The sequence below is a fragment of the Quercus lobata genome, chromosome 5, assembly GCF_001633185.2.
Source record: "Quercus lobata isolate SW786 chromosome 5, ValleyOak3.0 Primary Assembly, whole genome shotgun sequence".
Taxonomy (NCBI): Eukaryota; Viridiplantae; Streptophyta; class Magnoliopsida; order Fagales; family Fagaceae; genus Quercus; species Quercus lobata.
The window spans coordinates 39,630,503-39,702,591 of NC_044908.1; the positions used below are offsets into that span (position 1 = coordinate 39,630,503).

The window sequence follows — 72,089 nt, forward strand, 5'->3', positions numbered from 1 at the left end:
TAGGAAAGTTGTTTCATAGAGGTGAGTTTTTGAAGAGAATAGAGCTGAGTTTCTTAAGAGTATAGAGCTAAAGCTGTGAGAGACCCCACGGTAAGGAGGAAAATAGGTCCCAGCTGGGACCCACGGCAACTCGTGGAGGGCTAGGGACCATTCATGAAAATCGAGTCCTCTGGACTCGATTTGGGGTACGTCCACGTGACCGTTGCTGCCGTGGGATGAGATTGATGTTGCTGTGGGATAGACTGATGAGACTAGGAAATCGAGTTCCTTGGACTCGGTTTCTAAGCCTAGAAACCGAGTTCATTTTAGAAACCGAGTTCATTATAGAAACCGAGTCCAATGAACTCGGTTTCTATGCTTAGAAACCGAGTCCAATGGACTCGATTTCTAGCCTACGTGGACGATCTAGTCACCTTAGCTGTTGGCAAAATAATAAAATAACAACCCAAAAATCGAGTCCTTTGAACTCGAATTGTTAGAAACCAAATTAGTATGAAACATTTTCTAACTAATGATATTGTTTGGGTTTTGTAGTTATTTTCTAAAAAATCCATAGCAAGGTGAAAATTTAAAACCTTTGGTCTGAGTCTTCCGTACATCGCACGGGGGAATTATAAATAAGAAAAGAGTCGTTTTAGTTTCAGAAGAAAAGAAAGAAAAGAAAAGACGTTCCGCTTAAACTGAGGCTGGGAATTCATAGTTGATTGAGAGAGAGAGAGAGAAAGAGAGAATTGCAGAGATGAGCAGCACAGGTTCACAGGCACAGTCACCGTCACAATCACAGGGCTCGCACTCGCTGGCCTTCCGGGTGATGAGGTTATGCAAGCCCTCCTTCCACGTGGACCCTCCGCTCCGCCTTGACCTTTCCGATCTAATCGCCGGCGAGGACATCTTCGACGACCCTATCGCCGCCTCCAATCTAACTCCACTCCTTGACCGCCACGTGGCCAAACCCACCGACTCATCAGATCTCAGTTACCGCACCAGATTCCTCCTCCACGACTCCTCCGACCCCATGGGCCTCTCTTCCCTTCTCGTTCTCCCCCAGTCCTTTGGGTGGGTCTCTCTCTCTCTCTCTCTCTCAATTTAATTGCGAATTTTTGGTTTTTGAATTTTGATTTGAAGAAATTTGATTTGAACAGGGCGATATACTTGGGAGAGACATTTTGTAGCTATATTAGCATTAACAACAGCTCCAACTTCGAAGTTAAGGACGTTATTATCAAGGTTTCTTTTTCCCATTTCAATAGATTATTCATTTTAAATAACTGCTTCTTCTACTTCTAGTTCTAGTGGGTGGGTCAGTCAGTTATCACAGTGGTATTGTGCAGTGGTGTATCTATTTTGGTATCACTACAACTTAAAAGAGTTGTTCAGTGATTACACAATGTTGTTTGATTTCAGGCTGAAATTCAAACGGAGAGGCAGAGGTTATTGCTTTTGGATACCTCAAAATCGCCTGTTGAATCGATACGTGCTGGAGGGCGTTATGATTTCATTGTTGAACATGATGTGAAGGAACTCGGACCTCACACGTAAATTATCATATCTCACCCTTTTTAGTATGTATATAGATTCAGATTCTGGCACAATTTTATTTACTTCTCTTAATTGATTTGTGATATATGTTTGTCTCGCAATGTTTAGGCTGGTCTGCACTGCATTGTACAATGATGGCGAGGGTGAGCGTAAATATCTTCCACAGTTTTTTAAGTTTATGGTCGCCAATCCACTTTCAGTTAGGACAAAGGTATCATCCCCACGCCTTGTAAAGTCCAATAAAAAATGTTGGGTTTTTTATGTTGTTTTGTCCATAAAGTGGGAAACCTCCAAATCCCAGGTGAAGAATGACACAATTTATAGGTGCAGATAAAATCTTTTCAATATGATAACAACACGTAGTTAATACCAGGGGCATTGGTTGCTTCCTGCTATGTTATTTTGATTTTTTTGGCTGAGTTACATTATAATATTGTTTTGCAAATTTTAATATTTGCTAATTTCTCTTTTGCAGGTTCGAGTTGTCAAGGTATGTTGAGGTTTGACTGTATTTGTTCATTGTAAGTTTAAGAGATCTTCCTGCAAGTCGTATTAGATGTTGCAAAACTGACGTAGGATTGCTTTTTATATATCCATTGTCATATACCATGTAGGTTAATTTATTTCCAAACCAATTGGGGTAAATGGCATCAGCTCAACCAAGTTACTGTTTGGTCACAGCAATCTTGTCACTTTTGTATGTTATTTTATTATTTTTAAAACTTATTTCTTTCTTTGATACTATTAAAGTGAGGTGGGCTCCTCTTCTTCTTCTTCTTCTTCCACTCTCTCTCTCTCTCTCTCTCTCTCATGTACAAAGCTATTTAAATGAATCAAGTGATGAGTGGAAGGTTTTGCAAATACTGTGTGTCTGTGTCTGGTTCTTTAAATGCTGATCAAATGCACAGCACCATAAGGCCCCCTCCAAAATTTTTATAGATATCAGTAAAAAATTGCATACATTAAAAATCCATATTGGAAATGAGGTGGTTAAATACATTGTATTACGCCTAAGTTGGTACAAAGTACACAGTGTAGATGCTGCTTGAAACTAACCAGTTCTTCTCATTTCTGACTTTTTTATAGTGATATTGGAATTCTACTTTGTTCACTCCTTAAGTAATAATATCTCATAATATGACTTTTTCTTTTATGCCTTATCACAAGTGCTCAAGTTTATAAGTAAAATTCATTTGGGTTTTTTTCTGGGTCTTTTTAGCCTCCCTATGAAAATCAGGAAACTACATATTTGGAAGCTTGCATTGAAAATCATACAAAATCAAACCTTTTTATGGACCAAGTTGACTTTGAGCCCGCTCAGCATTGGAGTGCAACAATATTACAAGCCAATGAGCACCATTCACACAGCAATTCCCAGACTAGGTGTGTGGCATATTTACTATTTCAGAGTTTCAACAATTGATATGCCTTGCTTAATTTTTGTAACAAATTTTTTTCCTTAACTTTTTTTTTTCTTGCTGCTTTTTTTTTTTTTTTTTTGGGGGGGGGGGGTGTTATGTAAGTTTTTTTTTTAAAAAAAAATTATCTTAACTTATTTTATCACCTTCTATTTCTTAATTATTGATCATATGTTAATTTAAACTTTTAGGGATACATTTAAGCCACCAATCCTTATCAGATCTGGCGGAGGAATTCACAACTATCTTTATCAATTAAAATTGTCATCACATGGTTCTACACAAATGAAAGTTGAGGGAAGTAATATTCTTGGTAAACTTCAGATAACATGGCGTACAAATTTGGGTGAACCTGGACGCCTACAGACACAGCAGATTCTGGGCACTGTAAGTGTTCATTCTTCAATATCAGTAAGCTTTTTAATTTATATGGATACATTCCCTGGAACATAGAACAATAGGAATATTTTCCAGTATTTGTGCCAATGAGCTCTAGCTCAAATGGCATCTCCTTCCCCTGCAAGAGCAAGGTGCAGGCTCAAGTTGTGGGTTCAGAGTCGAGACTCTCCAGGAGCTTGTGTAATTACCAATAAGAAAAATGTCTGCTATTTGTTTTTTTTTTTTTTTTTTTTTTTTTTTTTTTTTTTTTTTTTTTCTGTGTCATTCCCTATTTCCAACTGTTCTTTCTATTTTAAAAGAAGTTACTTTTCAAATTTTTATTTGAATTTTTTTTTTCTATTGGAAGTCTGATTAGGAATTTATGATTATGTGCATGCTAATTTGTTACTTTGTTAGTTTCTTAGGTTGTTTCACTTATGTGTGGAGTGTTTCTTTTGTAGCCAATCACTCGCAGAGACATTGAGTTACATGTTTTGGAGGTTCCTTCTGTGATCAACTTGGAAAGATCCTTTTCGGTAATTATAGTCATTTGATGCCCTTTTTCTGTCTGTTATGAACTAGAGAAGTGCAGTTTAGCTGACAGGATTTTAAAAATATAACTAAGCCAATAGAAAATTTTCATTCATTTTAGTGTCCATTAGAACTGAATGTCCATCTTAAAGTTTGTCATTTTCCTTGTTCTTCAAATATTTGTCCTGAATATTTTGTTACCTGTTAAATTACTAAATTCTTAGGAAACTGAGCAATTAATTGCTTTCCCTACAGCTACACTTGAAACTTACAAACCAGACAGATAGAGAATTGGGGCCCTTTGAAGTTTCATTGTTGTACGATGGTTTGCATGAGGAGAAGGTTGTAATGATTAATGGTCTCCAAACCATGGTAATTCTTCCTTCTTTTTCCTTTTTTTTTTTTTAAAAAAAGAAAGAAAGTAAAACCATGGTAACATGTCTAAAGCGTTTAACATTATGTTTTTTAAAGACATTTTACATTGACCGGTGGTAGGCTCATTGCTCAATTAATGATTTACCATTTTGGATTTTCTCTCTATTGGGAAACACGCATCATAGTATGCAAATGAGTAGGTACATAGTAGCTTATTTTGCTTGCAAAGTCATTTCACTTTTTAAAATTGGGTACAGACCTGGCACCTGGAAGTTATTGTAGGCCTTGAAAAGTTGTAGGTTTTGAACATTAATTGAGTAAATTACAGGGATTCACTTGATGAAAAATTGTTCAAAAAGTCAGAGTCACACTAACTCTTGCATCTTCTTAAACCCTAATCCTTATTGTCTGTGGCACTGATTTTATGGATTTGATAAATGTTTTACAGGCTTTACCGCAGGTTGCAGCATTTAGTTTCACAGACTTCCATCTGGTAAGGAGAAATTGAGCCCCAACTTATTGCCACTTTAGTTTTGAAATACGGCTTCAACATATGCTTCAGTTTAAATTTGTGTCTACTTTCATTTAAGTTTAGGAATCATTTTTTATTATTTGTTTAAAAATTAACGTATATTCAAGTGATAGCCCAATAGTAATGACATTGTATCTGGTGCTTAATGTTTGTAGTTCAAACCCCACCTCCAACTCCCTCTTCCCACTATTTACTTATCTTAAAAATAATAATGTCTTAATTTATAAAGCACCTACATAATAAAACTGTAATATTAGCCACATCAATGGCGGAGGCTATCGGTTAATCAAAAGAAAAATATATGAGCCGCAACTTACCATTTATCTTTAAAAAAAAAATATCTTAATTTATAAAGTACCTATATAATAAAATTGTAATATTCTAGCCATATCAATAGCGGGGGCTATCGGTTAATTAAAAATAAAAATAAAAATAAAATTCACATGACCCAAAACTTATTGCCTCTTTAGTTTTGAAATATGGCTCCAACATATGCCTCAGTTTAAATTTGTGTCTACCTTTATTTTTAATGTAAAATAGTTGTGTGTAGTTGTGTTAAATATCGTATGTGGAGCCATCTAGGCTTGTAGAGAGTAGAGATTAGAGATTTTTCAATTCACCTGACTTTTATTATATTTTGATCCTTCTAGTACTAACTACTAACCTATCAAATGGTCTATCAAGTTACCATATTTAGCATAGACAACTATTTTGTTAGTTTCATTAGAGCATTCGCATCTGGAATTTATAAAAAATTCTATTTTACCATCTCAAAATTCACTTTATCATTTATATTATACCATTTTTTAGCACTCCCAAAATCCCAACTTTTATTTCCCTATTCTACTCATTAAAATAATATTTTTATACAATAAAATAATATATCCCCAAATCACCATCATTTACAATACAACACATTATTTATTCTCTCTCTCATTCTTTCTGTTCAAGAACAACCACAAATTTACTGAAACCACCATTATCGGCCTCCATGACCACGGGCCACCATCAACACTAGCACAACAGCTCACAAATAATATATCCCAAATCCACTTGTAATCACCGGCCACCATAACCACGAGCCACCATGACCACAACCCAAATCCAACCAAATTTGCAAAAAAAATCATCTAAAAAACCAATGAAAATTACACAAACCCATCACCATGAAGGAACAAAGAAAAAACACAATAGCATCACCACCTAAAACTCACCATCAACACCATCACAACCCACAATCCAAAATCAACCAAAGACCCACACCATAAACCCACGAAATCAACCCACAACCCAGAAACTCAAATCGGTGAGGGGCAAGATTGCGAGGCGGTGATGGCCGTGGCGGACAGGTTGCATTTTCGTTTGAGAGAGAGAGAGAGAGAGCTGAAAGGGAGAGAGTGAAAGAGGCTGAGATTGAGAGAGAGGAGGATGATGATCAAGATCTGGACATCGGGGTCGCTGGCGGTGAGATCAGCAACTTGTAAGGCAGCGGTGGTGAGAGAGGAAGAGAGTGAGAGAGGGTAGATGAGAAAATAGAAAGAGAGAGTTGAGAAAGAAAGAAGACATCTCAGCCCCAGAGAAAGAGATGACAGAGGAGAGAGAGAATAAAAGTGATTAAAAAATGTATACAATAGTGCTACAGTGCCATTCTACATGTAGAATGGCACTGTAGCAACATTGTAAAATTTTTTACAATTGTTCCCATTTGGCAGTTCGGATGCTGAGCTCCTTTGGGCCTGAAATGCCAAATTTTCCTTACATTTGGCATTTGCCAAGCCCACTGCGAATGCTCTTACTCCCTTTTCCTCGTATCAAGTAAAAACCTTTTTCAGTTTCCACAATGACTACTTATCAAAACCAAAAAAAAAAAAAATTCCACAATGACTGTGGACAAAGGCTTTTTCCAAAACCAAGTTGGAGAAATCTCATTCAAACCATTAGGTGACAGTTCATAAGACTATCCATGATTTTAATTACATGGCTAATAAATCATCTAAACAAGTCTTGACTATAAAAATAGGTCGTGATTAAGAATATACATGGATGTTCACTTGAGTCAAAGGGGTTGGAGGAACGTTCCTCCAAGCCAATCTGGGAAAAGCAATTTATACAATGATTATTCAGTCCTAAACTTTTTCCCCCCTCTTCTGTGTTGGCTCCCTATGGATCTGCTCCCAATCAGAGTTTACTTAACACTTGACAGGAATACAAAGGAATAAATAGTTTCTCATGCCATCATGCATGATAGTAGGTGTCACAGTCCTGAGTCTCCTGACATTCTTTGAGGTTCACAAATGTAAATATACCTAAACTTTGGGCCTTTTGGACCTGTAAACACTAAAAGTGGGCCCACAATAGTTGGAAGAGCTGTACAGCCCACATAGTACTTTTAATGGGGTATTTGTATGTCAAACAAAACATTGTTTTACTACAGTTTTAGCTGCATTTTTATTTTATTTTTTTGGAAGAGAGAAGAGGGAGTAGATTACTGTTGCATGTGCCATCCGAGTTTTCTACTTTTACCATAATGAATTGGTGAGATGGCCAGGAGTTTATATGGCTTAACATTACATAACTGAATGGCCATTTCATGCCATTATTTTATCTCTCTGACAATTAGGAAGGATGTTATCCTGAAAATACTTCTGCTGCGTAGTTTATTTTATCTCTAGTATAATTCCTTAAAGCTGCCTTTTCTAATGCAGGACCTCATTGCTACTAAACTTGGAATTCAGAGAATCACCGGTATTACAGTGTTCGACACAAGAGAGAAGAAATCTTATAACCCTTTGCCAGACTTGGAGGTTGGTCAACTATATTTTTGCTATTTTTCAGTTTGGAGCTAGAATGCATGCTATTGTTATGAAAAGCCATTTTGGCCAAGGTTGATCTGGCAATAATGTCCATTGTTGGAGCGTAAACTGGTTGCTTAAATGACTCAAAACTGATTAATTCCAGGGAGTTCAGCTGGACTGAAAGCTTAAGCAGTTGGACTTCGCATCCTCTTTGAATTCTTTAATTTAGTGAATCTACTCGATTGTTGGTTTTGGTTTAAATATATATTCAACTGTGTTGCCGTCTGAACTGTTGAAATTCCATTCTGATCTGTAATTTGGACATGTTGCAGATTTTCGTGGATTTGGACTAATTTATTGGCCAGTTTCACCTGATTTTTTCGTAATCTTCTGGTGGGGATTAATCCATTTGACCAGATGAAGTGATGATTTGTATCATCTGTGGGCTTCAAATAGATCAAGCAGGTCTTGACAAGCCAACCAAGTTTGTGATGCTCAATTATTGTTGATGTCTACCCTTCTCAGGCCGGTATGACTTGCTGCCATGCTTTCATATGAATCTTTCCATCCTCAGCAATGTACTTTGTAGTTCAATTACTTTCAAAAAAAAAAAAAAAAAAAAAATACAAAGTTGTAAGATTGATAAGAAAAATAGAATGTTTTCATATTTTCCAGTTGTGAAGAAGCAAAGAACTTTCTAAACTTATTTGTCAGGTGTATCAATTTTTTTTATAGATAATATAATTTTATTGAATAGAGACTACTTCATGCACAAATGACACTGCCTAAAGAGACTACATATGTAATGATTTTATGAATAATTACTATCCATAAGATCCGTTGCATAACACTACTCATATAAGGAACTTTTGAAGATTGCTAGCAATTGAGTCCTCGTGCATTCCTCATCTTCAGAAGTACATCGATTCCTTCCCTCCCCCTCTTCCCCCCGCCCCCCCAATGTAGTCCACAATAAACATAATTGAACAAGACTCCATATTTTTGAAGAATAATTAACTCCCTCATTTCTTTATCCCCATAATAGATCAGGGAACCTAAATACATAACTCTTTTGTTCAAATGCCACGACACAATGTATTAAAAGTAGGGCTATCTAGGCCACCTGACCCATCTGACAGGACTCAATTTGTCCGCTGCCTGATCTGACTACTCTGGCAGTCAATAGTGGGTTTTTGCCTTTAAAGACTGACATCGGTAGGTTGAGTGGTGGGTCTCCAAGATCAACTCAGCTCAATCTGACCATAAATTTCCTTAAATTCTAATGAGATCTCACTAGATCTAGTGAGATTTCCATCGTTGCTCCTCTCTGTCATTACCTGTTTAGTGCAAAACTGAAGACCATCCAATCCAACCTCCCTAACTGGTCAACAGCAGGTTTGGTTCTCCACCACCTGACGAGATCAAGTTGGGTGCAAGTTAGACACAAATCCGACCCAAACCAACTCGTGGACACCCCTAATTAAAAAATGGTTCACAGCCTACTCACTCAAATGTCACACTACAGTGTATCTAATAAAATCAATTATTTATCAAAAACTTATTTGTCAAGTGAATAATATATTGATGAAGTAATGAAGTTGGAAAGGTTAGCTAACGATCTTTCTCAATGGTCATAATACTACTGTTGCATCATATAATCATGTCTGCAGTGAAGCTGTTCTTTTCTTGGCCTTTGACCAATCAGTTTAATTCATCTGATTACATTTAAAAGTTGTTAGTTGTGTAAATGAGTTCCTTGCCAGTCCTGAGTGCAAATGGGCGAATGGCAAGGAAATTTTCCCCTTAATATCTGGGAGGAAGTTCCATGTCAATCATATTGCACTCTCAGTTATCCACACTCACACTAAGTTCTAGTGCTTCTAAGTTATCCCTACGGAAGAGTTGATCCCGCGCCAACCAAATCGGCTAAGATATCCTTAATTTTATAACAAATAATTAAAGATGAGAGAGAACTTTTGGTAATCTAACAGGAAAAAATAAGCACTTGAAGAATTCACAAGAGATCAAGATGTCAAACTTTGAAAGTGCAAATTTGCATTAGTTGGTGACACACTTCTTTTTGTGGGGGACAATAATATACGGACTAGCGAGCCTATAGCCTGATTGCCTTCAAAGGTTCAAATCCTAACCCCTATATAATAAGACACACTCCCTTTGGCGCTTGAATTTTGATCAGTCTCTTAAGTCACAATTTGAAAGAGTTCATTTTCGGTTTGTGCAGTTTATTTACTTAATGTTCGATTTTTTTTTTTAGAAAATTTTTTTTCTAGCTACAACTTTTTGGAAAAGCATTCTAAAGACTCGAAAAGTGATCTCTAAAGGTGCAAAGTGACGTGTGGGGAATGGGTGTGATATTCAGATCTTTGAGGATAAATGGCTACTTGAAGAAGGTAGTGGCCGTGTGCTATCCCCACATCCTGTTATTTCAAACTTGGTCTCTGTTTCCCATCTTATCGATCCGTACTCAAAGTAGTGGGATTCGCACTTAATTGATTCCATTTTTTCTGCCTTTTGAAGCTCAACAGATTAAGGCTATTTCTCTATGCTCTTTCCCCCAAAAAGATTCTGTGTTGGCCTCTAGATAGGCATGGTTGGCTCGGGTTATAAGCTACTCTGTGAGGATGCCAGAAGTGATGCAGACACGGTGTCAAATTCTGAAGCAGTCCGCTCTTTCTGGAAGGGTATCTGGAAAATGCATGTTCCAGGGAAGATCAAGCATTTTGAATGGAGATCAGCTTGCTCAAATGCTCTTCCTACAAAAATGAATCTAGTGAAGAGAAAAATTCTAGATGATGATATTTGCCAACTCTGCCAAAAAACCCGAGTCCACCCCCCATGCCTTGTGGGAGGGTGAAACAATCCAGTCATTGTGGAACAAATATTTTAGCTGGGTTGACAGGTCACAATCTGCTCGCGCTTCCTTCGGTGTTTTAGTAACTTTGATCCGTATAAGACCACATCTGTTTGACATTTTTGCTACTACTGCCTGGTCTCTATGGTGTAGGAGAAATAAGGTTCACCTCAATGAAGCTGCACAACCACTAGAAAGAATTGCTGAAGAAGCTTGCCAATATCTCAAAACCTACAGGAATGCACACTGGAGACCACCCAAGGGACCTCGACGTGCTAAAATAAAGTGGCATCCCCTACAAAACCAACTTTGATGGGGCTGTTTTTGAGGATTCTGGAGAAGCAGGTATTGGGGTGGCGGTTCAGAATTACAAGGGTGAGGTAATGGCTTCCCTATCCCAAATATTGCAAATCCAACATCGGTAGAAACTGTGGAATTGTTTACTGCTAGGCGTGCTGTCATGTTTGTCCATGAAGTTGGTCTTATTGAATCCATTTTTGAAGGAGATTCTGAGTTGGTCATCAATTCTCTTCGAAACGGTGATATGTTGCACTCCTGCTTAGGTCACTTAGTAAAAGACACGATGTCCTATGTAAACCCCCTTCAGGAGTTGGTTATTCTCTCATTCTATTGGAAAAGTCTTGTGCCACAAAAAAAAGCCACAACTCGCCAACTCCATTCTATTAGGCTAGACCTTCTTTTCCTTTTATAGTCTAGATGGAGTCCGTTCCTCTGGATATTTTTAATTTTTTGTTAACTGATTTACCAGCACCTTAATAAAAGTTCAATAAAAATTTTCTCAAAAAAAGTCATACACACACACACACACACACACATATATATATATATTTGGGGTTTCCACATCACACATTCTCTATAATCAATCATCTTTTCTCTCTCTCTCAACTCATTGTTTTCCCATCAAACAAACAATTCATGTTTCTCTTATCAATGACTTTCCCATTGAATTCAAATCAATCAATATATATCTATATATATATATATATATATATATAAAATCAGAAACCTTATGCAAGAGAGTATGAGGTCCTGTCATGTAGCACATTTTATGAAGAGAATTAAAATACTCTTAAGCCACATTAGAGATAAGAACAAATTTAAAAATAGGGACCTTTTATTTCTTTTAGTTCAATGTTTCAAGACTACTTTTTGTTTCCTTTTAATCAATATTTCAAGACTACTATTTGTTTCATTTGGTTCAATAGTTCAAGACTTTTCCTCTCTCTCACACACACACACAAAAAACTCTTTATATTTTCATTCACCCTTCATTCCATTCCATCTCAAATACACTTCAACCAAAAATGATGTTATTTGCCTTTGACCTTTAAACGACACCTACATAACTCCAAGTCTCCAACATTGTTGTACCATTTGACCCTAACCCGTATGACTAGGCTATGACTGAGGAAGGTGTCTTACATTTTTTATTTAGTGATGGTCTCTTAGGATTTTGATGTTGAAGTTGAATGTTGTGGATTTTACGAAGGTTGTGATTCGCTTTGAGTCTTTGGGTGTTTGAGATTTTGGTTTAGGAAAGTTATAAATGTATTTTACTTTAAATTAAAGAAAAATAAAAAGAAACATTCTAATTGATTATTTATGAAATTAGCTCTTTTTTATTTTGTTTTACAACTCATAATTTGTAGGTTTATTTGTAGTTTTTTTTTTTTTTTTACTACTATTTTGGGCGGTATAAGTCATAGTGATAAAAATAAAAATCAATGATGATTTCTAAGTGTTTTCCGTTTTTTTAAAAGGATACGAAACCCCAACTAAAAATAATTAAATTTTGATAAATTGATGTGTTTTTAGCCAATTTCTCATTGTTTAATCACGTTCTTTTTAGGTTGAAACTTACATATGATTTCCTCAATTACATTGAGATAATGAATTGGGTGTTTGAGATTGAGGTCTCCATATTTGGTTGTAAGAATATATAGAGTGGTTGAGGAAGTGTTTTGGAAGATTGCTCAACTTATGTAATTTTAAGATATAAAAGTATTTTATACTTTAAATTCTAATTTATAGATTTCAAAATCATTTAATCAGTTTAAAAAATAAAAGCTACTTTTAACAATTAATATTATAATATGTTATAGTCTTATAGTGTTATTACAATTTTTTTAAAAATAAAATATGAATTAAGAGAATCAAGTTTTAAAGTATTCAACAATATTATTGGCAAATATAAATCTTATATAATAAAATAAGTATTATAAGTCTTAATATACATAAGAATGATTTCAAATAAAATTGTAAAGTATTCGCGCATCACGCGAGACATCATCTAGTTGCCTTAAATTCAGCAATCAATCCTCTCTCCCTCTCTCTCTCATCAAAACATTCAATTGTCTCCCTTTAGATTTAAAATCCACTAATTATATATATAGATATAGATTTTGAATTGCTCTCTTTCCACACCAAAAGTTACTAAATTACAACTAGAAGTAGAAAGTCCCTTTGAGGTTAGTTTTTCCTTTTCTTCCCTTGAACTTCTTTGCTTTTGTGCTACCATTTTTATGGTTTTTGTTGGATTTTCTTTGGGGGGGTTGTAAATATTGTGTTTCTTTTTTCAATTTTCAATTTGTCAGTCTATTTCTTTGTATTCATGTTTACAATTTTTCTTTAGAAAACTGCATTTTAACCATTAAAATTATTTGTCTAAAGAATTGGAATGTGTTTTATTGATATAATACATAGTCATTTGCCTCCCATTTAAAAAAAAAAAAAATTTCTAACTGGTTTTGTTATTTTTTATATTAAATACTACATAAATTCTTGCTAATTGTCTTCTAATCTCATCCAAATCTTTGCTAATTTCTAATTTCTTAAGATACCTTGGAAGAGGAAACAAAATATTATGATCGATAGGTATGGACCATATGGTGTTCATCTTTTTCTTTGTATACGATTTGTTTTTTCATTAGTTTTTTTGACAAATTATGATGTAAATAACATTTGGTAAGTCAAACATACAAATTTCTTTTTTTAAAGATCTAATCTCTAATTCTTACCATTTATTTCTCAAAAAAAATTCTTACCATTTATAATTTTTAAGGAAACAACTCTAGGATACTTACAATGTTTAACTATTGCACCCATTTTATGAGTATGGACATGCATGCAGTATTGCTTTATGTTTTCCATGGTAATACTAAAATCTATTACTTTGGAATTAAAAAATTCTCTCAATTAAAGCATATATCTCGATGTTATCTCACTCTTGGGAAATCCTTAGTTAGCTTAGCTTATCTCATTTCATTCTCAAAAAAAAAAAAAAAAAAAAAAAAAAAAAAACCAACCCTTAAACTTATCTCTTATTCTAAGTTCAATTTGGTTATGATATGTTGTACTTCAATTCATGATACTTCTTTAATATACAAATGATAGAAATCACATAAAAATATAATAGATAAATAAAACATGAAAGAAATTAACTAGGCCTTTAGAAATCACATAAAAATATAATAGATAAATAAAACATGAAAGAAATTAACTAGGCCTTTCTTGTGTACTTTTATAATAAAAATCCTTAAATGCATACTATAAATTCCACCATTGTAGTAATTCTTATATAATATGTACTTTAAATATTTACTTTTAGCTCTTTTAAGTACTTTGTCAATTTTTTTTTTCCTTTTTCCCCCCTTAAAGTGGGTATTATTTTCCTTTTGAACGAAGGAAGATACATTGGGTTAAGTGGGACACTCTTTGTAAACCCAAATCGAAAGGGGGCATGGGATTTAAAGACTTGGCAAATTTCAATGATGCTCTCTTAGCCAAACAAGCATGGCGATTACTTCACCAAAAAAATTCTCTATTTTATAGGGTTTTTAAGGCGAGGTTTTTCCCGCATTGTTCTATCTTAGATGCTCCTTATTCAAGCTCGGGATCATACGCATGGCATAGCATATTGAAAGGGCGAGATTTATTGTTGAAAGGTGTACGGTGGAGAGTGGGAAGTGGTGATGCCATAAGTGTGTGGAACGATGCTTGGCTGCCATCCACAGCCCATCCGAGAATTGAAGCTCAAGTGGTACCAAGCTTTGAAGATATGAAAATTTCAGTCCTCATTGACACAGTCACGAAGAAGTGGGATGTCAACATGTTGACTGGACTCTTTACTCCCCAAGAGGTAGAGTTGATCTCAAGCATTCCTTTGTGTCCCAATGCAGTGGAAGATGTTGTTGTTTGGCCCTTTACCCCATCAGGTACCTACACGGTGAGATTTGGAACACGGTTTCTTACCTCTGACCAAGCTCCATATCAACCTGCTATGACTACCTAGCCTGAGAATGAAGTGTGGAAATTGATTTGGAGTCTTAATGTACAAAGCAAAGTCAGAAACTTCCTTTGGAGGTCCTGCCACAATGCTATTCCGGTGAAATAAAATTTGAAACGACGACATATTCTGAATGAAGATGTATGCGAACTGTGTAAGCTTGAGTCCGAATCAGTCGTCCATGCTCTCTGGGAATGCTCACAGCTCACACAGGTGTGGGAATCAGTTCCGTCCTTTTTGTTTCGGAGAACACGAGTTTTTTCCTCCATCCAAGATGTGCTCACGTATACTCACCAAGAACAGAAAAACCCGGAGCTGTTGGCATCAGTCATGTGGTCACTGTGGCATCGTAGAAACCAAGTGCGAACATCTCCCAAGGAGTATCCGCTATCGCTAGTCGTTCCAACAGCGTCACAAGCACTGGCTGACTTCCAACGGGCAAATTCCTCTGATTCTCCACAGCTCAGAAGCGTTAGCCAACCCCGGAATTGATGGTCTCCATCGGCAGAGGGTGTAATAAAAGTTAATTTTGATGGAGCACAGTTTAGAGATATGGGCAAAACAGGTTTGGGAGTCGTCATTCGAGATAGCAGAGGACAAGCACTGGCTTCTTTGTCTAAGCAAGCAAGTCTCCCGTTCTCTCCAGAAATTGTCGAAGCTATGGTAGCAGCTAGAGCTATTTCCTTCGCATAGGGACTTGGTTTCACATCCTTCGTACTAGAGGGTGATTCTATTAATATCATAAAAGCACTTCAGTCTGATGATGAATCCCTTTCTCCATATGGTCATATACTCAGCTCGGCAAAATCCATGGTCGTAGCAGGAAGCAGCATCACGTACTCGCATGTGGGTCAAAGTGGTAATAATGTAGCGCTCAACCTAGCTAAACATGCTAGACATGTTAGAGGTTTTTCGGTGTGGACGGAGGATGTTCCTCAACACCTTTCTCATGTACTTTTTGCCGATCATGGCTGATTTTACTTAATGAAGGTTCAAAGTCTTGATTCTAAAAAAAAAAAAGCTTTTATCTGATGAGTTATATATATATATATATATATATCACCCCATTAACTATGCAAATTATCAGTTACAAATACATTTTTCAATTACCAAAACATACAAGCTCTTTTTCTCTCTCTCAACCTTTCCTCTCTCTCAACCTTTCCCCTCTCTCAACCTTTCCCCTCTCTCAACATTTTTCAATTTCCAAAACTTACATTTTGATTTCTCAATAATCATGATCTTCTGTTTGTTTTAATATATGCTTTGCGATAAGCTTTTTACAAGTTTGAGTAGTTCTTGAAATAATTAGAATGAAGAAAGTTAATATAAGAAATTTGATAAGTATTGTCAAGATAATAGCAGGTTCATGTTAGTAAAGCAATTTCAATAACATCACTCAAAGATAAACACAGAATTACTACCATTTTTTTTTCTTTAAGACAATAAATGATAAATGGCTGTTGGGTTGTCTATTTTTCTTTGTAAGTAGTTGTTTCTTGTCATTTTGGGTGATAATGCTGGTATTACTAATCAAATTCTCTTACAATATTTCACTTTTTGATCATTAAAATTTTTTTTACTTTCACATAGGTCACACTTTTTAGCAAGATATTACTAATCAAATTCTCTTTTATATATATATATATATATATATATGAGATGAGTTCAAGTTATACCTGGTATAACTCTACAAAAGTTACACATTTTTATAACCATTGATTTATATTAGATCTAATGGCTCAAAATCACTTCTTTCAACCTCATCTTGCATAATTAATAGTAGCATTTTTTTTTTTTTTAATCTCTCCTTGTTTATTACATGTAAAGTCATCTAAAGGTTGAGAGGAAGAGGAAAAAATAACTGTAAATTCAATGCCACCCTCTTCAACGATGAATACAAAGCCAGTTGTGATATTGTGGCATGAATGAGAAAGAGCTCGAGGAGGTAGACCTAATTGTAGTGGCCTTAAAGCAACTTTTATTCATTTTCTCTAAGATCCATTTTAAAGAGATCAAAGATGTCTATGATTTAGGCATAGCTATGATTTTCCTCATTTAACTTTTTTGGCCTTAATCGGTGTTAGACTTATATCTAAAGCTAAATTATACTTCTGAATTTAACCAGCTATAACTCCAATGAGTTGAGTGGGTCAGTGGAGGAGGAGGTGAGCTCAAAGAGGCCTAGGCAAATGAGAGAGAGAGAGAGAGAGAGAGAAGAAGAAGAAGAAGAAGAAGAAGAAGAAGAAGAAGAAGAAGAAGAAGAAGATAGGGAGAGAAAGTGGAGATTAATGAATTTTTTAAATATATATATATATATAAAGGCATTAATGACTTTTACTGTTTTGACATCACTTACTTTTAGAAATTTGATAACATGACAATTAGTTTGTTATTTACCATTAAATTTGATAGAAATCAATGGTTCCAAAAAGGTGTAACTCTTGTGAAGTTACATCAGGTATAACTTGAACTCATATTTCTCTCTCTCTCTCTCTCTCTCTCTCTCTCTCTCTCTCTCTCTCTCTCTCTCTCTCTCTCTCTCTCTATATATATATATTCAAGTTACACCAAGTAATATTGTTTGCAATATTACACCAATCAATTTTTTTAATTGGATGTGAATTTTGACAAATTGATCGTTAGATTACATTATCTTTATATATTTTCCATGCTTGCGAAATTTCAAGGTGATCAAAGTTCAATAGTCATGTCATTTATCAATTGTATAAATTCAAGTTTTTGTAGTTTAAAATAATGCATAAAATATGAGTTTATGGATTGAATAGTAAATAACATCCGATTGCTATGAAAATTAGCATGCATGTTTAGAACATACAAAACATGTAATCCAGTGGTAGAATTTTCAAAATATAAATTCATTAATAAGTTATTGGATAGTGTAGCATTGCTTAGAGTTAATTTATAGTTTATTGCATTGATTGTGACACACGATAATTTATAATTCAAGATCTTATTCTCTTCCTTTTTACTAGGACGTATTTAACAACTATTGTCATATTGTACACCACAATATGAATTGGACCTACAATTAAAAAAAAATTTGTTTAGGCTTGATGCACAAACAAGTTTGCTCTTCTTCGAAGGTTTTTTTTTTTTTTTCCTACTATTTTCTTGGCTGATTTGCTAAAATTTAGAAATTGTGTTTGGTTTCATCTTGCTAGGTTCTTTTTCATAATCATTAGTTTATATGCTGTGAGTTGGTCAAAACTAAAGACAAAAGAGAGATAAAACAACATATAGTTGTAGAGCTACTATGTGAATCTTTTTGAGAACAAGAGAATTAAATGTATAAATTTCTCAGTAGAACATAATGAGATGATTCCATGGTATACAAAAACAAATATGGTCATGATAAACAATTACATCATGAATACGTTTGCTTTCCCCTACCTCTTTTATGTTAGTTATTGATTGACTAAGATCAACTACACATTTAGCTTCCTCAATTTTTCACATTTTTTAAATTGTGTGAAAATGAAAATTTAAAATTAGTATATGTTTTGGGGAGAATTTTTTTTGTAATTGTTGATTCTCATATTTGAGTTTAGATATTATCAAAATATAAATTTTTATAACTTTGTTTAATAGTTCCTATGTGATAAAATGGAAACAAAGTTTAAATAAATTGCTAATTAACTTCTCCAAAAATTTGAAATAATGTTAGCTGTCATATGAAATCATCAAAATTCATTTTCATATTCTAATAAAAATTAGACATTCTCAATTTTTTTATTGTGTTGGATTCTAATGCATGTTTCATTATATTATAACCGTATTACAAAATATCTTAGCATATATAATAATTTAAAGTGCAACATGTTTTCTTGCAAAAAAAATATATAAATACAAAAAAGCAAGATATAGTATAGACTTCTTTACTTAGAGAATATATATTATATATTACAATGTAATCACATTATTATAAAATAAGTTTGGAACTATTACTTATAAGTTTGAACTACTATTCTCACTTTTTTACTGAACAAAAAAAAAAATGTTAAATTTTCCAGCATATTGCATGGGTATGTGAGACTGCCGATATGTGTGTGAAACTCTCCCTCTTAGAGATTTAAACTTCAATCTTTGTCCCTCACACCCCACGAGCACCCCACACCTTACAAGTACCTATACTTATGGAGTGACCATCACGCCAAAAGTGTGCAGTGATCAAATAAACTTTGTTAAACGATCAGGTTACTAACCACGTGATAATTATCCCTCTCTCTTTGAATAAGAGCTTTTTGGTGTGAGAAATGGTGGCTACCGCGTGATAATTATCCCTCTCTCTCTCTCTCTCTCTCTCTCTCTGAGTAAGAGTTATTTGGTGTGAGAAATGGTGGCTAGTTACAAGCATGTTCTGCTAAAACTAAGGCAGCATTGTTGCATACTTTATCCACAACATCTAAAACTAGAAGCAGCAGTATGTTTTCACTTCATTGAAAAGATGATTGCAGTTGACGTTTTTGTAGGAATTTGTAAGAAAGTACAAGAGACGGAGAAATTTGCAAATCACTTAGCCCCATATAAACTTTAAAACATTTTATTCATATACAAGGATTGCAAGTCAATTCAACTCAATAAGTGAGGCAAATGTACAACAAAAACCAGTAATAATCAACACCAAATCAAATGTTTGGGTGGATATAGGTTTCACACTATTGTGTTATGAATCTGAGTCAAGAATTAATGTGAGCCCCATGTTGCCCAGTTGGCTTCACTTCCAACACGTGGCATGCTGTGGATCCTTGATTGGTTATCAACCTTAAAATTGGCCCCACACATGACCCCCTCGCTATCAATCCTAGGCATTGCCTTCATTTTCAATTTTGGATGCTCAAAGCTCATCAACCCATTCTGACCGTGGAACATGCTCCCTGCAATTGCATTCACCCAACCTTAGCTTTAGATTGCTTTCAATGCAATTATATAGTATTTATGCAATGGAATTCAAAGAGAAATCGATAACCACACGATCATACTTTTAGGGTCTTAAAAAACTCTCGAGGCCATGGAAATTTTGAGATCAATTAGAATGTACCTATGAATATATTGAATGTGACAATAAACACCCTTTACATACCAGTAGGGAATGGTGCATATGATTTAGCACAGCTTGCTTTTATGACATCTAAGTTGTCAGAAATCACCACAGAACCATCAGCTGCAATACCCCAGAAGAGCCTAATTTCTTCATTTGCACCCTACACAAAACAAATTAACAAAACCCATAAGCAAATGAATTCAGAACTAAAATTTTACATATGTTTCCTTTTAGAGTTTGTAGAAGATTTTTACCAGTGCAGCAAAGACTGTTCTGGCCTTGTTATCATAGACAACAAATCCAAAGCTTCCATCCAAATCTTTGAGGACTTGATCAGCAGGATATGGGCCCCTGTCACGGAGGGTCCTATATGCCTCAATCACAAACATGGCCTCATTTGTGCCCTTTGATAAGCCATACTGCCTGATGAGGCTGCTTAGATTGTTTAGGCTCCCCAGGAAAATGCAGTATATGTCATCTATACCACAGAACAACCTGCAATATTCAATTGATTAAATTATTATATCAATCACAAATAAAATCAATATGGATTAGACAAATTTTTTTTTTCCCCAAAAAAAAGGCTTATCTAACAAATGGAGTCTGGTGGCTCAATGACACTGTTTGATTCTCACATAAATTAGAAGTTGAAAGTGGAAATAAAAAGACAAGCCCTTGAAGTCAATTGACCAAAACTGCATGACCCATTAACAGAAACACACATAACACAAATATGAGAGAGAGGGTACCTCTGATGAATGGAATATGTTTTCTCTGGTGGAATATATGCCAAAGACATTGCATCTCCAAAGCCGATTGAGAAGGCATCACTAGATTGAGAAATGAAGTGGTTCAAAATCTCGTTTGGAAGCTTAGGCTTCAAAGAAGAATTCAATGAGGCCGGGCTATTCAGCTCCTGAGGAGGTTGCACCAATTCTTTGTTGAATATTCCCAACATCTTTCTTACTATTATTTTTTTCCTTTCCTGCTGTGCTTTCAAAATATAATTCCCCTCAAAACACACAAAGAGATTTAAACCAGAAATATAATATAACCAGCAAACAGACTTAGAAGTAGTAATAGATTAACAGAGATAGAGTAGTGATGAAGAAAACTTGGTCGTGCATATATTCTATATATAGTCAGAGAGACAGAGAGAGCGTGCGTGGCAACGTTATCCAAACCACGTGTAGATCAAGGCTGGGAAGACACCAACCCTATAATAGTTTTTATTAATTAATTCATAAAAGTGATATTTTACTGTTCTTCACTATGTGTCATCTTAAATATTTATAAATAAAATCAAAATTTATTATGTCAACAGTATTGTTGATTTTTTAAAATTAATTATTAATGTCCTATAAACCAATTACAATGCTGAGACATGTTTCCAAAATATATATATATATATATATTTTTTAAATTACAAGAAAACATGTTAATTTTTTTTTTTTTGGCAATTATGTTAATTATTATTACGGTATGGAACAGTTAACCGAAAAAGTAAGGACTAATTTTGACTGTAAATTTATTTTCCAAAGATAGTACGCAGTACAATAGATAGATGATAAAATTAATTAGTTTTAAAGATAAGATAAGAATCGTGAATTGCTCAAAAGATAAAAAGAACTTTTATCTTTCCCTAAAATTTAGAGATAGATTGATTAGGTTTGTATACTATCCTATCCTTTTTGGTCAGTGGTCATAGCCTAGGCCCTAGGAGATGGTAATAGAATGAAAGAATCTAGTACTAAGTTTCCAGGGGTTTTGATTCTGATTTGTTTGTCTTAATGTTCTTTATCCAAAAGAAATATTTAAAAAGTGAGCTGACAGTTATCCGAGTCAGCGAAATCATCGGTGTCGGTGACTTCTCTCTCACATCTCGTACTTCTGACGTGTCCATGTGGATAAGTCAATCTTCTTTTATGTTTGAACTTTGACATTCTCCATGTGGAGTAGAAAGTACCGTCCATGTCAATTTGGCCATTCCCAGGCAGCGGCTGAGCCTAGATTGCTTATTTGATCATGTCAATCTTCTTCTTTTTTATTGTGGGCTTCTACGGTTTAAAAGAAGTGCTCTTATCATATGAATTTCATCATATATCAATGTCAATAAGACGTGCATATGTATATCTGATAATAAAAGTAATACCTGTATATCAATGTATATATTGATACTTCCTTAGAGCAATTATCCTATTATTTTATCATATTCTATTTTACTATCTTAAAAAATTATTTTATCAATTATACAATACTATTTTTAATATTCTTAGCATCTCAATTTTTATTTTACAATACAATACATTAAAATAATATTTCTACACAATAAAATAATATATCCCAAAATCCAAATAAAAACAAAGTAAAAACACTATTTTAATCCCTACATTTTAAGGTCATAATCAATTTGATCCTTACATTTTGGTAGCCATTAATGTGATCCTTATTATTTTTAACTTGTAGTCAATTTGGTCTCTACCGTTAAGTCACTAACGAAAAATGTCTACATAGCAAACGGAACGTATAGTTGGCACACTTGAATTTGACATGTCTATAATAATAATAATTTAATAGAGATTGAAAAATGCCACATCATCGTTTTTTTTATTTTTTTTTATAACCATTTATTATTATTTTTAAACCTCCATATCAGCATTCAAATTGAAAAAAGAAAAAAGCAATTAAATCAGAAAAATATAACAAGAAAACACAAAATTTAAAAACATCAAGATTTTATTTTATTTTCCTCCATTTCTTAGCAACCAAACATACAAAAATACAAACGTATGCAAATCCCAAATCAAACCCAAACTCTACTCTCTATATAAGTTCGAAAACAATGTTTCTGAAACTAGAATGTTCCACTTGATTCAGCAGGATCATACCAAGTCAACTCACCAAAACACAATTCTAGAGAATGACAACAATCTATCTAATCTAGATTCTTGAAGATTCTGTGAAAACAAAACCCACATTTTTTTTTTAAGAGCCAAACTTTGAACAAAATAACAAATACCCATGAATCATTTACTTGAATGGAGTCAAGCTTAAGAAGCAATTCCATAGCTTTTTGAGAAAGAGCATCATAATCGAAGTGGGTCTCGCTAGAAATAAACGACTTGAGAGAGTTGAAAGTGGACTTGATAAGAATGAGGCCTTTGAGGTTTCTAAGGGTTCTTGATCTACGAACAAGGAACACACAAAAATGGGTTTGGATTATACACTTTTAACAAATAGTCTACACTCTACAGTATTAATTTGAAACACTCTTTGGTCTAATTCCAAAGATGGCATCATCTATCGCTCTTAGAAGGACGCCACCCCAATCCCCTTGTCCAAGCTTCTCAACCCGATTCGCTTCCTCAAATCAGAAGGAAGACAACAATGCTTTGCAGTTTGAGTCACGATGGGGGAGGTTGAGGGGCCGTTTGGTCACCCATTTCAAAACATAGTGTTTAGTATTTAAACACTGAACACTAGTGTCCAAAAACAAAACAAAAAAAAGGTGTTTAGTGGACTATTTCTGTTTAGGGTTGTTTGAAAAATATTGTTCAAAAACCCATGTTTAAACAGATGTTTTTGAAATCACCTCGGAGTAGATTTTAAGCAACAAACACTAGTTTCAATGGCACTTCGGTAATTATATTGAATACTCTTATGGGCCCACCTGGTCAGCTTTTCTTCAAGTATTGTCTCTTCTCTTTACTCTCATCTCTTCACGTCGAATCCTCTCGCATCTAGTACGAAGATCACACAGTCAGAGCAACCCAACGGCATAACTCTCACCCACCTCCATAACTCCCCTCACTGACCCAGCACCATTCCACCTCCATAACTCCCCTCACCAACCCATCGCCATTAAATCCCCACCGACCCATCATAAATGCATCTTCTACACACTCAACTTCCACCGCATCACCAACCTCAGTCAATCACATTAACCCCTTGCTCAGAATCATAATTCCATGCCCAACTGCTCCTAATCCTCGTAGAGATCCCACCTTCACCTACAAAGCTTTGGTGCGAACGAAAAGCCAAACTCACACAGTGCGAAGGGCTTGGTCAGGTAAAGATTTGTAATTTTCTTAATTACTTGTTGCCGCTTTCTTTCACATCCCAATCTAACTCAAATCAGTTGACATTAATCCAGCTTAGGGCTTATTTATATAATCCCACATCTTCATTCAGATGGAAGCCTCATTCTCATCCTCATCCACCTCTCTTGTGTTATACGGAGCATTTGCTTCCTCCTTTCACCGTGTTCCCTTACTGGTAGGTCTGCCTAAATGTAAACTGTTATAATTTCGTAGGTAGTGAATCATTTGTTAGCTTGTTTTGTTATAATTTTGTACCTAGGTCATGCATTTTGTCTTCATTTTGTGGCCTCTGTGTTGTTGCCTTTAAATCCTTGAGATCAGTATATGTAAGTGTAATTGTAAACTGTAAACATGTATCTTTTGCTGTCAAAAGAATGAAGGGCATAAAGTTAGGTACTCAGGCCATTCTTCCTTACCCACTGCTTCAAAGGAATAATCCATCTTTCATACAGTACCTCTACATTTGTAAATGATGCACTGTATAAGTAAACATGATCTACTTATAGTCCGTTTCATTTGACAAAATTTTAGGTTTTGATGGAATACAATAATCTAAAAATTAATTGTACTTATATCATATGTATTTATTAAGCAAAATAAACAAAAGAAGATGAAATAATCCCAATTAAGCTCCATAGTCTCTATGTACGTTGTGTTGACAAAATAAGAGGCTAGTGTCAAATATGGTACATAATATGGATAGAAATTGTCCTAATTTCCTCTTGCCTTTTGTACAAAGGTTTTGATTGAATTAGTTCTACTATCATTTTAGTTAGTAAAAAATGAAAGGGTCCATTATATAATTAAATTGACATCACTATAATTTTTTTTTAGGGATAATCACTTACAATTATATAAATATACAATGCCACTGCAAGTGTATGATAAACTGATGTGTATACAATGCATACCTATGTATTTTTCCTTTAGTTTTGGTAAATTTTCTTATAAAATAAAATGAGGAAGAATTATATTTTTGCAGTTGCAAACACACACACACACACCATATAATGTGTTCAGTACTGCTTGTTTCCATGCCCAAATAGGAATGTCCACATGCAATTGATTACTGCTCTTTGGCTCTCCTGCTGTATAATAATCTAATTAGATCATTTTTACCCTTGTTACCTCCCCCCTCCCCCTTCTTTTTTCCTGAAAAAATAAACAATAAGGCTGGCCATTATCCCAACAAAGAGTAAGTAGATGTATGGATAAAGATGCTCTAAATACCAATTTCTTTTTTTCCCAGCAAGTTTTTTCCTTCTAATTTGCATCATTGGGCCATTTATTTTCAAAACTACCTTTTATGTAGTCCGAAGAGGTTCTCCTTTTATTACACTAATAATACACTAATTATCTGTAAGTTGAAACTGTGGAGTGGATAATCTTAGCTTTTGTTTACTATAAGATTAAATAACATGAGTCCTGCCAAGGAATTATAATGACGATTGTTGTTGATATGAGTTACTGAGAGATGATTGTTGTTGATATGTAATTTATGTCTATACTACTCCATTATAATTACTAAACGTTTTATATGTTCTTCAAATGTGCAAATTCTTGTTAATCCACTTTGTTAGCAACCTTGCAGCCACTTAAATTATTGGGTTCTCATATCATATATGACCATTTATGGTCCTTGGCCTTGCTTATATTAAAATTCAGAAAATCTATCTTAAAATTTCTAGATTTAGACCTTAGTTTCTCTTATATGCCTATTGCTTGGGTTTTTTAGTGAGTAGGAAGTTAATTTTTTTTAATCCATATCATACAATTTCAAATGACGAGTCTATGTAAGTATACCAAAATTTATATAAATGGAAGAGAGAACAGCTGATGTCAAGGATAGGAAGTTATGGCCTGAAGCAGTCGAGAAACATTTCGTTGATGTATTGTTAGAAGAGGACGCTAAAGGGAATATGCCCCAAGGCCAATTCAAGACTGGAACTTGGACAGTCATTATGAATGAGTTTAACAAACGCACGAATAAAAATTACAACAAGACACAACTTACACAAAAATATCAAGGAATGAAAGGTCGACACCGCACATTCTCCTAGCTCATCGCACGTACAGGAATGGAATGGGACCCCATTTCAAATACGATGACGGCCAGTGAGGAAGCACGGGCTGCTGCATTTGCGGTAAGTCTTTTAACATACTCCAAACAAAATTTATTACAATTGGCTATATGCATGGTTTATGGTTGTAATTAAAATGATGCTGAAATCTACTTTGTGTTCATAATAGCATGGCCCATCTTTTAAACACTGAATGTATTCACAACTAAAAAAGAGAAGAAAATCAAAAACAAAAATGTTTATATGAACCAGCACTATGTTGTAAGTGTATACGTATCTTTGTTTACCTTTCCCTGCATATCAAGAATATGAGGTTTATTAAATGGTGTATTAATAAATAGTGTGCTGAAATAGTTTTTTTGTAGCATTTTCTCATGATGATATTTTTAGAAATGGAATAAAATTTGATCTAACGGGTTTATTACTGTAGAAAACAAAATTTTGATTTTGGTATAAAATTAAATTTTAAGGAAATGTTGTTACTCTTTCTATTTTTGGAATCTAAGAGTGGATGGTTATTATAGGGTTATTATAATTACCCATCTAATTTGTATTGGGTTTTATATGAATAAGTCATCTAACCTAATATATACGGTTGTTAATAGGTCAATTATAAATTCAAGGACTTCAAGAAAAAAGGGTTTGAAACACTATGACCTGTTAGGCAGGCTTTTCAATTCAAACACAGCCACGGGTTTCCTCCAAATTTAATCTGCCCAACCAACTCCAAATAGTGATGAAGAGAGAGAGTTGGATGCAGCCTTCCTATCATCGGGGGTGCATGTCAACATCAACACCGATAGTGTGGATGATGTGGAGGAGCTGCCCACACCAAGTGAAGCCCAAAGCCGGAGGCAAGCTGAAAAGCTGCTACTGAACCATCTCATTCAAACGGAAAAAGGAAGAAAGGGCACTCCCTTGAAAGCATGACTGAGGCTGTTTGGGGGTTTATTGACATGAGGAACCGGAGGGGGAAAAGGTCCACTAACATCGAAGAGTCTGGTGTGGGGGGTGACATTGAGTCAGTTACACAAGTTGTAACACTGCTCAACTAGCACACCGATGTGGATCATGTCACATATTGCGAGGTCATGTAGGAGCTTTATAACTTCAAGAGTAAAGCCGTTTTTTGAAAGGCTTGGATTGAGTTCATTGGGGGTGAACTGCAGTAGTTGTGGGGGTGGTTGAGAATGTGCGCCATTTAGATAGCCTAGGAAGTTAATGAGTTTAGTTATTTTGCTTTAATGTGAATAGGCAAAGTCTGTATTATGTTAATATTTTGGACAATGTTTGCACTCTACCTTCCTTTATTATTACTATATAATGCTTTGGATATCTATGCTAGTTATGTAAGAAATATGTTTTGTGTTTGTCATCTCTTATATGAATTGCTTTGTTTGGTGACATATATATATTTTACAAAATCTGATGTGTTCTTTACGGAATTTCTATGGTACACACAGTAACATCTATATATATATATATATATAATTTCTTTGGTACACACAATAACATCTATATATATATATATATATATGTAATACTTCCAGTAACATATAGATTCACTTATATATACATACTCATTTATATATACTCACTTATGCAGAATCACTTCTTAAAAAATAAAAAATTGCTATGCAAAATTATATTTTCTCACTTATGCAGAAATATATATACTCACTTATATATACATACAGCCCTATATACTCATTGATATATATACTGACTTATATATATATATATATATATATATACATACAGCAATATAGATATATATACATATAGCAACATATATATATGTACTTCTTTATAGTGGCTAATGTGAACTTTTTGGCTACACACAGGTGTGATTCAGTTATTGCCAACACCGATTTAGATCGTGATTTAGTCATGACTGACCCCGATTCAGATGAATACAATAGTGAGGTGGAACTTGAGATTGCCACAGTCTACGTTCAGCTATGTATAGAGTACGTGCAAAAGTACTACATAAAGCGACTTATGTGCACTAGTATCCTGAGTAGGAGGTCATATGTGATTGAAGTACTAGAAGGAAATCCCCAAGTGTGTTACTACATATTCCGCATGGACAAGACCATTTTTAGGCACTTGTGTAATGAGTTGAAGCGACTGCACCTATTAGAGGATGACATTGGTATTGTTTCAGTTGAGGAGGCCGTTGGACAGTGCTATTTATCATTGGACACAACGCTGACTACCGGCTAACTGTCAACCGCTTCCAACATTCTCTCAAGACCATTCAAAAGCAGTTCCGGCGTGCCTTGCATGCTATCCATGCTTTGGGATGTCTCATCATCCGGCCCGATGCTGATGAATACAATAGTGAGGTGGAGCTTGAGATTGTCACAGTCTACGTTCAACTATGTATAGAGTACATGCAAAAGTACTACATGAAGCGACCTATGTGCACTAGTATCCTGAGTAAGAGGTCATATGTGATTGAAGTACTAGAAGGAAATCCCCAAGTGTGTTACTACATATTCCGCATGGACAAGACCATTTTTAGGTACTTGTGTAATGAGTTGAAGCGACTGCACCTATTAGAGGATGACATTGGTATTGTTTTAGTTGAGGAGGCCGTTGGACAGTGCTATTTATCATTGGACATAACGCTGACTACCGGCTAACTGCCAACCGCTTCCAACATTCTCTCAAGACCATTCAAAGGCAGTTCCGGCGTGCCTTGCATGCTATCCATGCTTTGGGATGTCTTATCATCCGGCCCGATGCTGATGTAGCTGAGCTTCCTCATTCACTTTGAGGGAATGAGAAATATTACCCATGGTTTGAGGTATGCTTTGATTTTTCTTTTTTTAGTTCTTAGATAAATTATCACTTTGATTCATTAAAATGTGAAAAATCTATAATAGAGAATAGAAAGAATCCTCTATGAAGTGTGAAAGAGATTTGATTGCACATAAGTTGAATTTACCTAATTAGAACTACCTATTTTTTTAACAGAAATGTGTGGGGGCCATCAATGGGACGCACATAAGTGCTTCTGCCATATCCGGTAGGACCATCGCATTCATAGATAGACGAAGTGACATCACCCAAAACGTGATGTGTGCATGCAACTTCGACATGCGGTTTATGTATGTGCATTCTAGATGGGAAGGGAGTGCAAATGATTCACGAGTCATACAGGACGCACTTGGACATGCCGAGTATGAGTTCCCTTGGCCGCCTAGAGGTAAAAAAAAAATTTTGTGCATTTGGTTTTGGATTTGTTCTTTGGGATTGAGATCTGTTGGGTATTTTCGGTAAACTATCTGGTCAATAGTAGCTGTGTGTTTTAGGCACTTGTCACCACTTTTTTTATTTGAACTTATTTCAAGTAATTCAGTTGGATTTGAAATGTGGATTACCAGAGATGGTTCCCTTATTTGAGCTGAATAATTAAACTGTCGGGGCTAAGAATCCAAGTTTGATTTATTTTTATGTTAATATTATATGTTAAGGAATTTTTAGCTTTTGATAGGAATAGTAAGGTATAATTATGGGTTTTTACTTTACATCCAGAAGAAGATGTTTATTATTACTATATAATTTGAGTTTTGATCAATGTTCTCATGGCTACCCAAATAATTGGACAGAAAATTAAAACAAATTGTTTTTTTTTTTTCTTTTCTGGTCAAGTGTGTGTTGAATTTAGTTTATTTTATTTCTTTCTTTTTTGGCTTAAAGAATAAATTGTGTAAAAAAAATGGTAGATGCACATACACATAAGAAGAGGATCAGAATCCAAACGTGGAGAATATTTGAATACCAAATAAAAAATAGCAGATGATTAAGGTTCTACATGTAAACAAACAAAACCTTGTGGCTAAGTAAGGATGAGCTGGTCCTTTTTAGTGACCATTCAATATTATATGCTTTTGTATTGTATGCAGGGAAAGGCTATGAGAGATCACTATTGTTGTTGTTGTTGTTGGGGGCAATGGGTGTTTTTGTTTAATGTTTGTCAAAACTTTATTTATCTTTCCTATTCTCAAATTGTAACATAAAATTACATATAGATTAATAACTAGCAGAATTGAATATTGAAATGGTGATTTTATGAGCGCATACTAAAGTTTCTCACCTCTTTATTAACTTCATCTTTATGTGTAGTTTATGAAGTTAGATTATGTATTTGCATCATCACTTCTATAAATGGTGCCAACCTATACTTTCCTGGGACTTGCCGTGCCCCAACATCTAAATAAAAGGCAGGCGCCGAAAAGGAACCAGCCCAGCCTCTTCAAGAAAGCTTTGCTTGGTAGGCGCTGCCTATTCACTCGGACAATGCTCTGAATGCGAAAGTGTGCAGTTTCGCCCCCTTCTCCCATACTGAGTCACAGGCAGCGACTCGGAAAGCACGGACGAGCCACATGCAGGGAAACTTGCACGTGTGGTTCTGGTCGGGGACCCCGGTATACTGTACTAATATGTGTAGGTCCCCGTAATTCGAGTGAGATTGTCATGGCGCAAAAGCAGATATGGTCCGGTATTCCCTTGTTCCCTGTATTGGTTATGTTCTTCATTTCTTGTCTAGCAGAAACTAATCGAGCTCCGTTTGATCTCCCAGAAGTGGAAGCTGAATTAGTTGCAGGCTATAATGTAGAATATGCGCGGGATGCGATCCTTAATAGTCCACTGTTGGCGGAAGCCAATGTCCCGGGGTCCCGGGGACTCATTCTGACTGAAACAAGGGGTGGGTCTTTACCAACTTAAAAATATTCGATTTTAGGGAAACCAAAAAACGTGAGCGCCTAGCGCGAGCCTTATTGAAAACTCAAGGAAAGCCTTTTTATATATGTATTCTATTAATTATACTATTAATGCGCGAAAGTATGCTAAGAAAGCAACAAGCAAGAAAAGCCCTATCTATTTTCTTAGTATGGTGATCCTTTTGCAATTTTTACTTTATTGTCACTTAGAAATAGTTGTGTTGGGTAACATTAATTGCCAATGGTTATTACTCTCGGGGTACGCAATAGGCAGTGCATTCCTCCCCCCACACAAGTCTGCATGCTACCATGCCCAAGAGTTTCGAGGTGCGAACCGGCAGCCTACTACCCCACAAGAGTTGTTCAATTATAGGCATTCATCATTGCAGATGGTGATTGAACGATGCTTTGGCGTGTTAAAGGCGACGTTCCCGATCCTAAATGAAATGCACTCCTTCTCCCTCTCTAGAAAACGACTGACTGTGACCGCTTGCTGTGCACTGCACAACTTTATCCGCATGTATAACCGAGAGAATGAAACGTTCCATGTGTGGGAAGGATCATTTGTGCGTAACAACGACGCAACCATAGCGAGAGCTGCACGCGTAGGCAGTGGGGGCACTGAAGAAGCTTTTAATGCTCGGGCACAACGAGCAATGTCGGAGTATCGTGATGCGATAACTTCTGCTATGTAGGCAGATTACACAGGCAACCGTGATTGAGTTTTTTGGGAATAGACTGTAAAAAATATGGATATTACAGTATTCAAACCCTGTTTTAAGTTTTAACCTTGTTTTTGTTGAAGAATATGTTGTGACAAAAATAGATGTTGGTTATGGAGGCATTAGGCAATGACATCATGCTATGTTTACATTTTTAACTGGACTTTGCTTTTTCTTTCCTTTTGGTTTGTTCCTTTTGTGCTTCTCAAGTGGTTAATAAGATCTCTTGAGATTGGACCACTCTTGTCAGGGAGGTCATATCTAATGTGATTGTCCCATAAGATATTATTCCCTTATCAAGGCACCTACTCTATTTGAGGTTTGATATGGTTCTCATTCCTATTGAAAGGAAAGATGGGTGTAAGACCCTATCAGGTACTGTGATGAAATTATTATGTTTAGGGATACAGTAAAAGTGCTGAATGAAGGTTAGTAATATAGTTTCTAGGTTGTGTGAAGGCAATTCAGTATATAATGAAGCAGTTAAGATGCAAAAATAATGAATCATTTGTATTTCTTGGAAAGTCTATAACGCAAGTTGTAACTGTTGTTGACATTGTTGGTTTTCTTTTATTTATAGGTACTGTGGCAATTAACTTGAGACTGCTTTTTGGACTGAAATTGTTGGTAAAAGATAGTAAATTTGGTCTATTGTTTAAAACATTAATTCCAACAATTGGCTAAGCAAAAGCTTCCAACTTAACAATTTCTTGACAAAATTAAATTTTAAGCATTCACTATTGTGCTGGTACAATATATATGTAGGAAAAAGGAAAGCTAGAGGAATGCGACAATAACATACTATTGTAAAAGTACTATTAAGCCAATAACATATAGTTGTAAGAGTCAAGAGTAAGCCCCGTACATATACCTAGCACTAGCAAAATGGCTGACTCAAGATTGTCCAAAAATAGTACACAACGCATCAAGTTCATGAAGAGTCGGTAGTACATAATAAGATAATATGGTTACAGAGCAAGAACGAGGACATCATCATAACAGTTTGGTTTAGACCATTGTTATAGTTAGCAGTAGTGCAAGCGCGGTGCATAACAAACAACATCCAATGAACATTATCTTGACCATTTTTTTTGGTCTTATCTATGGGGTGGACCTAGTCATGCATGACCCTCAATTCCTCTCACAATACACACAACTTTTCTTGTAGTTGTTGGAAATCCTTCGCATATGACAATGACGTCTTCAAGGGAATACACCATTAAAAAAAACCCACATTCATCCTTTGGGCAACTTTGAAAAAGCCTGTACCGGTTCTCATTTCGTTTATCTGAAATCCTCATGCTTACTCTCAAGCCACATAAACAATTGGAATTTTGGAATCGAAGGCCATCGTCAATATCCTCATGCATTGCATCCGACATTTGCGAGAAGAAGACATAAACCTACTCACTTACACATTACAGAACGTAATCAACACTATTAAACAACCATTTAAACATGCTTTCTATTCGTGCAACAAAAAATATAGCAACATATCCAAGCAGACCCTATGGCTATGTAATTTCCTATAATTGTTTTCAATTTTCGATGCAAGATTAATACAAACTTTCAAAATTTTGAATTAGAAAACCATCATTCACAAAACCAAAACATAGAAAACCAAAAGTACTCCTAGGAATTGGCCTAAACAGCACCACATTATATCCATCATATCCAAATTGAATTCAACGAAATTCAGTCAAACCGACCACAAAAATCATCAAATTCACCAAACTTAAATTCATGAATAATTAAACTAAACCGAATCAACTAAAACTAATAGTAAAAATTCACTAACGAAATTCAATCAAACCAACCACAAAATCATCAAATTCACCAAACTTAAATTCATGAATAATTAAACTAAACCCAATAAACTAAAACTAATAGTAAAAATTCACTAACGAAATTCAGTCAAACCAACCACAAAATCATCAAATTCACCAAACTTAAATTCATGAATAATTAAACTAAACCCAATCAATTAAAACTAATAGTAAAAATTCACTAACGAAATTCAGTCAAATTGACCACAAAATCATCAAATTCACCAAGCTTAAATTCATGAATAATTAAACTAAACCCAATAAACTAAAACTAACAGTAAAATGAAACTAATAATTAGCTTTCTCGACAACCAAACAGAGTGTTAAGAAAAATGAAAAATCGAATGGGTTGTAAATCAAACATTGTTTCAACAGCAAAAGATTTCGAGAATGTAGGGCGTGTATGTTTGGATTGTAAATCAAATATTGTTTCAACAGCAAACAAAGAATAGAAAAATTGGGTTTTCCCGATTGGTGAGGAAAAAAAAAAAACAAAACAAAAAAGTGAGAAATCTGTGAGTGAAGAAGGAACAGTTCGGTCTTTAGACAAAAACCCATTGACAAGCAAGGTGAAAGTGAGATTCGAACCTAGATCTTGGAGTGATGGGTCGGCGACGACAGAAGCTCGATTAGTTGCTGGGTCTTGGAGTGCTGACAGTGGAGATGAGATCCGAGGAACATGAAGCCCAGCCGTGGATCTTCTTTGGCGTCGATGGAGATGAGGACTGTGTGTGGGTTTGGTTTTTTACTCTCAGGGAAGAGAAGGGATAAAGAAGGAAAGAGAGGACTGTGCATTGGGAATACATGGATGTTCTCTCTCCTGATTAAAAAAAAGTTATTTCGTACTTTGGTCAGCTTTTTTTACCATCCAAAACACACATACCAAACACATATTTATATTTTTTGAACAGTGAAAAATGTTATTTAAACCATGATACCAAACACATTTTTTTGTTTTATTCACACTAAAAACATGTTTTTCAACAACATTTTTTAAACCACAGTTTTCACATCTTTTTAAACAACAATTTTTGAACTCTATGACCAAACGGGCCATGATTTTTCTGGGTTTATGTTCATGGTTCACCAAATCTAGTTTCATGTTTCTTTTTTATCCTATAAAGAAATCTTTTTTTTTTCTTTTAAAATTCAAATTTTAGTTTTTTATTCAACGCTAATGTGCCATTTCAAATACAAATTAAAATTTTTTAATGTTATTTTACTAGCCATGTAAGCATCAAGTGTGCTAGCTATACAAACCATTTGCCATGTAAGATATTTCATTAGTGGGTTAACGACAAGGACCAAATTGATTGCAAGTTAAAAATTATAGGAACTAAATTGACTGTTACAAAAATGTAAGGACTAAATTGATTGTAACTTTAATGATGTTTTCGCCTAAAAAAATAACCCAAAACCCAAATCACCTCTGCAACCACCTGCTACTACCACCACCACCATGAAAAACATACCTAAACTGATTTTTATCTCCAAAACTCAGTACCCAAACTGATATTTATCAGTTGAAAACCAAAGTCATCTTCACCACGGCAACCCCAAAAACCCCAGCCACAAACTCATGGCCATCGAAACCCAGAAACCCATAGATTAACAAAACCCAGAAACCTCAGATATCGAAACCCATGGCCACACCACCACCATCACCACAGCAACCCCCCACCTTCACCACCATGAACCCACATACCAATATTCCAATTCCTTCAAATTACACACAGCACCAATGGCCACTATTTCTAATCACCCACAAAGTGAAGAAGAACCAAAAAACCATGAATTTGACGATTGAGAAGAAGAAAACGAAGACGAAGAGCTCGAAGGCTGGGACGATTGGGAAGCTGAAGACGAAGCCGCAAAAGATGGAGATGATGAAGAAGGCTCTGATTCCAATCTCCTTTGCTTGTTCTGCGACTCTAGGTACGGTTCCTACGATGCGCTATTCGACCATTGCATTTCATAGCAGCATTTCGATTTTCGCAGGGTTCAGACGAAGCTGAGTTTGGATTTCTACAGTGGGTTTAAGCTCATCAATTATGTTCGGTCTCAGGTCGGTTTGTTATTTGATTTGAGCTTTTGTTTGGTTGCTGAGAATTTGAGAGAAAAATGGAAGAATGTGTATGAAAAGTTGGGTCTTTGTAAATTCAGACTGAAAATTAGCTACTTTGTTGTTTCATTGAGCACATTTTCTGGGCATTGAGAAAGCATGTTTTTGTTTGCTTTATAATTTTGGCTGCAGAGAAAATGAAGAAGAATAAGAAAAAGACTATGCAGTGACCTTGCAGAAAAAAACACCACCACCGTGACCTTGCCATGCTGAGATCCACCACAAACAAGCCACCACTGCACACCAAGAGAAACAGGGAGTGGGAGACGGAGAGACAGAGTGGGAGTGAGGGAGAGAGGACTGAAGGAGAGAGAGAATCAGTGAATCACTGAAGGAAGAGAGAAGACTGAAAAACACAGAAAATAAAGAGAGAGAGAGACGGAGAGAAAAAAAGTCAAATGGAATAAAAAACAATTATTTATTATTACAGTGCTAAAATGCGATTCTACCTTTAGAATCGCATATTAGTACAATTGTAAATTTTTTTACAATAGTCTATATTTACAAGTCCGAATGCAGTAGGGTTTTTGGGTTTTTATGCTAAATTAAACTAATATATGGCATATATCATTCTCAATGTGAATGCTCTTAGTTCAGGTTTCTAAACCATACTTCCTTAGGTCTTTTTAGATATACACAATTGTTAGTTTCTTTAGAACCTTTTCTATTTTCTCCATATGTGTATGTTAAAAATTACTAAGTATTCTAAAAAAAAAAAAAGTTAAATCAATTGGGTTTTGAGTCTTAAAAAAAAAAACAAAATTCAATTCAATTCGGTTGACTGCAAAACATGTGCAACAACCTTAGAAGTGACATTTTGCTGTATAGGTCCTGTTAATGGTGTTTTGTGCGTTAGAATTTTATAACGTAATCAAGTCATCTTTAGTTTAAAATCTATATTTTTATTAGCTTTTGTTAATTTTTAATGTAAGTGGGATCCTTTAGAAGCCTCTTAACAAGTGTATAAGGGTGCTCGTTAAACAAAGCTTCTGATAAAATATGCAAAATAAAGATTCAAGTATTGTTTCAATAAAATAATCAAGCAAAAAAACTGGTACAATTATACAGTATTTCCCTTACTTCTTGTTGACACTTGATAGCCCTTATTAGCCAAAATGTCAGCATATATATATATATATATATAAAATAGTTGCCTACCATTATCTTACTTGGAATCAAATACAAGATTTAACATCAAACGTAGGGTTGTGCAAAAAAAATCATTTGACCCGCCAACCCACACAACCCAATTTGTGCGGGTCCATTAAGTGAGATGTGTCGGGTTGAGATATTTCTCACCCGTCATAACTTGACCCGCTAGCTTATATTATATTGTAAAACTCTATATCACTTATTCACTTTATTACTCTCATCTCTTTCTCTACCCATTTATTTGTCTTATTTTCACCTTTCTCTTCTCTAATAAAATTCAATTGCTCTTTCTAAGATTTTGTTATTTGATTTTACTATATTTACAACTCTAATTTCATATTTTAGAATTTTTTTTAGAGTAATAAAATTTCATTAACTCTAATAAAAAGTAATGTAATATTCAAAATTATTGTTATTAAAAATTATTATTTTATTTCTTTTGTTATTTAAGGAGGCAAACAATTATTCAATTTATTTGAAATATATTTAGTCAAATTGAATTTGACAACCCTCCCAACCTACTTAACTCATCAGGTTGAAACCACTAAGATTTTCAACTAATCTGCCGAATTTAGAGATTGGTGGGTTGGTGGTGGATTGGAATTTTCCCAACCTGCCATTAACCAGTTGGTTAAAAATATTGGCCTCTACCCACTCAACCCAACCCGTACACACCCCTAATCAAAGGTGGGATATGCTTGGTAGTGGATAGGTATTTTGTAACAATAAATAGTTCAAATTTCAACTAACGCTCCATTTGTTTTGACATTAATGAATCATTATCTCATTTTTTTTTCCTATGTTTGGTTGCATCCTTATAAAGGAGATAGAGTTTTTTTCAATAATTTCAATATTGTCTCTCAACTTTCTTTATTTAGCATGGCATGAGATAGAGCTGTTTTCTAGAACTTTGTTTTTTATATACAAGATAAAAATTCTACTCTAATCTAATGTAAGTGTATATGTGTATGAAACTCCCTCCTAAAAACTTGAACCCCGGTCCTTACCACCCCCCAACCCACTAGAACTTTGTACTTGTGGAATGACCATCACGTCAAAGATTTTAAAGGAAAACAATCTTTTAAAAATAAGTTATATTTTTAATGGGATTTTATTTTTACCAAAAATAGTTTTCCTTTGACATATTTATTTTGATACTACCAAAAAAAAAAAATATATATATATATATATATATATATCTACACAAAAGATTTTCTATTGAAACAAACGAAAGATAATATTCTCTTAATCCCCTAAGGACCTATAATTCTGTAATCACATTATCAGTCCACCATATTTTGAGAGGAAATTTTAGAAACCATGTACCATTTTGTTCCTAATGAGACCACTTGCACCAATAGATCCCAAATTGTCCATCGAGAAACCATCCTTGTTTAATTTACTTGTTTTGGACAAAGGGGAATAGTGTTTGATGAGGTAAAATATCAGTAGGCCATATGCTTTAAACACAATTGTGAATCAAAAATCTAAAAAGATAAAAAGGGATTATCGGAGTTCACCGATGTGATTCTAGCCAAGGACCCTCCGATGGTTAAGTCAGAGTTTCTCTCAAGAACTCAAATATAAAAAGTGGAAGACTAGTGTGCATACCTTTACTTTGTGAGGTCTGGTCTTTTACATAGAGAACTTGGAGTAGGTCTACTTATTAGGTGCCACTACCATCATAGGAGATGTGTGGACTTAGTGGACAGAGTGGAGCAAATTTTGGGGAATTCACCCGACATCTCGAAATAGTTAATCATGGTGTAACTGACTTCTTAGCTGATGGGATTGCTCAGAATTTGCTAAGTGTTTATCTTTTGTCAATGAACTCTTTCCTTAGACGATTTTGTTTTCCTTTAGGTGAGCTTATCTTGTCTCTTGGATCCTTCTTCTTTATTCTCTCTTGGATGACTCCTATGGACAATGACTCATTTTTTGGTATGCGTACGCACCCCTAAACCCATATTTGACAAAAATCTTGTTTTATTGTTTTAATCATTTTTCACATGTTATTTGATTCAATTTGGCTCTATTTAGTTAATTAATTATGTTTAATTATTTTCCATGTTTGTTTTAGAATTTTTCCATGTTTGGTTTATTTGTGATTTTTTTTCCTTTTGTGTTTATTTATTTATTATCTTTTCCTTTTTAGTATATGTTTGATTGTGGTTTTAATGTATTTCCTTTTCAGTTATTGTGTGATCTTTAACATGTTGCGTGTGTACTTTTAATTAAGTGCATGATGTATGTTTAGGTTAAGGATTATGGCTCTCTTAATAACTTATTTATTTAAACATGGTCTAACAACACATAATAGAGGCCAGCCCACAAGCCGGGCGGTTCTTGGGTGCCTAACACCTTCCCATACTGTGCCAAAACTCCGGACCCATAATTTGGTATGCAAACCTATACATGTAAGTAAATGGCCCAAAAGGCTCAATTTGGTTCCTAGACCTAAACCAGGTGGTGATTCACCCTCCACCCGGTTGACTCTAGGCTGAGGCGTACTTCCCACAAGGATACCACTCGTCACGAGTGCTTGTGCCCACAATGGTGATTTTGTTAGAGATAGAGAAGAGTTTTATTTATTTATTTTAAGAGTGAATTTTTTGGTAAATATTTTTTTTCTAAAAAATCAAATTGAATTTTAAAGAAAGAGTTTATTTCAAAATAAAAATTTTCAAAAAAAAAAAAAAAAAAAAAAAAAAATTTGAGTTTCTTTTTAGCAATAATTTTTTTTTTTCAAAAGTTGGCCTATTCTAGTAGTCCGTGTTGTTTGATGTTTGAGTCTTTCCTTATCGTATCTTGGGCTTTAGGCCCATCCTTTTTCTTGTCTTGGGCCTTAGGTCTATCCGTTGTCTTGTCTTGGACTTAGGCACGTCCTTTGTCTTGTCTTGGACTTAAGCACATCTCTATCTTGTTTTGGGCCGTAGGGCTATCCTTGTTTTGTCTAGAGGCATTAAGCCCACCTTTGTGTCGTCTTGGGCCTTATGCCTATCATTTGTTGTGTCTTGGGATTAGGCCCATCTGTGTCTTGTCTTTGTCTTGTCTTAGGGCCTTAGGCCCATCCTTGGTTTTGTCTAGGCTTTGAGCTGTCCTTGTTTTTGTTTTAAGGCCTTAGGCTAATGTCATGTTATCTAGGGTTGTTACCCTATCTTGTCCTTTGTTTGGGTGTTAGGGCCACTCTTATTTGTCTAGGGGCATTAAGCCCAAGTCTTGGCAAGGTTTTTCATCTTTTACTTTTTGTCATTGTTGTGTCTTTAAGTTTCATCCTTTTGAGTTTTACCTTTCTTGGGTCTTGTTTTATTTTTTTTATTTTTTATTTTTTATTTTTATTTTTTTTCATTTTAGGGGCATGGTTAAGTGGGAATTAAAAGTAAAATTTACTTTTGGTGATCTTCATGAAATGTCTCTTATAAAGATAAATCTCTTGTAGGTGACCCACCGTTGCTCCTAAAAAGAATCTTGCACAACCTTCTTGGTCTCGAACATTTGATAATCAACTCATAAGAACTAATCTTACTTCTATTGACCAAATGGCATTAAGTGACCAAGATATGTTGAAGAAGATGGAAGAAATGATGACAAAAATGACTGCTCCTATCATTGAAACGCTTCACCATCTTAAGAAAGCTCAAGAAAAGAAAAAGAATCCAATTGAAGAACTACAAGATGATGACTCTGATGATGTACGAAAATTAGTAGGCTGAATGCTTCGGGCAATGATAACGGTTTGATGACCTAAAGAGAAATAAAGACTATCAAGGGTGATCGGGGTGAACCGGCCAATGACCCTCTGAAGGTTAAGTCAGTTTTCTCTCTAAAACACAAGGATAGTGAATAAGTGAATAGTAAAAATGCACCCTAAGCTGATGGAGTCAGATCCTTTTTGTAGAGAGTTTTTAGTGGGTTTACTTGTTCAGATCCACTACCATCATGGGAGATGTGTATAGTTAGTGGAGAAAATAGAGCGGATTTCGAGGAATCCTCCACCACGTTCTAGAATGATAGATCGTGGTTGGATTGCTTGGTGTTTGTAGAAAAATCCTTCAAAATTTGCTAAGTGTTATTTGGTCGTCCATGCCTCTAAGTGACATGGATGACCAGGTTACTTTGGACGGTCATGATGTTTGTGGACAAATCCTATTCACCATCCATGGTACTTTTTATTAGGCTCCCTTTCTTGTGAACTAGTTGGGACGTAGCTTGGTCATGGATGACCATCATGGATGAATGGAACGTGGTTTAAATCAATTTCCCCTTTATCCTTATGTCGTCCATACCACTGTTGAAAATTTTGTCATTATTATTATTATTTTTCATGTGGTAATTTTTCATGTGGCTGATGAGTTTTCCACATGGCATCTTGGGGTGGCTTGGGATCTGACGTCCTGGATGTCGACACATGACTTAATCCTAGCTGTCTACACGTCATGTCGTTTTGTTCTTCAAAACATTTGCCACATGGCGCTTCCTGGTTGGTTCGTGCTGCTTCAATATCCCACCCTGTTACCTATAAATACCTACCCTCTCACTTTTCTCATATTTTCTCCCCTGACCTTCTCGTCTCAGTCGCTCTTCGTGCTTCATCTAAGAGTCCTCTTCCATCCTTAGTCCTCTTCGTCTAGCATTAGGTATTCTCTTCTCTTCGCCTATAGGTTTTCTCCTTTAGAAGTCTTTACAAATGGCTGAGGTCATAATGTCTTCATCTAGCGATAGAGATGAGAGGGAGATAGACAAGTATCACCAGACTAGTAGTAGTGGTCGTAGTAGTGATTCCATGGATGAGCAATACTAGTCTAGAGTCCCTAGAGTTCCCCTAGAGGTCCTCTAGGGGGAGATGAGGAGGGCAACTTCTGGGTCATCTGCTGGCCCGTCCACTAGTGTTCAACTATCCACCTCTTCCCTTAATGAAGAGGACATTTTGTATTGTTGTGCCATGGACATTCCGTCCAAAATAGATGAGAAGAGGCTTTATATGCTTAGGAGTAAATACCAAATCCCTGACAAGGTCAATCCCCATCTTGCTATTCTAGGTGAATGGTGTTGTACCCCAAATTCTAGGGTTGGTATATATGAAGCCTACCTATTAAGGGGTCTTAGGTTGCCTTTGAATGCCTTTGCTAGGGAGCTCCTTCATAAGTTAGGAATAGGGCCAAACTAGCTTAATCCTAATGCATGGAAAACCATAGTGTCCATGCAAGTGCGGTGGAGAGAGGTCTTCGGCGAGAGCCGTCCTCTTACTGTGGATGAGTTCTTGTACTGTTATAAACCCTCTAAGATAAGCCAATCTTTATGTTTCTATCAATTTTCAGCTAGGGGTTCCATTTGTAGGCTAATAAGGCCCCTCCCCTCACCTGATTAGCTTTGGAAGATGGAGTTTTTCTTCGTCTTTGAGTGATGGGCAGGGAACCCTATTGAGGTAGGTAGGGACACATTCCCTCCTTACACTGGTGAGATGGATCATCTACATTCTAAGGATATGTTACTTTCTTTAGCTCATCTTACTTATTCCATCATATTTATCTAACTCCATTTTCTTTTTCTTTTTAGCTGTGAAATGTCCTTCCTTGAACAACTTCTACTTGGACCTAAACCTATAGAGGAGGCTTTAGCTCATGAGCTTACTACTCGTTGTCGTAAGTCATGTACACTTTTTTTTTTTTTTTTTACTCGTCTCAAATTTTAACGATCATTTTCTTCTTTCTTGTAGGAATGGAAACCATGAAGGAGAACAAAGGGAAGGGCCTTGCTATTGGTGATAAGGTCATCCAAACGAGGGATGATATCCCTATTTAGACTTATCCACCTATTTCATCTACTTTAAAGCTCATCCCATTGGTCTCGTCGGAAAAGAGGAAGACTATGTCTAAGAAGCTTGACACGAGTAACCTTCCCAGCTGTCAAGGTAACAAGAGGCCATGAGTAGACTCCTTAATGCCGTCCAAGACTCTTTGGTTATTCTTGACCCTGCTGCTCCTCTTGCCTCTATTCAACCACCTATGGTCCCTAAGCTTGACACTCTCATCCCTCGTCTTAATGCAGAGCCGTCTGGCTCATCTCCTAAAGCCCTTCCTCCTGAAAATGATCCCACGACCCTTCTAAGGAGTGAGAACTTGGCTTGGAGTAGGTTCAAGCAAGTGGTGAGGAACAAGGATGTCTCCATATGCTACAATATGTCAATCAAGGAATTTGAAAATTCCACGATCCATAATCTTTTTAAGGTAACTTGTCTTTGTCCATAGCAAATTGCATACTTTGTCTTTAAGTTGCCTTTTACAGATTTTTCTTTTTCTTTTTACTGTAGGTTATGTCCAAGTTCATGACAGTGTCCAGGCAAGCCACGGAGTTAGATAAGGAGAGGATCAGAATGAAGACGAAGATTAGGGACATGGAGAAGGAGGTAAGTCATAAGGCTAGGGAGAGAGCGAAGTTGGAGGACAAGGTGAAGGACTTGAAGATAGGGATGGCAATGGGGTAGGGCGGGGCCGAAGGATGGGGTCTTCATTCCCGCCCCGCATGGTTTTATCTTGCTCCATCCCCGCCCTACCCCGCATAACAGGGAATACTTTCTCCCCCCATCCCCGCCCCCTGGGGCCCCACGAAGCCCTGCCCCATCCCGTAAAACTCTACTTTTTGTTAATTTGCCCTACAACTAGTACAATTTTTTTAATGAAACCTATTTCATTAATAAAAATATACTTGAAATTACAACTAAATTTATCCAATCAAATCAAATCAATTTTTAGAAAAAATTGAATAATATATCCAAATGTTTAACAAGACAATCATTAAAAAATAAAAAAACAAAAAAAAAAACTCATAGTATAACACAACAAAATAAAGGCAGAGAATCACATTGGGTAGAATAAAATATGCTAATATTAATATGTTTATTTAAATAGTAGGGTTTTAGGGTATGAAAATTTTACAATTATAACCTTTAGTAACGCGGGGCGAGGACGGGGAGGGGCGAGGCGGGGTGGGTCTAAAAAGCCTAAACCCATCCCCGCCCTGTCCCGTGGTACGGGGCTAAAATCTTGCCCCATCCCTGCCCCACCACCTTTGCGGGGCGGGGAAAACCCGCGCGGGGCGAAGCGGGGAGGGGCGGGTTAAGCGGGGCGGGGAAAAATTGCCATCCCTACTTGAAGAACCCCATCGAGGAGTTAAACCATCTCCAAAACAAAATGATGAGTTCAACTCCTCTTTGAGCAAGGCTAAGGACGAGGCCACTAAAGAATTCAAAACGTCCAATGAGTTTACTGATCTCCTAGACAAGAATTATACTGCAGGCTTTGAGGACTTCCGTCTGGACACCACTGAAGCTTTCTCTTGGTGGACATTGATTCTATTAAGCTCCCCATTGCTGCTAAGAGTTCTTTGCTCTAGGCCAACTCAGAGGACGTGAACATTGAAGACAATGCCTCTACTCTTCCAACAAAGGACGATTCAAAGTGTGGGGACGTTGTCCCCAATGTTTTATCCAAATAGTTTTACTTTGTAAGCAAAAATTATTTTCATTTGTATTGCTAGGGGTCCGTTGTTTTGGACCATTTTTTAATTTTTCTAAGTACATTCACTTCGTCCATGTTTAAGGATGGAAGTTTCATACACTTGCCTTTTAGGCTTATTATTCTTAAGGGTTTTTGGACAGTGGTTGTCTATCCTTTTTTGATCAAGTTTGTTTTTAGGGAAAATTACAATCAACTCACTTGTGGATTGGCCCATTTGCCTACCCGTGATCTAAAACTTAACACTTTGCCCACCTGAGGTTACCTCTATTAGTCTTATGTTATCCACCTCTGTTAAAAACATTTTTTTAAGACTAAAAAATATTTAAAATGAATCAAAGAGTTAGGGTTTGAATTTTTTTCCAAAAAAAAAAAAGATGAACATTACAAATGAAATTCCAAACAATTACAAATCAAATTATTTGAAATTAAAACTAATATAAATCAAATGCCTACATATCACAACAAATACAAGACAATACAACACAAGATCGAAGAGAGAGAGCCTACAGATCACAATAAACAGAGAACAAAAGTTCCACCATGGGTATGGATTTGGTTTAGAACAAAGACTGAGGGAGAAAGGGGGTGAAGCTTGAGGTAATGAGCTTGGTGTAGATCAGAGAAAGCAGATAGGGTTTAAGAGAGAAATCGTCAACCATGGAGATCGATGAAGCTTCAAAAGCAGAGACGTCCATGGCTCAAGTGAAGCTTCGGTCATGGAGATTGGTGGTGGATCAACCATGGGTTCTGGTAATGGTGGTCCTGGAGATTAGTGGTGGATCTATCATGGGTTCTGGTTATGGTGGTTTTTGAGATCGATAGTTGATCGGCTGGTGAAGTCTTGGATCTACTCTTCTCTCTCTCTCTCCCCCTGTGTCTGTCTCTCTTTGAGCTGCTACTTGTGTGCCTGAAAGTGTAGGATTTTTTAAATTTTAGGTTAATCATGTATATAAGTGTAGTTTGTGAACGTTTTTTGAATTTTTATTTTACTTGGATTGATTGGCTCAAGAATGTTCATACCAGAGGAAGGGTGTTCTTCAAATAAAGTTTTACAAATTTAAAAAATTTGTTTTTAGATCTTATTTCTCTCTCTTTTTTTTTTTTATGTATTATTTTGTTTTGGGAGGAGAGAGACAAAAAATGTGAGAAAAATACATATTTACCCTTGTTTTTAATGGAAGTGGATAACAGAAGACTAACAGATGTAACCTCATATGGACAAAGTGTTAAGTTTTGAATCATGGGTAGACAAAGTGCAAACAGGCCAAATCACAAGTGGGTTTACTGTAATTTCCCCTTATTATTAACTACATTCTCGTCCGTGTTTGGACGTTTACTTTTATCCCTTTTTGTTGCTAGCTTTAATGTTTAAGTGTTCTCTTGTCCATGGTTTGGACTTACACTTTTTTAGGGATTTTGAAATATTTAAGTGTTTTCTCATCCATTGTTTGGACTTCACTTATTGTATGCTTTACTTTGTTTATTTATTTCTCATGGACGAGTATGTGTGGGAGGTGTTTATTCTTTCCTCCTTTACTTTTTATTACCTTAAGGTTTTGTTTCACCATTTGGTGCTTTGCCATCAATGATTGTCGTCTAAGGACGGCTATTGACAATATGTCTCTGCGTTCAAAGATTTTATTCATCTATGGTTTTTAGCCTTTCTTGTGGACTTTAATTTCATAACAAATTAAAAACACTTAGTAAAAAATTCAAACTGCTTTATATACCAACTAGGAAATTTGTACATAACAAAATGACGTCCACAAACATTGCAAATGCCAATAGCTAGTGCTTCTCTCTTGGACGACTCCTATAGACAATGACTCATTTTTTGGTTACCCATCAATGTTGATACTAAGAAAGAAAGAGCTTATCTTCTCTCTTGGATCCTTCTTTTTTATTCTCTCTCGGACAACTCCTATGGATGATGACTCATTTTTTGGTTACCCATCAATGTTTATACTAAGAAAAATATATTCAATAAAGTATGATAGGGCTAGGTTAATGGTCTTTGATGGAAGAACAAATTCATAGCAGAAAACGAGGAATTCCTATTTAACCAAATAGTCCAAGAAGTAAAAAAGGGAGAGTAATGTTCCAAGGAATACGGAATACCCCCTAATAGAAGAGTTGAATTGTGCATTTCGTTTACTCAATCTTGCAACGGGATATAAAAAAACACAATAAGTAACATGTAAAATTTAGTTTAGTCCAAATAGTCTTGACCAAAAATAGTCCTGTAGAACACGAATTGGTGTTTCTAGGCTACTACAACGAAGACAAAAAAATAAAAATAAAAATAAAAATAAAAACAAGCTTGTGAGATATATCCATGTTTTGTGGAATTTTTTTTTTTTGCATTTAGCCTTAATTTTATAACAATTTTGTAAGTTGTCATCTTTCTAAAACTATTTGGAGAAATAGTATCTCAAGTCTTTAAGACTCGAGTTTGGTGACAAAACTCGAGCATTTAAGACTCAAGTTCCAATGGTGGCACACAGCTGATGTAGAACAGTATACACGTGTAACCCACGTGGAACTTGAGTCTTTAAGACTTGAGTTCATTGAGTGTGTACAAAAATAATAATAGTAGCTCAATGATTAATGGGTTCGAAGTGTCAAGTCCATCAAGTAGATATTTGCAAAAGACATTGTAAGAAAAATCATCTATAACCTCTCAAATCTCATTCAATTTCGTCTCTCTTCCATGGCTTTTTCCTTCAAATCATTCACATCTTTATGTGTGCATGTGTGTGTGTGTGTGTAATTGGTTCAAATTGTGTGCAGTGATAGGGATCGTGAGCTATACCGTAGATCGACAATCGGGATGCACTTGACAAAGACTAGGTTTGTGCGTGCTGTTGGTCTTCTTCTTCTAGGTTCTTTCTTTCTCTCCTTTCTTTCTTCTTCTTCTCCTACACTTGTACACCACTGTATGGAAATTGAGCCTCCAAGAGTCAAGTTCCACGTGAATTATTTATCCACATCAGCTTGGAACTCAAGTCTTTGAAGCTCAAATTTCTTCACTAAACTCAAGCCTCTAAAGCTCGAGATGATACTTTCCTAAATAGTTTGAAAACCTTGCTTCCTAACGAATTTGTTTCTATAATCATGCTAGAGGCCAAATATCCCCATGTTTTGCCATACAATTCCACACCTAAAATAAAATAAATAAATAAATAATAAAAAGAGGTTAAGGTGGCATAGGTGTCCTCCAAATTCAAGCTTATGAGGGGGATGGGTCCTAATTAAACTATAATTAACTGCAGCCACACAAGAATAAGGTATGACTTTAATTTCTAAGCATGCTCATTTTCGGCTAACTCTACTCTACTTTCCCCCTCTCTCCTTCCATCCAAACTATGGGTAACAAAAAATCTTCTTCCTCCCTGAGAAGCAGCCCCTGAATCCAATAATCAAACCAAAAATTGAGGTTACTGCCCCGCCCAAGACTCCACTTGGGTACCTCTTTCAAAAATATCCCAACCCTTCTTCATGAAAATCCAGGTGCTAGAGCAAGGAAGCTTATCAAAGTTGCTGGAAGCAAATCTCCATCCGTTTTTCAACACTCGGGCCAATAGAGAGCATTTCTCACAATAAAATCTCTAATTTAACACTACTTTTATTATTTATATACCTATTAGAATGAACTACATTAGAAGTGCAAAGGTGAGAAAATAATTAAGTCACAAGATTTATTATTCATATGCTTTCGTCGAAATTTCCAAATTTTGACAATTACACAAAAGTAGAGTTAAATTGAAACTGATAAAGAAAATAAGCAACTCCAATGATACTGTTCATTTTGGTGTATAAGAACACAGTAAGGTATGCCCTCGTATAGATACAGCATGTGCAGCTAATCTCTATGACGGCTTACATACATGATGTGTAGCTACAATTTACCCGGAAAAGTAGGCAAAGCCTTAATTCTACAGGAAAGGCCTGACCCAAATACGAAAAATAAACAAAATCAAAGGTTATGACATGCTGTCTCTACACTTTAACCATTGTCTATAAGTTATCTCAGTAAAAGCAAACTAGTTGACATTGTGATACTTAAGCCCCATAATCTTTGATATAATATTTGTCTTCTGGATAATAAACGGCACTCACTACATTGCCTCCAAATTTCCTCCCATTCAGTGCATTCCTTGCATTAGCACAACCAGAGATATCAGAATACTCCAAGAACACCTGCAAATGAAAAATCATAAGGGATGATAATACTGATGTACCCGCCATTGATTTTTCAAAATACTTGTGAGCCACAATTTCACTTCCTAATCATTGTTAAAATTTGGAATGAATTATACAGCCAGGCAAGCAATTGTATAAAAAGGGCATTCTAGTCAAAAATCTGGTTAAGACTTGAGTTAAGAGAAGGAAACTTACTTATCGGGTGGGGGTGGGGGGGGAGAAAAAAATGAGAGAGAATGAAAAACTCTGTTTAGAAAAATCTAGTGAGATGCTAAAAGGACAGTCTGTTGAGGAAAATCTAGCAAGGAATTAAAAGAACGCAACCTTTTCCCAACACAAGTAGAAACAAAATCTTGCAAATCTGCAAAACCATCTGCCTATTAGTTTCAAAGAAGACTAAGATGTTACAAAACAATATGCAATAGCCCTACTCAGAAGGAAAGCCACCAAACAAACACAAATTTTGTCATGATCAGGCCATACATGATGCCATAGCAACTCTACAAACACTGAAAAGAGCACCAACATGGCTATTTAAGATATTACATCTATTGATCTCTTTTCCTCTCTTCCCATGTTAACTGGTTGACATTTTAATTGCTTCCAGCATGCAATGAAAATGAATTCAAACAATTAGCAAATTTGACTAAAAAATTTCTAAAGAGGTAAATAATTTTCAAATGAATTTTCACAGTTTTTTTAAGGTTATTAGAAAATATCTAAGCAGCATTTACTACTCAAGTAATCCTTCAAGTAAAAAGAATTTTAGTATAAAATAAGACAATTTTCAGAATAAATTCATAAATAGCACTTTCACGTACAAAAGCTCATTTCTTGAGTCACAAATATATTTAGCAAAGAATACAACCAAAAAAAAAAGTAATATATAGCTATTAATCATTAAAAAAGAAAAAACAAATCTGATAATATATCAGTAAATGATGCAACAAAGGCAGTTGCCTCAGTGGTCACAATGCGTGACAAAATCTAATGGAGTTAGGGGACTAAGTTTTATCCCTCACAGCAACATTTTCAACACATCCAGTTTCATTCACTAAAAAAACTATATCATTGACAAAAGGCATACACCAAGCGATATTATCTTGAATTAATCTAGTGAGCGCAGCCATCACCAGTGCAAAGAGAGATACAGGTACCCTATCATACACTCTCTTTACTTATCACCAAAAAAAAAAAAAAAAACCCTTACACTTTCTCTAGGTCAATAAAAACCATACAGAGATCTTAATGCCCAAGGTACAAACATAAAATAGCAAATGATACACTTAACAGTACTAGTACATTTAAAAAGCAAAGAAATGGAATTAAACATTGAATGCACTAAGATCAGGCAGAAACCCAATAAATTACATACAGCAAAACAGAACTAAATATACCTTTCCAACACCTGGGATCCAGTCTCCATTTTGATCTGGACGAGGAATAATGATGCCCACCAAAGTTCCTTATCATTCCAAAGAAAAAAAAAGTTTCTATTTACTATATATTGGTAGTAGTATAAACCATGAACCAGAAATAGATATAGTATAGGTGGATCTCTTAAGGATACTTTGTTATAATGGTGTCTTATATGCTGCCCTAACGATCATTGTAGTCCAACCTACAAGTTTGTTGGCAAAGGGAAGGAAAGGGGTAGAGAGGGGTGGGGAGACCAAATATATAGGATACAAAATAATTGTAAACAAACCAGCACACAGGTCTCAAAATCTTTGGGTTACAATCAAAATCCTGCTTCCAAGTGCAGGGGATAGGTTTTGAGAGAGAGACCAGCCATTCCTGTATTTGTATTTCATCTATTGTTAGAAAGTTCACTCTGCTCCCCGTTTTTCCTTTTTAGATATGTTTAAGCATTGTGATTTTAAGTGTTTGATTGTACATCCTCTTGAGTACACCCCGGTGTACTCAGTTAGTTTTTTCCATTAAAAATTCTCATTACTTAAAATAAATATATATATATATATATATACACACACATATATATACAGGCCAAAGGCTGAACCATGTATATTGCTTGTCTTTTCTATGTGATTGTTCTTTTCTTTCTCAATTTCTCTTTGAATCGTTGCTCTAGTCTTGGGTCTACACATAACAATTCACAACTTTATCTTTTCATTTAACTCAGTTTTTTTTTTTTTTTTTTGGGGTGAGGGGGGAATATACTAAATTTTTTGTAGTTACGTGACTTGCATGAACTGTTAATTTTAACACAATGGGGTGCAAATTGCAAGTACCCCATAATTTATGGTGGTTTTCTACCAAACACCCCCCCCCCCTTTTTTTCTCTTTTTTTTTTTTTTTTAAGTTTGTAAATGTTCTACATACACAGGTTTGTCACCAGAAACATAAAATTGGTTATTAGGAGAAGCAAATTCATAAGACTTGTATACCAAATTTGCTGCATTCATCCCGCATGTCTTCGGAGATTTCTTCATACTCTTGATCATTCCTCAGTTGCTCCACAGTAATTGCCTTTTATCATTAGGGAAGAAAAAACGAAGTATTTGAAATCAGTTAGTTAAATCAACCTATTAATAACCACAATCTCAAAGGGGAAAAGAACTGATGAAATAAAAACTTGATCACCTAAAGAATAATGTTCTATCTTAACCATACAAGCAGGACATATGTCTGGATGTTTTACTAAAACTATAGTGGCAGAACAATGAACATTGGAAGCCAATAATAATAGGAAAATCCATATAGCTGCGGTTTACATTACATTAAAAGCTATACCTCAGTCAAGCATAAAACTTTAGTTGCAGGTTCTGCATTTGCTACTGGTGCTACCCCAGGAAGATTCAAACCACCAGCTATCAAAGCCATTTTCTAAAAGACAAAGCAATAGATAAATCAAAAATGGAAATGAATGAGATAAAAATAAAGAAACAGGAGCCACACAAACTCGGGCTTTACGTGCATAGTTATATGCTGTTGTGCCTGTGCTAAGATCATTTCCTGTTCTGTTTTGGACTGCCCCAAGCTGTAAAATTCCAAGGCAACAACGTTTCAGGTAATGTACACAGGCTCATAATTAAACATGCATATTGCCACTAATAAATTTGACAAATTAGTGCTTGTTTGTAGATATATAACAACATATAGACATTTATCATATCTTTTGTAAATATTAAACAAGACATCAGATAGATATAGATCAAAAGACCCAATGTGTCTACTGGATCTACTTTCACTCTACTTTTGGAATGGGAAAATCTCATAAGGCTTAGGTTTTTGCACCCAAGTTATCATATTTACAACCGTGAAAATCAAAATAAACTAAATATAAATATTCCATGATACAAATACATATATCCTATATGAGTAAGATTTAATGATCAAAACACAATTTCTCAATGCTAGAAAAAGTGCAGACTTTTCTGATATTTCTTCCCCACTCAATTTAATTTCTAGAAACTCTTTACAAATAGAATTTCTTACTGCACATCTTGTGTCAACTAAGTCAAAGACCTATAAGAGGAAGTAAAATGAAGGAATTCCACTAAAACCAAAATACAATGTTCATAAAACAAGCAGGAATAAAAATGACACTGTTGATGATGATTGTCTAAAGATTGTCAATTCATATACATTTGAGGCTCAATTGACCCAAAAAAAAGGGGTGGGGGGGGGGTGCGGGGGGTGGAAACAAAACAAACCTGGCAGTAGCACGCCTGACCGTTAGGATTTTATCACCCATTTTCAAGCCAGTAAGAGCAGCACAAGCAATGTCTGTCACAGCTGGATCCTGAAGTTCTTGTATGTTAGCTGAACAGTTTTCAGGAGGAAGAATCCTCCAGAATTATAACGTTGTACAAATATGAGAATAGAGATTGCCATATAAATTAATCAACTTGATTAGTCTTTAAGTCTCCGCAGTCCAAGTTAAGATCTGGAGATTCTAAATGTTAACTTTATTTACCTGATAGACGCAGAAACCATATCCTTTAGAGACTCCTGTGTCTTTATCCTTAACAAGATCGAACCCACGGAGAGGTCTGTGATAGGTCAAGTGTACACTTAGGACATGAAAAAATAGTTGATCACAAATGGAAGCAGATCTATCAATGGAAGGGGAAAGAAAACATGAGATTTTAAGAACAAACAAGCATAGATACGTAGTTATTTAAGCCCCATAATTGCCAAGGAGATCCAGCTCATATTCAAGACCTACTAGGTGCATGTGTAATTATCAATAAAAACAACACTAAACCCCATACCCAAAGGCCTGTAGCAATTCTCTTATCTGTGCTTCAGTAAAGTAGTATGGTAGTCCACCAACAAAGATACGATCAGGACCCTCTGCTCCACCAATTAAACTGCAATCAGATCCAGAATTAGCACAACAGAAGTAACAAATTCAACTAAACATCACAACATATTAATTTACAAAGACTTTATAAAGAGTACATCTCCAAACCAAGTCATGAATTAAACAATAGAGCTGGCATACCCTGGTGTGAGCCCAACAGCAGATAAGTTGAGATGAGGACTTGGTTGGCTAGGACCAAGTGCTGCAGCTAATGCAGGATTGTAGTCTGTAGGCCTTCGCACCCTCACAGCAACCCCCTTGTGTGATCACAAAAAATATGTCAAATGAGGAATTTGTTATCAAATAACTTCATCTGAGTCAATGCTCAGTTCAGTTCCTTTTTCTATGTACATTATGACACGAGTTTCTATCCCATATGTGCTTTCATTTCATTCTCACATCCACTCGTTTCGTTGTTATTTACAAAAGCCACCTTTCTCCTTATGAAAAAGAAATAGATATTTTAAGAAAAAAAGGTTTCAGAATGGCATACCTCAAATATAATCCCATCTAATGCCATCGCATTACTTGCTTCTTCAACAGTTCTCATCTCCACAAATGCAAACTTCTTCTCATGATTAATGTAGACATTGACTACTGCATCACCTACAAGTTCAGATACAGGATTATGGATCAAACAAAACTTGTGAGACCATAAACACGTACTACAAAGTCGAACTGAATCATCCATGGCAAACACATGCATGGGCAACATGTTTATAGTTAAATGACTACCTTGACCAGAAGAATTTCCACCAATTGCTGCCATGACAGAGCTAAAGAAAGTTGCAATTGTCTGTTTCAAATATACAAGGAAATCATCATTCAAAGCATGCTTCAAAGAATTAAATGAAACAGTTATTTTAAAGGGCAAGATGCATAAGACGTGACAATTAGGAAAATTAAATAATAATAAAATACAATAAAAAGTTTCAAGGTTAACTGCAACTATCATGTAACAGCATCTAGCAAGCTTTCTTATAAATTAGCAACACTAAAGATCCAAAAGAACATGGATTAACTAGCATTCTAGCTAGCAAAACATGCATATGGAAATCCTATCAGACATAAATGACTGTCTGACAAAGCTCCCACAGAATGAGGAAAAGAGAGAAGAAACTTTAGATGCTAGTATACTATGCTAAGAGTAAGAGAATTATTACTTTAACTTTATTCTATATGAGATAACAGTTTGAATTAAAGAAAAGCCTTTTGACTTGGATTAGCTTCATGAAGAGTTTGTTAGATAATAATACAATGTACCACCCATGCATAAAGTGAATTTATTGAAGGGAAACTACCCATCCATGCATAAAGTACATAGCAGAAACAGAAAATGATACATCTTATTTCCTGAAATATATACTAATATCCTTCAGTCACCTCCGATAATTTTTTAAGTTAAGTTATTGGTCAAATATAAAAATTTTGGTTCCCAGTACCATCTTTTGGGTTAAGTTATAACTTGTGTCTGCTTAGTATTATATATTTTTCTCACAACCAATCCCAAAACCGGGAAAAAAAAAGGGTTGTATTAGGTTGATGGACAGCATAAAGATTTATTCACTATAAATCATGAATGGGTCTCTTGGGTTAATTTATGGTTCTGCAAGTCAGCAGTAAAAAGATGTATGCAACATATGCATACACATTGTAGCACAACAAGAGTGCCAGATTAAGGCTAAGAAAAAGGAATAGAAAGGGGCCTGCTACCAACCTTATCACAAAAAATAAGAATTTGAAAGTGCACGTAGTGGAATATATACATAAACTCATAAAGGGTGCTGGTATTATGTCAAACAACGGAAACAGGAGCCTTGTCTATACTTAGGAAAGAGAAACAAGAAGCAAAAACCAAGGCAAACCTGCTCATTTGCAATTGGAGGAAGCCCACCAACATATACCCGTCGTGCATGCCTTGTAGCCTGAAAGAAAGAAACAGGTAGAGAAAACTCCATTGGAAATCTTTTAAGCATACCTCATTACTGGAGTGGGGAAGGCATCACAATTCACCTGCTGGGTCATGGCTTGGATTGGCATTAGGGGAATAGCTCCCAGCTGCAGTATATGACATGTAATTTAGGAACATGAAGATAAAAATGGCAGAGCCGACAGAGGAAATCAATAAAAGATGCTTGTGGAAAACATGCACCTGTGATGTCCCAAAAGGTAACATGTTCTGTACGATTCCTGGCATTGATTGAGAAACAACTGGTGGTTGCACTACATAATTGCCAGAAAGGAAGAAGTAAATACTGAAGAATGACTAATATAACTGAAAGATTAAAATGTGTTACAAGAGATTTTTGAGAAGTTACACATCTAAAAGCCTAATTATCTATCGCATTATAAATAGAACAAGAAAGAAACCTACCATACCTAAATTATACCATCAAAAAACAAAGTAAGAAATGAAATCCCTTGCGGATGATAGGGAAATATGTGTAAGTCTACCAAATGGAAACTGTTGCCGGTGGGAGGCGAACAAGATCCAGCCAATCAGTGCATTGATTCTCCATTGAACATAAGATCTACAGCAGTCACGCCGAGGTGTACCACAGTGGGACATGTAGTCCAACATTGCCTCCTTACCCAAACCACAATCACGAGACACAAACAAAAAACCACACACAACAGCCAAAGAACACAACAATGGTTCTCAGTAACCACAGTAAACTATTAAAAAATTAAAAAATCATTTAATAAAAGCCACAAGCAACTCTAAACAATACAGGCAAGAGCAGAAACTACTAAAAAATGAAAATACAAGTTTCACATTGAACAGAACCCAGTATAGTTAACTAGTTGATAATAATTGCTATATGTAAGTAAAGAGTTTAGATGCAAACCTGGAACAGCAGCACCATGCAGCACATCGGCATTAGATGGTGCCATGTCAAAACCACTTGTTCGTTTGCTGCAGACATGTAGACAATCAGCAAAATAATAGTGGAGTGATACAGTTTTCAAAACCATATTAAATAACAACATTTTCCAAATTTCTACGGATCTCAAAGTTATAACAAATTCCTCACCATTTCTCTTATTTTATGGTATACCAGTCAGTGGGGAACATGTGATACAAATGCATAGTAAGATCAACAGTTATTTAGAGAAAAATAGGAAGATCAATCCAGTGCGATTGCAGAAGAATATCTGCAAGTGTGAAAATCAAAGTGAAAAAACAGAAATAGTTGATTATGTTGCATACCTTTTTGATCGAGAACGAGAACGAGAGTCTGATCTGGATTCGTTCTTAGATCCATCCCTAGAAGAGGATCGTGATCTATGTCTATGCCTCCTCTCTCTGTCTCCGCCATAAGAACGGTGCCTACAAAAGGGAGGTATGATATTTACTAGTCAGAATATAAGAATATATCTGAAAAACATGTTCAACTCACTTATGTGGGACATTAAATGGGATTTACATTAAATAAGTTCCAAAGCGCAACAATGGTCAAGAAAGGACCACACGTTAAAATGTGCAGGTAAATCTTGTAACCAATAGTTCCTTTTTTTCACTGACTAGTTCCAATCGTTTTGATGATCAGTAAATGAATAAAACCAGTGAGAACGTGATAACCTGTCATAATGGCTGCTTTGATGACGGTCATAATCATCATACTTGCCCCTTCCTTTATCATCCCTCATACTTCTATCCCTATAGTCCCTGTGATGACGGTCTCCATCTGTTTCCCTATCCCGATTTCGCTCTCTAACCCTCAACCTCTCACGATCTGATCCACGCGAATTTTGCTGAGATAATTTCACCCTAGTCAGTCATTTGATTAATATCCATAATGACAGATTACTAAACAAACTAAGAGTATAAGAGATACAAAGAATACACTGCAAGCTAGAATATCAACAACAACAACAACAAAGCAGTAAAACTACCAAAACTATTAGAATATGAGAAGTTACAAATTTAAATGTAAACCAACATCCATGAACAAAACGCAAAAATGATCAAAATTTCACGAAAGCTGATTAAGCATGCCACACAGCCAATGAGCTCTACCTCAAATGGCACTTCCTCCTCCCATAATAACAGGATGAAGGACAAGATCATGCGATCACCTACTGGTTGCATGTGTAACTTACCAATAGATTTAAGGATAAAACTTAGGCATAGTACCTTAAATGCAGTACCTTACGTTCTCTAATTAAATTCAAACACGTAACTAGATTGACTTTAATTCTCCTTAGGAAAGATAATATTGTTTGTACAATGTACAATACAGTCTAGACGTGTTTGCATTTAATTGGAGAACCTAAGTTTATCGCTAAATTTAAAAACTGTCACACAAAAAAGAATTGTTCCTCGATGTTTTGCACAGCATGTCAGTGTCTACCGAATGTGTGAGGGCATAATAGCACAAGCCGTCTTTACACACAGAGACATACAAGTTACTCATTCAACTAAATTCAGCTTATAATCCAAAAGCATTGGCTGGATTGGGAAAATTCCAACCCCAAAGCATTGGTTACATAGGTCATGTTTGTTTTAGTTCAAAATACCATTTTATTTTCACGTCCGGCTGCTTTTAAAAACCTCGTATATATTTTTCCTAAGTACAACTATAGTTTTACATAGCTATGAACCAAACACAAATTAATCTCTAACAGAACTCGGATTCTAAAACCACATCACTCAAAAGTCAAAACACTCGCTGAAACATTATGACCACACCAAAAAAATAAACACATTATTCGAAAAAATTGAATCAGAAAAAATGAAGCAATTAAAATACAGAAAAGATAAATAAATAAGACCTTGTGATGCGAATGGCGAGCATCGAAAGGAGAAGAGCGACCGGGTTCGGATTCGGGTTCGCGTCTTTCTTCGTTGTCAATAGAGGCGTAATCGGACATTGTAGGTTTAGAATTCGAATTTGAAACCCTAATCGTAATTTTAGGTAATTATATATATTATTAGCACTGTGCTGTGCTCACCGTTTTGCTATCTATTTTTCTTCTTACAGATTTGGATATTTTTCAACTTTTTCAGAGTATGATATACGAATACAATATATGAATTGCACGCACACACACGAGAGTGAGTAACGACGCTGTTTTGGTTGGTCAGAAGACTCAGAACACAGAAGAAACAGGAGGATAATTATTAATGGGTTTCTATTGAAGTTGGCCCGAGTAAGGGCTGGACTTTTTTGCAAAAAGCCCTAACCCCTAATTTTTTTTTTTAATTCAGATAAAGCCCACTTTGACAAGGCAAGAATACTTTTTTTTTTTTTTTTGCTAGATGCAAGCCTACATTGGGTAACAACTTCTTTTACAACGGCAAGAAGTAATAGAGGAGAAATTTGAAGTAGGTTCAATTAATTAAAGGCTAAAATACCACCGCATATCTTTGGTGTGGTGGTCACTCTATAAGTATAAATGCTTGTGAAGTGTGGGAAGCAAAAGCCGAGGTTCAAGTATCTAGAAGAGAGTTTCACACACATATACACTTAAATTAAGCTAAAGTGGAAATTCTATCTTGTATAAAAAAAAAAAAAATTTAAGGCTAAAATACAAAACTAATCCTCTAAATTTTACCTTTTATGATTTTACCCATATACACTTAAATTAAATTAGAGTAAAAATTCTATCTTGTATCAAAAAAAAAAAATTAAAGGCTAAAATGCAAAACTAACCCTCTAAATTTTACCTTTTATCATTTTAGTCATTTAAGTTTCAGTTTTACCATTTCAGACATCTAAGTTTCAAGTATAGTCGATTCAATCCTTCGTTAGTCTTCTGTTAAGTGCTACTGTTTACTAACCAAAACGACGTCGTTTTGGATGATATTTTTTTAATTTCTTAAAAATAAATAAAAATAAAAAATAAAAACTGAAAAACGTTAATTACAAAAAAGAAGACGAAGAAGAAGAAGAAGGCTATAGGGAACTAGACTGCCCACCATTCTCTTTTCCTCTTGTCTAGAGCAATCAAGTCAATGCTGAAAAGAAATGTGGACCGAAACTTATGAACCCAGTTCTAATGGGAAGCACCTTCAAATGCTTTGTCCTTTATGCAGTATATTGTTTAGTTGCAGACTGTGAATCAGTATTTGGAAAACCGAACTGGGAGACTAGGAAGAAATAATAGTCCAAATTTTCAAAATTGATCTTGGTTACAAATGAAAATACTTCTCAAATAAGCCATCTGTAGCAAAGTAGTTTGAAGAGAACAAAGACAATCCTCAGTTATGTTCAATTTGATACAATCCTAAGATATGTTCCTCAGCCTTTAAAGTTTAAATGCATCAACATTGCCTTTCGTTTTATATTCCACTCAAGATCTTGTTAGGTTTTTTTATTCTGCTTGGGATCTTTACCCTCTACAAATGGTTTTTGCAAAACAATCTTCTCCCCCAAATTTCTCAGTTAATTGGCAGTGGGAGTGGGGATGGTTTATGACTTTCAGTGGCCAGGGGAACGACATCGTTCCCTAAGCCCTTTTTTTCCTTTCTCATTTTTTTATAATTAACGTTTTCAGTTTTTTTATTTTTAAATTAAGAAAATTAAAAAAAAAATTTCCAAAATGGCGTCATTTTAGTTCGTAAATGGCAGCATTTAAAAGAAAAATAACGGATGACTAAATTAACTATACTTAAAACTTAGGAAATTGAAATGACAAAACTAAAACTTGAAAAATTAAAATGACAAAATGTGAAACTTAGAGAGTTGATTTTACATTTTAGCCTTAATTTAATTAGTAAAATCTATTATCGTCAAATAAAATAATTAGGTTTAATCTGCGTTTACCCCAAAAAATCAATTGGTATTTTAACTTAATAATAAAGAGCAACTATCATAAAACAGACATCATAAGTTTGAAATGCTATTGATAAAGATAAATAAAAGGTTGGGAGATCTGTATTTTGTGAATTTTGTGACTATGGTCTTTATTTTTTGTTTGTAAGAAATTAATTATTTTTTTGAGAGCAATGTTATACAAATGACCAGAATGAATCAAACTAATCTCTTAACCCTGGTGATTGGCAAATTTATAAAATAATAATAAATAAATAAAAACTTTTTTACTCATTTGAGAAGACTAAAGACGCTAAATTTGGTGTCAAATTTTTCACACTTCTTTTGCTTTTTATGTTTGTGATGGGTCCAAGTGGAATGGAACGTGAGAAATGGTGTATTTTTTTTTTCTCAATGGCCCTAACAAAACTTTTACCCAAGCTACATGTGTGTTAAGAATTTTTTGAAAAATTAATAAAAATTAGATTAGTTCCAACTTTTAAAAGTATGAAGCTAAATACCAAGAGCTTTCTACCTTAATTGGCACTATGGTGTTTCCAACGAAAACTTCCAAAGTTCAAAACCTCTCACCCCAATATTATGAAGCTAGGTTAAAAGGTGTTAAATAGTTTGTAAAATTACATGCAACGAAATATTTTTTTGAAAAGAAAGATCTCAAACTTTCATTAGAGAGAAAGGCAGTCATAATCAGCTAAAAAGACAGCATAGAAGCGTGGAAGAACATCCTCTATTCACACCAATAAACCTCTAACGTACCTAGCATGTTTAGCTAGGTTATGCACTACAGCATTGCCTAATCTACATGTATGGGAATAAAAAATATTACTTGAGGCAACTATAGAGGATTTTGCCAGGGTAAGGAGGTAACCAAATGAAGTGAAGGACTCATAGTCATCATTGCTATTAAAAGCCTTGATGACCACCTCGGAGTCTCCTTCAAGGGTGATGAAAATCCCAATCTTGTGCTAAAAGGATGGCTCTCACAGCCACCAAGGCCTCGACATCGTCTGAAGAGCAAACGAAAATAAAGAAGAATATATATTAACTATTAAAGGAAATGGATATACGAAGTTGAAATTTTAGTAAAGTTTATTTTATATACCGAGGATTCAGTTAATTACATATTTTGAGCTTAAGTATATCATGTACTTAGGATTCTCTATAAATTCTTGGACTTCTTCCAAACCAGATGATTATTCAATATTGAAATTGAAGTCAAGGAACCTATAGAGTATAGACAAAATGTTGGTTTTAGGTAGACTTGGTAACCGGGTTGAGTTGATTGGGTTACAAGTGTTTAGCTACTTGCATTTTTTCAACTCTTCAGACAGTTTTATTTTCAAAGCTTATATCAAAGACAGAAGTTTATTTTCAAGTTTTATCAAAGACAGAAGTTTTTATTCAAGTAAGATTTTACTTATTTCAGTTATAAATTATAAACCTTTAAATAAAGCATTACAATGGATAAGATATCCTATTCTCAATAAGAAAGATTTACTTGATAGACTTCATGAAGCAACCATATTTTCTAAATTTGATATGAAAAGTGGATTTTGGCAGATATAGATAGATGACAAGGACAGATATAATACTGCTTTTACAGTTCCTTTCGGTCATTATGAGTGGAATGTCATGCCATTTGGTTAAAAAAATGCACTTAGTGAATTTCAAAATATAATGAATGATATATTTACACCTTTTACAGACTTTTCAATTGCTTATATAGATGATGTTTTAATTTTTTTCTAAAACAATCGATGACCATTGGAAACATTTAGATATATTTGTTTAAGTAATTAAATATAATGGATTAGTTGTATCAGCCACTAAGATAAATTTGTTCAAAGATAAAATCCGATTTTTAGGTCATAATATTTACAAGGGAACGTTAAGTCCCATTGATAGAGCTATTCAATTTGCAAATAAATTCCCGGATGAAATAAAAGATAAAAACCAGTTACAAAGATTTCTTGGCAATCTAAATTATGTTTCAGATTACTTTCAAGGATTAAGAAAGATATGCAAACTCTTGTATAAAAGGCTAGACAAGAATCCTCCTCCATGGACAGAAAAACATACTATGATAATCAAACAGATAAAAAAATATGTTAAGCAACTTCCTTGTATTGTTATCCCCTCTCCCAATACCTTTAAAATTGTTGAGACAAATGCTTCTGACATAGGTTATGGTGGAATTCTAAAACAGGTAGCAAAAAATGATACAAAAGAACAAATTATTAGATTCCATTCTGGCTCTTAGTTAGCTACCTAACAAAATTACAGCACTATTAAGAAAGAAATTTTATCTATTATATTATCTGTTTCAAAATTTCAAAATGATCTTTTTAATCAAAAGTTTTTAATTAGAGTTGATTGTAAAAGTGCTAAAGAATTTTTACAGAAAGATGTTCAAAATCTTGTTTCCAAATAGAGTTTTGCTAGATGGCAGGCTATTTTAAGTGTTTTTTATTTTAATATTGAATATATTAAAGGAGAAACTAATTTGATTCCTAATTTCCTAACCCTTGAGTTTCTGTAGGGAAGATGAGCTCCCCTGCAAATAAGAACAAATCCCCAAAACCTAGAACCATACAGTCTTATGCTGCTCCACCGATCCCTCCTCCCTCTAGCAAATTTCTCCCTTGTCCCTTTTTCAACTCACCTACTTTCTCTTCGAACAGACCCCAAGAAAGACCCCCATTAACTTGCAGCCCAAACCCCTTCCAAACACTCTCCCTAAGCTCCACTCCAACAACCAAACAGTCATATGCCTTGCCCTCAACTCCTCCCTTAAAAACACCATTCAACATAGTTGCATCCTCTTTTCCCTCTTTAGCCTCTCCTCTAACCAATTAAAGAATAGACCCTCTTCCTCTCAAGAAGCCCAAGCCCAAGCCCCAAAAAGAAGATCACAATATTGAACTCCCAAAAGATTCCTGGAATTTGATTTTATGGATTGAACTAGAATACCAGTACATAACAGACACCCTCTCCCTAGTCAATCAGCTCATACCCCCAAGATGGGAACACCCTAAGACAGAAACATTAAAGACCCAGACATTTTATGAGTTTATTTTAGTAGATACAGACTCAATTCTGGCAACACATATGCCTTGTTCCCAAGACCCAAACAAAGTTGGCTACTTTAAAGTTATCATAAAACAGATTCTCACCCCCTCTCAGTGGAGAGCACAGCCTTGGATTATTAGGAACTTTTTCTCCAACCTTTGTGCCTTAGTTTTATAACTATTATGACTATATGGGGGCTTGGGATAGGTTCCTTTTACTTCAAAACAATATTTACAAACATACTTGGTTTTTCGGTTTGGTATGTATAGAAAGAAAGACATGATGATACCAAGATGGTTCATTGACCGGTGGAATTCTTATGGTTCTGAAGTTATGATTTTCCCTCCTGATCTCCTAAAAGCCTATGAGACTTTCAAGAAAGAACCAAACATACCACACCTTAAAGATTTCCTACATCTTCTGCAGTTCTTTTATAGGTTTCTAGATCTCCCATGGATCATTAGTTGGGAGTACAAGATAGAAAAGTATCCCCAGTATCCTTTTCCCATGCTTACCAGAAAGTTTAAATTAAAGTGGTGGAATAAGTTTAATATTGATCATATTTGCTAAAAATTACAGAAAAATACCTCTTCCTCCCAGACAGAAATTTCTATTTTCCTTCTAAAAAAGAGTCAAGTTCCAGCTGGCCTCCGTCTTAGACCGAAGATAGCTTAAAAAGCAATTGCTTGAAGCTACATCATAAATTTCAGATGATGAAGATAATGGAATCCTCCTCTCCAAATTACAGGACTCACCCAGTAGCATTTCAAGATTCTCAAGATCCCTATGACGTATGGCAAACAAAACAGAATGACAGCCTGCTCAAACAGACCTTTCAAAGATAATTCTAACTGATTACTATTCACCAACATGAGACAGACAATCTAGATAAATCAGAAAAATATTCCTAACAGAACACTATTCACTTGCATGCTTCAGATAGACTATCAGACAGATATTCCTAACAGAATACTATTCACTCACACGCATCTGATAGATTCCTAGATAGATTTATCAGAAGTTACTTTATGATATTCTACAACTTTAAGTCTCCACCAACTAATTAACTTGAGTTAGCTAACTCAGGTTACTTTTGAAAACTTACTATGGTTCACTTCATCTATAAATAGACAGACTTTAAAGACAGAAGACAAGTTTAGATTCTAAGGTTCAAGTTCTAGGTTCAAAATAGAGGTCCAGAATTGAGGTTCCAAATTCTCTAAAGTTCTAGTCTCAGAAAGAAGATAGCCTTTCTCCCTTAGAAAGACTTTTGTAATCTTTCCTCTCTTGTAATCTTGTAACCCTTCTCTTTAGACAGAATCTTGTAACCTTGTAGTTTCTAAGACAATTTTTACTTTGTAATATTGTAACTCTTCAGACAATTTTATTTTCAAAGCTTGTATCAAAGACAAAAGTTTTTTTTCAAGTTTATCAAAGACAGAAATTTTAGTCAAGTAAGATTTTACTAGTTTCAATTTTCATATTCCATATTCTGTTTTAACTTATTTTGAATATATCTATTTTGCTATTTTCTTCTTTATCATCTATTTTATCATTGTTTATGCTTCCATATTATTGTTGTGCTCTCTCTTGGGTAGTTAATGGCTAGTGTTTTAACTTGATAATAAAGAGCAACTATCATGAAACGGACATCATAAGTTTGAAATGCTATTGATAAAGATAAATAAAAGGTTGGGAGATCTGTATTTTGTGAATTTTGGTGATTGTGGTCTTTATTTTATGTTTGTAAGAAATTAATTATTTTTTTGAAAGCAATGTTATACAAATGACCAGATTGAATCAAACTAATCTCTTTATCCTAGTGATTGGCCAATTTAAAAAATAATAAAATAATAAATAAATAAAAACTTCTTTACTCACTTGAGAAGTCTAAATACACTAAATTTGGTGTCAAATTTTTCACACTTCTTTTGCTTTTTATGTTTGTGATGGGTCCAAGTGGAATGAAACGTGAGAAATGGTGTGATTTTTTTTCTCAATGGCCCTATAAAAACTTTGTAGTGGGCCTTTTTGGTTATATCGGGCTAAACTGCCTCCTACGGTACTGAGCCCAAATATTCTGAGTAAGGGAGTTAAGATCAGTTCAGCTGCAACTCAATTTGGTCCGGCTTGTACGCAAACTATGTCTCATTCGCCAAGAGCGCGCTTACGGCAGGCATAGCTGTTTTAGATGAGTTGTGGCAGGTAGATAATCACAGTTTAACAACAATTACTTTTATAAAGAAAGTAAGGGGAATAAGTGGGTAGTATATGAGTTAATTAAAAGAAAAAAGAAATCAAATCAAATCTTATCTACAGAACCAAAACCAGAGAGGGAAGAACATCTCTTCTCAACGTGAATAATCTCCCAAGAAAATCTTGCCATGAAAATTAATCACTTTGAGGGAAATGGACCTAAATGGTTGGCGCACAAGAAAATTCTTCGTTTTTGGCAGAAAGCGGGACTTTAAGAGGGAGAAAGGGAATCAACCTATTGTGCATGCCTATCACTCTAACTCTCTATCTTTTTCTTTCCTTCTCTTCTAATATTCTCCTTTCTTATCTTTTTTTCTTTCTTCTTTTTTTCTCAATACTTGTTTTCTATTCCCCCTTTTTTTTCAAGTTCCCATTTCGTGGTTCTAGTCTTCTGTACACAGCAAGGGCCTCTTTTTATAGTGCCTGCCGTGACCAAGTTTTACTATTTTAGCTCTTAACCACCTTTATCTGGTCTGGGTATACTTGTCAACCACCACTAGTCCGTTTGTGTTCCACTCTCGATCATCAAACAAAAGAAAACTATTTTGTTTGTTTGTCTGCCGTGGCACCCTTCCCTGCTATGGTGTGGGTGCCTTCTCTCTCCCTATCCCTCATGGCATGCACCTAGTGGTTCCAACTCAGTTTTGCTTCTTTTGGGTGGTATGTCATTCCAGCAGGACACTTCCCCCAAAAGAGCCCTAATAGGAACCTCAGAATAGGTTTTTCCCCTCTCCCCACTGCCAAACCATGCCTTCTTACCTTTGACCCATGACGTCACCGTGTCCTGTATTAGTTGGGTACAGGCTGGTGATGTCTGGGCCTTGCGCGTGCCTTTCTTCTATGTATGTCCAAAATCTGCCTATTGCTCATGCATTCGCAATGGTTAGCCTGTACAGTCTGCCATCCGTTTCTTGACTATTTTATGGTTTCCCTCCCTTTTATGGCTTGCCCTACTTAGGGGCTGGGCCTTGCTTGACGGTGGACGCATCCCTGACCCATTTGCTTTCCTTGGGCCTCCTTGACCATTTTCTTAACTTTGCATTCTCATGGGCTTTTACTGAGTTCTTTGGGCTTCCTTGACCCAATTACATTATCTCTCATCTTTGGGGCTCATGAGTTTGCCATCAATCCTTACTTTTTTTGCTTTCATTACTTTGGACTTGTCGTGGCCCATTCTCACTTTTCCATATCATATACTGCCCATAGTTTGCTTTCTCTCTCTCTCTCTCTCTCTCTCTCTCCAGGCTCCTTTAAGCTCATTTGCCTCCTTAAGGCCTATTTGTTTATCTCATGGGTCTGTGATCCATTATTCCTGTCACTTGGGTTTAATGAGTTTTCTATCCATTTACTAACTCTTTCTGTCTGCGTTGCTAGGCTTCTCCTTTCCACTTGGACTTCCAAAATGGCCATCAACAAACTTTTACCCAAGCTACATGTGTGTTAAGAATTTTTTGAAAAATTAATAAAAATTAGATTAGTTCCAACTTTTAAAAGTATGAAGCTAAATACCAAGAGCTTTCTACCTTAATTGGCACTATAGTATTTCCAACGAAAACTTCCAAAGTTCAAAACCTCTCACCCCAATATTATGAAGCTAGGTTAAAAGGTGTTACGTAGTTTGTAAATTACATGCAACGAAATATTGTTTGAAAAGAAAGATCTCAAACTTTCATTAGAGAGAAAGGCAGTCATGATTGGCTAAAAAGACAGCATAGAAGTGTGGAGGAACATTCTCTATTCACACCAATAAACCTCTAACGTACCTAGCATGTTTAGCTAAGTTATGCACTATAGAATTGCCTAATCTACGTGTATGGGAATAAAAAATATTACTTGAGGCAACTATAGAGGATTTTGCCAAGGTAAGGAGGTGACCAAATGAAGTGAAGGACTCATAGTCATCATTGCTATTAAAAGCCTTGATGACCACCTCGGAGTCTCCTTCAAGGGTAAATGATGAAAATCCCAATCTTGTGCTAAAAGGATGGCTCTCACAGCCACCAAAGCTTCGATATCATCTGAAGAGCAAACGAAAATAAAGAAGAATATATATTAACTATTAAAGGAAATGGATATATGAAGAAGTTCAAATTTTAGTAAAGTTTATTTTATATACCGAGGATTCAGTTAATTACATATTTTGAGCTTAAGTATATCATGAACTTAGGATTCTCTATAAATTCTTGGATTTCTTCCAAACCAGATGATTATTCAATATTGAAATTGATGTCAAGGAACCTATAGAGTATAGACAAAATGTTGGTTTTAGGTAGACTTGGTAACCGGGTTGAGTTGATTGGGTTACAAGTGTCTAGCTACTTGCATTTTTTCACATGCAAATGAATAAATAAATAAACAAAAAAAATACCAAATATCAAAAATAATATAATACTCAAAAATAAAAGTTAAATAATATTTAGATTCTTAAGTTTACATGATTCAAAATTCACAATTAATATCATCACCATAAAATAACAAAAAAAAAAAAAAAATGAATGTGGTAGACCATGTCAAGTTATCAACCTTCTCAAGTGCATATATTCTTGTTACATATAAAATATTAATAAAGTCATATTATTATTACTAAGAAAGATAACTACATAAAAAATGGTTTTGAAAATAAATCATAACATGTTTGGTAAAGAAGAATAAATAAATATCTAATACGAATAGCACTTCAATGTACTCAACATTTATAGTAAATTTAGTATTAAAAATCTTCATACTTGAGATTCGCTTTCTGGCATATAAATTTTTTCACACCATTTACACTTAGCCCTATATATCCCATTGTCCTTGAAATATGTTTAAAAAATAGTTCAGAGCACCGGTCAACTCATTTTTACTACAAGTAAAAAATCTTGGGTTTAAATCCATTATTTTTCTTTGGATTTACGTCAAGTTATCTAGTTAGGTTCAATTTCACCAAACTTGATATAGACTCTAAAATTTTAGGATTTTGAATTTATGATTATTTTTTCTTCACTATTTTAGTGTTAATGTAAATTTTTTATATTTTCCATGAATAGGCTTTTAATAATATATAGATAAATAAAATACATTTATAAAATTATGTTGTAAATGTATTAATTTGCAAGAAATTAAAAGTTGTTCATAAAAATATTCATATTTCCTCCCATGCATTTTGGGAAAGGTCAATAACTCAAAATGCTTTCACGTGAGACCCCCCTGTAAGTAGTGGTACTACCGTACTAGGTCTAGGCAACTAGTAAACACTAAAAACACACAAACAAACTCTCTCTCTCTCAATCAAGTCTATGTCATACTCTGATACACAGTCACACGACCTGTCCCTTAAATTCTACATTTGGCAACGATTATTATTTACGGTCCTTTCAAATAAGAAAAAGATTGCTCAATTATCTAGTACGGTAGATAAGTTCCGTGTACGAACAGAACATCATCTACATCTAGACCTAGGTTTCGATTTTCTAGTGCGATTGGTAAGTGCTCGTTTGTCCTGACGTTAAATTATTTTGTCCACACCAACATGTTACCCTTTGATGGTTTTAACCAATCACAGCACAGACACGGCTAGCTATAGAAACATACGTGGTATCTTTTTCTTTTTTCTTTTTTTGGAATCTGCCTATGGTATATCACTATATCTTATCATTAAGAAATTGAATCAAAAAGCATAAATTGTTACTAAGGAAATATATAAAATTTCTTTTTCTACACCTATGATTTTTTATTTATTTTTTATTTTTTTATTTTTATCTTCATCAATTCATTAAAGCATTTTTTTTTTTAAGAAACATTTTAGAAAATAAATTAAATTCTATAAAAATGTAATGTAAAACACAAATTTTATCACATATTGATAGGTTTAAAACTTGAGTTTTACACCCTTTAATCTATACATGCATGCCACATCATTTTATCATATATTAAAAAATAAACGCAACCACATCTAATCAATTCTAATAACTAAGAGTTTATTGAGATGAGTTGTTATTATTTATATGTGATAGGATGCAATGCATTTTAAGTATAAATATATATATATATATATATGACAATTTTTTATTAGATAGTTTAAAGGCGTAAATGCACTTTTAGTCCCTATATTTTATTTTTACCACTTTTAGTCCCTAAACCAATTAGCGCCTGACATTTAAGTCTTTTTCATCATCCAACTAACAGCAAAAATTGACATGGCTAACAGTGGAATAAAAAAATAATATAATCACATACATTAATTAATTAAATTAAAAATAAATATTTAAAATTTTAAAAAAATAACTCATTAGTTTTTGGGAAGAACATGACAGTTAATAATCTTCATGTTCTTCTTCTTCTTCAAAACATGAACTTCATGTTCTTCACCAAATCAAGTCAAACTCAACTGACCAACATTCATAATCAATCTCAACACAGAAAATTCTAACACATTCGACATTGAAACCTCTAGTAAATCAAACCCATAAATCCAAGAAATAGACCCATAAACCCATAACCAAATACTCTTTCACGTGCATCCATACAAGGTTCATAAATCCAAGACCCACAACCTATAAATACGAAACCAAACTCACCATCCTTGACCAAAATTTACCATCAACAACACCACCCCACCCATCATTCCCATTTCCCAAAGCAGCAAACACCACCACCATTGCCAGAAAAACCCAACCCCATGGAAACCCATAAAAAACTGATCAAACCCACACGACTATTGTTGATCAAACCCAACCCCAGAAACCTAGAAAAACCTGATCAAACCCACACCACCATTGACGATCAAACCCAGACCCGAAAACCCAGAAAAACCTGATCAAACCCACACCACCATCGCCGATCAAGCCGGAACTACCTAGCCCCACGGAAACCCAGAACAACCTGATCAAACCTACATAACCATCGCCGATCAAGCTAGAAAAACCCAGCCCCACGAAAACCCAGAAAAAACCCGATCAAACTCACTCCACCATTGCCGTTCAAACCCACATCACCCTCATCAATCAAACAACAAAGTGGGAGAGAGATTCGGGTTTAGAGAGAGAGAGAGAGAGAGAAATCAAAGATTAAGATTTAAGAGAGAGTAAGGGATCGACAGCTGGATCAAAGGAAGAAGAAAAAGAAAGATACAAACACAAACATGCACCGTAAGAAAGAGAAAGAGAAAAAGAGGATCTAGAATTGAAATGGAAGAAGAAAAGGAAAGATCATAAATTTATACAAAGTAGGTTTTTTTAAATGGTGAAGAGAGGACTCAAGGGCATTAATGCGTTATTTTAAATCTTAGATATTTTAAAATTTTGGGCAATCAAACATGTTTAAGGAAGAAAATGAAGAATATGAACAGTCATGTTCTTCCCAAAAACTAATGAATTTTTTTTTTATATTTGTTTTTAATTTAATTAATTAATGTGTGATTATATTATTTTTTATTCTACCGTCAGCTTTTGCTGGGTGATGGAAATGACCCAAATGTCAGGCGTTAATTGATTTAGAGACTAAAAATGGTAAAAATAAAATGTAGAAATCAAAATATAAAAAAAAAATGCAAAATATAAGGACTAAAAATATATTTACGCTTAATTTAAAATATGAGTTTACACCCCGTTTCAAATATGAGTTTATACCAATCCTTACCAAATTCAGAGTCCTTAAAAAAATGAAATAAAACTCAAAATTTTCTTTTCCCAAATGACTTTTGAACCACTCATTGAACGCATATACTGTTACACCACTTTTTTTCATTGCTTTAAATCCATATTTTATTGTCTTTCTTTTATTGAGAAAATCCGTTAATCAAATCCATGTAGTAAACAAGAGAGTGTAGAAGTAGTAGTAGTACCTAGCTAGTACCTACCCGTTCTTAATCATCTAGCCATTTCATTGTCCAAATTCCAAAGGGCTATTGTATTATGGATTGTATGAAGCTACAACCAAACTGTGTTTCTGTTTGGCTTTTGCTGCAATAATTTGTCAGCCGCGGGAAGGGAAAATAGTTGGAAGAAGACGATCGTGTAGATAGAAACGTAGGCGCTGACGCAGGCAGCTAATTAAGTAAAAAAGGGACAAAATGGGATTTGGCCCCTGCCCTAGCTACCTCATTGCACTTTTTGTCCCTTGCCTCTTCGTAATTAAAATCGTGTCGAATTTGAATTTCGATTGTGGTACTACATGGACCAATATTTGTCTCGAAGTGGAACTTCGTAGAAACACCCCGTGAATGCCTAGCTAGCAAGTTACCTCCTCAGACTCACAAAAATATTAATATATATGGAGCCGGCCGATTATAATAAGTTAATTAGCAACTCCGACTCTTTATAAATAATTATATATATATATATATATTTTTTTTTTTTTGAGATGGCCAGAAAGCTTTCACATGAAAACTTAAATCTCAATTTTGTTATGTTTACATTCTATAAAGATTTATATTTATGAAGTGATTATCAAACCATAATAATATGCAATGATTGAACTCTTTAATTAAATATTAAGTAAGTCATTCATTTACGCGATAATTTCGTGTACTTTAACCATTTTTAGAAGATGCTACTCTTTTTTTTGGGTGCAATGATAACAATTAACCTTTTTTGATAAATTAATGAAACAGTGTCCATTTCTTATAAAATAAAAAAATAAAAAATAAAAACCTAAGCACTTTATGCTGTTTTCTTGAGAGAACTTTAATGGCTTGTTTGGAAGTTTAAAGAGGGAGGAGAGTAAAGGGGAGTACTGGAGAGAAGAGTAGAAGGGAATGGTTCCCTTCTACCTTATTTGGATGTTTTTAAAATTAGTAAGGGAGAAGGGAGTAATTAGCCCTTCCCTTTGTTTGGATGTTTTAAAAATTAGGATGGAGAGAAGAGGAAATGATAAAAATAGATAAATTTACTCTTATTTGAAAATGGACTTGCAACATTGGTCTATTATTAATTTAGAAATGGTAAATTGGAAAATTTATCTAGTCAATAATTTATCTACTCTACTCTCCCTCCAAATCTCTCCAATTTTGGGGAATTAAAAATGAGGGGTTAGAGGTGGTTGAAACCCCTCCAAACTCCTCTCACTCCTTCCTTAAAAAACTTCCAAACAAGATAATTGAATTACTCCCCCTCTACTCTACTCCCCCTCCTTTTTTTAACTTCCAAATAGGACAGGTAAACCAAGAAAAAGTAATCCCACTTCTTTAGGCAGAGAGCAAATGATGAGATGTACTCTTGAAATATTACTAAGGTTTAAAATCTTCATTTTAATTAAAATGTGTGTCTTGAGAATAGAGAGAATAATGAAAGTCGTAGGATTTTGTTACGGTATAGAAAAATGATATTAGGTTCTAAAAGACTGTAAAAAAAAAAAAAAAAAAAAACAATTTATATTATTATGCATTTTTAAAATAATTTTGTAAGGAC

General features: G+C 35.0%; 5 protein-coding genes across 6 annotated transcripts; 3 read left to right on the forward strand and 2 right to left on the reverse strand.

Annotated features, from left to right (window-relative positions):
* The first annotated feature begins 636 nt into the window (after positions 1–636).
* LOC115992095 (trafficking protein particle complex subunit 13) lies at positions 637–8,192 on the forward strand. Its single transcript, XM_031116148.1, has 12 exons — positions 637–1,056; positions 1,143–1,227; positions 1,405–1,535; positions 1,648–1,750; positions 2,015–2,029; positions 2,759–2,922; positions 3,149–3,344; positions 3,797–3,871; positions 4,122–4,238; positions 4,690–4,734; positions 7,479–7,577; positions 7,901–8,192. The coding sequence occupies exons 1-12, from the start codon at positions 740–742 to the stop codon at positions 7,919–7,921; spliced, it is 1,368 nt and encodes a 455-aa protein (XP_030972008.1). The 5' UTR covers positions 637–739; the 3' UTR covers positions 7,922–8,192.
* Positions 8,193–19,269: 11,077 nt separating this feature from the next.
* Positions 19,270–20,925, reverse strand: LOC115991823 (stem-specific protein TSJT1-like). Its single transcript, XM_031115767.1, has 4 exons — positions 20,561–20,925; positions 20,066–20,306; positions 19,851–19,971; positions 19,270–19,644 (listed from the first exon to the last, which is right to left on the reverse strand). Exons 1-4 carry the CDS (start codon positions 20,767–20,769, stop codon positions 19,454–19,456), a joined length of 762 nt encoding a protein of 253 aa, XP_030971627.1. The 5' UTR covers positions 20,770–20,925; the 3' UTR covers positions 19,270–19,453.
* A 2,891-nt stretch (positions 20,926–23,816) lies between these two features.
* LOC115988425 lies at positions 23,817–28,363 on the forward strand. The gene is made up of 3 exons (XM_031112001.1): positions 23,817–23,880; positions 23,965–24,086; positions 27,837–28,363. The coding sequence occupies exon 3, from the start codon at positions 27,883–27,885 to the stop codon at positions 28,216–28,218; it is 336 nt and encodes a 111-aa protein (XP_030967861.1). The 5' UTR covers positions 23,817–23,880; positions 23,965–24,086; positions 27,837–27,882; the 3' UTR covers positions 28,219–28,363.
* Positions 28,364–30,477: 2,114 nt separating this feature from the next.
* Positions 30,478–31,420, forward strand: LOC115990447 (NADH-ubiquinone oxidoreductase chain 1-like). The gene is made up of 2 exons (XM_031114282.1): positions 30,478–30,709; positions 30,996–31,420. Exons 1-2 carry the CDS (start codon positions 30,478–30,480, stop codon positions 31,418–31,420), a joined length of 657 nt encoding a protein of 218 aa, XP_030970142.1.
* A 16,328-nt stretch (positions 31,421–47,748) lies between these two features.
* LOC115989626 (splicing factor U2af large subunit B-like) lies at positions 47,749–57,687 on the reverse strand. Of its 2 annotated transcripts, none has more exons than XM_031113418.1 (18): positions 57,374–57,687; positions 56,181–56,353; positions 55,809–55,928; positions 55,447–55,514; positions 54,750–54,820; positions 54,611–54,655; positions 54,463–54,522; positions 53,333–53,393; positions 53,091–53,203; positions 52,739–52,854; positions 52,506–52,604; positions 52,208–52,283; positions 51,945–52,033; positions 51,202–51,268; positions 51,022–51,114; positions 50,676–50,757; positions 49,665–49,732; positions 47,749–48,264 (listed from the first exon to the last, which is right to left on the reverse strand). In XM_031113418.1, exons 1-18 carry the CDS (start codon positions 57,470–57,472, stop codon positions 48,127–48,129), a joined length of 1,638 nt encoding a protein of 545 aa, XP_030969278.1. In that variant the 5' UTR covers positions 57,473–57,687; the 3' UTR covers positions 47,749–48,126. The 2 variants fall into 2 exon arrangements, with proteins under 2 accessions (XP_030969278.1, XP_030969279.1); XM_031113419.1 differs by lacking the exon at positions 57,374–57,687 and adding an exon at positions 55,052–55,184 and having other exon boundaries at positions 56,181–56,193.
* Between the last annotated feature and the right edge of the window lie 14,402 nt (positions 57,688–72,089).

Coding starts and splice junctions, on each gene's coding strand:
- LOC115992095 (XM_031116148.1), top strand. CDS start 740: ATGAGCAGCACAGGTTCACAGGCACAGTCACCGTCACAATCACAGGGC. Junction 1,228..1,404: donor TTAAGGACGTTATTATCAAG/GTTTCTTTTTCC, acceptor GTTTGATTTCAG/GCTGAAATTCAAACGGAGAG. Junction 4,735..7,478: donor GTTTCACAGACTTCCATCTG/GTAAGGAGAAAT, acceptor TTTCTAATGCAG/GACCTCATTGCTACTAAACT.
- LOC115991823 (XM_031115767.1), bottom strand. CDS start 20,769: ATGTTGGGAATATTCAACAAAGAATTGGTGCAACCTCCTCAGGAGCTG. Junction 19,972..20,065: donor GAACAGTCTTTGCTGCACTG/GTAAAAATCTTC, acceptor TGTTTTGTGTAG/GGTGCAAATGAAGAAATTAG. Junction 19,645..19,850: donor ATATGCACCATTCCCTACTG/GTATGTAAAGGG, acceptor ATGCAATTGCAG/GGAGCATGTTCCACGGTCAG.
- LOC115988425 (XM_031112001.1), top strand. CDS start 27,883: ATGACTGACCCCGATTCAGATGAATACAATAGTGAGGTGGAACTTGAG.
- LOC115990447 (XM_031114282.1), top strand. CDS start 30,478: ATGGCGCAAAAGCAGATATGGTCCGGTATTCCCTTGTTCCCTGTATTG. Junction 30,710..30,995: donor CATTCTGACTGAAACAAGGG/GTGGGTCTTTAC, acceptor GGTACGCAATAG/GCAGTGCATTCCTCCCCCCA.
- LOC115989626 (XM_031113418.1), bottom strand. CDS start 57,472: ATGTCCGATTACGCCTCTATTGACAACGAAGAAAGACGCGAACCCGAA. Junction 52,034..52,207: donor ATGGTTTCTGCGTCTATCAG/GTAAATAAAGTT, acceptor CAAGAACTTCAG/GATCCAGCTGTGACAGACAT. Junction 51,115..51,201: donor AACAGCATATAACTATGCAC/GTAAAGCCCGAG, acceptor TTTGTCTTTTAG/AAAATGGCTTTGATAGCTGG.